Here is a 71,328-nt window from a genome sequence, read left to right on the forward strand (position 1 = left end):
ATTCACACCAGGGCTATCGGCTCCAGGCGGGCAGGCACACAGCGGGGGAGCAGGGGTTGTATGAGGAACGGGGCATTGCTCTTGTGTTCACCACTGTTCCTTTAGCCACTTCAAATACATTTAGTCAAAATCTTTTAATGTCTTCAAGACCTTTTGTCTGATCCTCATTTTACAGTGAGTACACTGAATGCTGCTGTTCACTGGGCATGAGTGATTGCTGCTTAGATACTCCTTTATGCATTCCAGAACCACAGAATCATAGACTGGTTTGGGTTGGGACTTTATTAATATTCCTCTTCTTTTTTCGCTGCTGAAAAGCAGTTTATAGAGCAGGTTGTTGCAAAAGGAATTATTTCAGCACTTGTAAATAATAAAATAACTTCTTATTCTCTGACCTCTAAGGTAATTTTGTTCAAACAGATCCATGAAGAACTTGCACTGCAAGGACCCAGCTGGGACTTTGTTTTTCTCTTTGGAGTAATGCATCATAAGAGAATAAGCAGAGATCTTAAGTCTAATATAATAGTTCTGTTTGAAAAAGCAGGAACTAAATCAATGCTGAATAAATGGAAAAGAATTAAATTCATGCTAGACGTTAAAAAAATGCCCCTCAAACAATGAGGGGTATTTTAAAAAGTCACTGTTTTATTAATAATACTTTCCACCCCTTTCCCTTGATCTTTTGATGACAAGCCTGGCAAAGGCACTTTTTATCAGACACTGAAGCAATTTTGCTGCTGTCATGTGCCTTTCTTGATACACACATATTAGTCACGCAGCCGTTTTATGTTCTTTAGCATATTTTAATATATAATTAAAAATGTGCCTGTCTGCTACCAAGCAACCAAGCACGTCAGGGGCTGATTGTGTTCTGTCACCCACAGCAGAAGGGAGGGTAAAAAAAAAATAATAATCATGTGTTCACTTTTCAGTCCTAATTGTGCTTCAGCTCCTTGGATGTGTTGTCACAGACACAACCACTGGCTTCTGAAGGCAGAGGCAAAGCCAACGTGGGGGAATGGCTGGCAGGTGACCCACAGCCAGGTCACTGTCACCAGTAACACCTTGGTCCTGGATGCTGGGCTTTTAATGGGCTTTTTTTTGTGACTCTTTTTAGTTCAGTTCACCTCAACCCTGCTAAGCTGCACCTTAGCTTTCCCTGGAAATGGAGTTCCAAATGCCTCTGGAGTCCTGAGAGTCTCTCCCTGGACATTTAAAATAACTCAAGTTAATGTTTGTATTGTACCTCCTCCACGCGGGTAGATGGGAGCAGGACACTGTGCTACAGGACACTGACTTGGGCAGGGGATAATCCTGTGCTTCATTCATTTCTAGGTTATCTGGTGTGAAAAATGGCCCACACAGCTGCTGGAGAGCAGGAGGAGGAGACCAGGTGATCATTGAGTGTGCCCAGGTGATCATTGTAAGCACAGCATTAAATGGCTCTCAGCACCTTTGCCCCTCAGAGTGCTGTTCCTGAGGCTCTCTCATGCTCCCAAAAAGTTGGGGTCACAGAATATTTCAGATTGGAAGAGATCGCAGTAGGTCATCTTGTCCAACCTCCCTGCTTGATCAGGGTCATCCCAGAGCACAGGATTGTGCCCAGACATTTCTGTATTACCCCCAGTGAGGGGGATACCACACCCTCTTTGGACAGTCTGTTCCAGTGCACAGTCACTGCACAACAAAGTTCAGGTGGAACTTTCTCTGCGTCAGTTTTTACCTGTGTCCTCTTGTCCTGTTGCTGGGCACCACTGAGTAGAGCCTGCTCCATCCTCTGGCTCCCTCCTTCAGACACTCACGGGCCCTCATCTGCTCTCCTGTCTGTTCTAGCAGAGCTGGTGGTGCTGGTAGATCCCTGAGAGAAGCAGGGATGCTCTCCCCACACAGTGGTTGCTGTCAGAAACCCACTGAATGAGCCTGTGTTTGATGGTCTAGAAAAGGGAGACAAGTTCACTGATATCCTTAGCCCCGACTTATTTAACTCTGGGAATTATGGGTTTGTTTTTGAGAAGATGTGGCTCTGAGGATGTATTCTAAAGCTCCTTGGTAAGCTAGTACCATCTGTGTGAAAGCCTGTCCTGAAACTGGAGAGATGCACTGCTCTGGAGAAGGCTGAGCAGGGCTTTCTGTGTAGTTTTAAGCACCTCTTCTCCAGGTTCAAGAGGAAAAGGGATTTATTGTGTCAGCTCTATACCACACTTCTCCAGTCTGTGTCTCTCAGGCTCGAGTAAAAGTACTCAGGCACACACTGTGGGCAGCAATGCAATCATTAGTTCAAAAGTTTTTCAATTTTAGTAGCTTTTATTACTTCAGCAAAACAGAAGCCAGCACATCAGCACAAACTGGTGTGGGACAAAAACACCAGAGGAAAAAACAAATAATGTTGTAAATAATTCAAAGACTGTTTGTTGATTGCAATTCCTTTGATTGGACCTCCAGGGAGAAGGATGACATTACTTTTACATTTTTCACCATCAGCATCCATTATATAATCTGCTCAGAGTCTGCCACGATCCTGAGACATGACAGTGAAGCTGCTTGAAGATGATGAACTTGCTTGGAGTCCTCTAATTTCTCTTGATTTTCCCCAGCTGGCCCTATCTAACCAGAAAAGGCTGAGATGGGAAAGGAGCCAGGGTCTGGCAGGCAGGAGGAGCCCTGTGGCAGATGTGGGGACACCAGGGGGTTCTGCAGTATTGCCAGGAGCTCAGCTTTGTTTTTAGGCAGCAGTGCTGCAAACTGTGCCCTGTTTGTCACCCCCCTGGCTTGCAGGGGTTACAAAGTGAAACCACCACAAACATTTGGGCAGCAAGAGGAGATTTGCCAGCATGTCCTCAGTACCTGAGAGTCCCAAGACAGTAGACTATGACACTGCCAGGAGACAGTCCCCCTGTGCTCCACAGCAGCAATATTTACTGATCTGTGACTTGTGATGGTGCCTCTAATCAGAGTCTATCATTCCCTTAGACTGGGTGCAAAGGCTGGCAGATGAGCTTATCTGTTTTGATCTTTTGAGTGAGAGAAAACAAGAAGAACACCAAGAAGAAAAGAATGACCAGTGAAGGTGGTAACCTACTTGAAATATTTTATATAGCATAGGAATTTTGCATGGTGCCATACCATGGTCTATGAACCAGCTACACCTGCTTGTGTAAGGGGACCAAGCACAAGCAATGGTGGGACACCAGTGGCAAGGGCCATGGTAGTTACCAGCTTGGATTAACTAAATGAATAATCCTGGTCACTGAAGGAAGATCATTTTCTATGAAATACACTACTGGCGCTCTGTGGTTTCACTTGTGAACAATCACTCCTTCAGCAATAATAGATTCCCTTTCAAACAAAGCAATTGAAAAAGGCAAATCACAACAGATGCCAATATTATGCTGTTCCACACCGCTCTGGAGTGTATGCAGTGTCACAGGTGCTTCTGGATTTATCTTGTTCAAAATTCAGTTCTGCCCACTGCCTTACAATGGCACACAGCTCAGGCTTGGGGCAGGACTGTCACCTTGGGCTTGCAGCTCTTCCTCCAGCCCCATCTTGCAGTCCTTGACCCACAGCTCGTATGCTCTTTCCAGGGTCTCTTCACTGGTGTCATTGAATATGTCTGGAAAATAAGAGTTGTGGTTAATAGGACATCCAGAGGAGTTTTTCCTGCCTGCACACACTGACTATGACTGTCACTCCAGTTTGTGGGAGCCTTTTGTCTTGTGTGTGGAGACTGAGCTTCATGAAAATGGTGTGAAAAGGAAAGAGATAGCAGAGATCACAACCTGGTACCATGCATTGCTTCCGTGTTAGGGGTTGGTTAGCTTTTATTTTTAAATCTTATGAGTATTTCATCCCTGATATTGAACAGATATTATTTAGTTTGCAAATATTATTTCTAGGCACAGTAGAAAATTAAATTCCTTTTGCCGAGGATATTTAACAAATATTTTCAAGTATAACAGCAGAATTGTTTTTCTCTTTTCCCCTTGCTGATTTTTCTGTCAGAGCACTGCATTGCCCTTTGCAAAATTAATTGGTTTATCATAATGCAATTAATTAGACCTCAGTCCTTAATGGAGGATTTCTGGGGTCAGTCCCCTCTGAGGGGACCCTCTGAGTAGGCAGAGCAGTGCATTTCCCTTTGCAAAATGAATTGGTTGTGTTCCCTCAGGGGTCTCCCCAGGGTCCCTCAGGCTGTACCTGCCATGCCGAGGCCTGTGGGCAGAGCACGGTATTTCCCTTTGCAAAATGAATTAGTTAATCATAATGCAATTAATTAGACTTCAGTCCTTAACAGAGTTCTGGGGCTTGTACATAGGAGGGATCCTGTCTCTCGATGGGTTTACCAAGATACAAAAGAGTGCAAGAAATGCACAACTGCAAACCACAGAGCTCATTTCCCAGGCTGTCACTGCCCGCCAAGTGCCCCCTCATGGGGGCTCCCTGAGGTCCCTCAGGCCGTACCTGCCATGCTGAGGCTGGTGGGCAGAGCCCTGCATTTCCCTTTGCAAAATAAATTGGTTAAGTGTCCCTTTGGGGTGCCAAGTCCCCTCAGGGGCTTCCTGGGGTCCCTCAGAGACTGGTGAGCAGAGCACTGCATTTCCCTTTGCAAAATGAATTGGTTGTGTCCCCTCGGGGGCTCCCCGGTGTCCCTCAGGCCGTACCTGCCACGCCGAGGCCTGTGGGCAGGGGCATCCGGAGCTGTCCCCCGCTGTGCTTGAGGCGCTCCCGCAGGGCTCTCTGGATGAGGGCCCAGCTGCAGCCGCTGTGCCAGACCGGCAGCTCCAGGCCCCGCATGCACTGCAGGATCTGCTCCTTGTCCTCGGCGGCCAGCAGCCCGCGCGCGTGGGCCACGTACGTCATGAAGGCCATGTCGACATTCACAGCTTCCCCGTGCATCAGTGACGGCAGAACCCTCTGCAGAACAGCAAAGGTGGGTGGCACAATGGGTTTGGGGTGGCAAATGGGAAACAAGTGGGGTGTATTGCTAAAAGTGTCCCTAAAAATCGACATTTGACTCACTGCGGTTGCTGGATGTTGGCGTCTTGTGATTTATGGGTTGCTAGGATGATCCATTTTGCGCATGATTAATCACAGCAAAAATCTCCCATAGGGATCTCGGATCTCGTTCTCCTCCCATCTAAATCACTGATAGAGTGCCATGAGATGGAGGGATGGGCTCTGGATATTGGATAAGATGTAGGTGTCCCCCCTCATTCCTCAATGGCAATTTCTCCCCAGCAATACAGGCTATGGCCTCCATGGCTTTGTGCTGTTACAGCTCATGTTGGTGATTTCCAGTGGCTTCACTGCAATCTGGTTTTCTTTGAGCTTCAGTAAGTGCCCAGTAAGAAGAAACAACTGGCTCAGGGTCTGAATTGGAAATGGGTGGAGTTGTGGGGGAAATTGGGCAGGAGAAGGAGTCCCTTTGATATGGTGTGTTGGGTGACCTAGCATGTGCAAATCTGGAGTTTATCTCAACTCCTTTTCACAAGGTTTTTCATGCAGCCTATTGATTTTTTTCTTTCATCTTTGAAGTGTATATTGCAATATAAAGTCTGTCACTCACCATTTCCAGCTCTGGGCTAATAAGGTGGCCAAAATCAACCAGTCTGTCCAGGTCATCCTCCCAGAGGTTGGGAGCCAGCTCTTCCAGCATGGTTTCAATGGCAATCCTGGTAGTCTGCAGTGCAGCATCCCCATGGTGGGCAAAGCTGTTGCAGGACTGGAACTTGGTGTCCAGTAGGTATTTTCCATGGTTCTTGAGCAGGTAAAACAGCCCTTTGTGTTTCATGAGGGCCATCTGGGACAAGGAAGAGATAATTAACGATAATTGTCTGATATTTGTGTGTGCTGTTGGAAACTTGAGCATTTCAGTAGATTGGACTGCAATAACATGTTATACACTAGTTCCCCTGCTGCTGGGTGGCTCTGCCCATGCTGGGGGCTTGCTACGTGCTCCCATAGCCCAGCAGCTGGTTTGTAATGAGCTTTGGTTATTTCTGTGCCTGGAAGGAAACTTGGGACTAGAAGGTGGCCATCGCCAGGACAGGAACTGGGTGGTGAAGACCACCACCTTGGAGTTGCTCTTAGGGCAATGGAAAGAGGGAAAACGCTGCAGTATTGAGAATATGAGGGTTTAGAAGTGATGTCCTTGTTAGAAGTACATATTTTTCCCTTTCTGACTCATGCATTAGCCCCACCCCTGCAGTGGGGAATGGTGACCTGAGGGTTTCACAGTGCCTGCCAGAAACCTCCAGATACCCTGGGGATTTCTCATTGTGCAAGCACTGAAAATTGCTGTTGATGAACTCATCTCTAATACACTTTAATAGCTTGAACTCTGCTTTATCAAAAGTTTCCAAAGCTCTCCAGACATAAAGCAATTTACTGAGCACTTTCCAGGTAATTTTAGAAGTAGAATTTGCCTCGCAGGAGATTGATTGACCACACTCGACATACCCACTGAGGTAGGTGCAAATGATCTTGCAGATTATTAATCCCCAGCATAATGAGCCTCAGATTCTCTGCCAGGAGTTCATTACAGAATGCTATGGATCAGCCTCAATTGAAAGATGAGGCTTTTCTTCCCTGGTTTTGCTGTGTCTCCTGTGAGTGTTTGCTGTTTCTGGCTGTGAGTTTTGGAGTTTGCTCCACAGGGTTACCACTGGACACTGAGTGTAAGGGATGTTCTAACAAATTTAGCAGCTGTAAAAAAACTATATATAGACTCAATGAGAATTAAAAGTCCTCATGCACCCTTGATGGCCCACCTTTATTCCTCTAAGTTGTTTATATGATGCCATGGATGCTGCTGACATTTTACTTTCCGATACTTAAGAGGGGCAAGAAAGATGAGGACAGACTTTTTAGTAAGGCCTGTTATGCTAGAGCAAGGATAGTGGTTTAAACTGGAAGATAGATTCAGGCTAGTTGTGAGGAAGAAAGTTTTACAATGGGGATAGTGAAACCCTGGAATGAGTTTTCCAGAGACTGGTAGATGCCCCATTCCTGGAAACATTCAAGAACATGTTGGATGAGGCTTTGAGCAACCTGACTGAGTGAAAGGTATCCCTGCTTATGACAGGGGAGTCAGACCTCCAAAGGTCCCTTCCAACTCAAACCATTGTATGACTTTTCAATTTTGAAAACTGTAGCTGCAAAAGTTCATACCTTTAAAATTTCCCCAAGGCCGTTGGAGATGTGTCGCCGAGGGATGCTCTGGAGGAAGGACCTATCCAGGAAACTCGCCACGGGTGGGGTGTAGCCCCCGAGCTTGTTCTTACACTGCAGAAAGTTCACCCCGTTCTTGGCCCCCACGCTGGCATCCACGTAGGAGAGGAGGGTGGTGGGGACCCGAATGTAGGGGGTACGTCTCCTGTAGAGCGACGCGGCGAGCCCCACGATGTCCAGGCACACGCCCCCGCCGATGGCGATGATGGGCTCCGTGCGCCGGTCCAGGCTGAAGCTCTGCACCTCGTGCAAGATGTTCAACACCAAGTCCATGGATTTTGTTTCCTCGGTAGTGGGCAGGGCGAGGATTTTGTGCTGGACGTTGTTCTGTTCGAAGTATTCTCTGACTTGGGAGCCGTAAAGTTTGTCGACGACTTCGTCTATGACGATGAAGCGTCTCAGTTTCCTCTTGCTGGCTGTGGCAGGCTCTGTTTGCTGGGGATCAGTGATGTGGCCCCAGAGCAGAGTGGTGTTAGAGGGCTCCAGGATGTTGTATGTTTCTACCACTTTGTAGCAAAAATAGATGGGAGCTTCAACGATCCAGGAAATCCCACCTTCGGAGATGCACTCGCCTCTGGCAAGGATCAGAAAACATGGTTTGAAATCACTATATATTCCTAGCTTGATCTTTGCATGTCTGAGCTAATTTAAGGATATTCCTGGGAGATGAACAATGTGGTCTCCTGCCCATGCACTGCAGAAACACGGGGTTGTGAGGGTGGGACACCTCCATGGGTGTCAGGGCTCACCAATTTTGTTCATGGAGAAGCTCTCTGAGGTCTAAGTGAAGAGTTAAATGTTTGAATTCGTACATAACATTAAAAAGATACGGTCCAGAAGGGCTGGGGCATGTTTTTCATGCTAGAAGTTGAAAACCCATAAAGAATGAGCCAGCCCAATCATTTCAGCTTTCAGAAAGGGAGTGGGGAAGAGAAGAGGTTGCCAGAATTTTCCACATTCATTGAAGAAGCATCCTCTGATGGTGTATCTAGATGGTAGCAGTTAATTTATTCCTGTCTATCTCTACACAGCCACACATCACATCTCCATTCAGACCAGTGTTTCTACAATGCCTTAGTTGAACTAGCAGATCTCTACCTCAAAATAGGTGTGATAGAAATAGGAAGTGCTCCTGGAGAAGGAAAGAAAATGATCTGGGGGTTGGGAAACAATTCCACATTGGAGTTTTCAAGGGTAAATAAAAGCCAAAATTAGTTATCTCTCTAAACTAATGAAAAACACAGTCTGACAACCCCTTCCTTCTGTGGGATGGGCAAACTAGGGAAAAAACAAGTCAGGAATCAGAAAAGAAAAAAAAAAAGGCAGATGTATTTTATGTAAGGCTGTTTTTTGAGCTGCATTTTGGTAAAAAATGAGTTTCTGTGATATTCGTTGGATAATCAGATTTCCCTACATGCCCAATTTCTTTTCACATGCCTGAACATTCACTTAGAGGTCAAAATAGATGCTTCTCTTCTTTCTTTACCAAATTGTCTCTAAGTTTTAAACTCTTAAAGTCTCTAAGCCCTTAAACTCCAAAGCTGTTAAAGAAAACCAGTGAGGATTTACACCTTCCAGAAAATTTCAAATATGGTATCAGAAAAAGCATTGTTGTGTACATTTCAGTGCACTATCTTATAGCTGTACTTAACTCCATGTGCATTCATCTCTGATGTGTGAACCTTCTAAGAGACAGGATGGTTTGGAATATTATTTGGTGGAATCATCTTTGGATGCTGGATGGTACAACCAGTACCCGCTGCAACCCCTCTGGTCTATGAAAATCAGGGAATTTGGGGCTGAACATGCCCTTGTGGAAGCAAATGTCAGCTGAGGAGTTTTCTGCGTGTTCTTGGGCCCTAGGTTCATCCTTCTATTGACTGAGGTCTATCAGGCTGTTTTTGGGTCTGCCAAAGTTCTGCTCTAGCTGCTGCAGCTCTGCCTGGGTGATGCTCATGTGCAGTCACTGCTGGTGCTGGTGAAGGTCCCTCTGGACCTGGCTGAGAAAAGGATTAGACTTGTGCCATTAGAATCTGAGAATGACAAGGGCTGGAAAACTTTTGACATGCAGAAGAGAACTGTATTAAAAAAGATCTGCATCATGAATGAAGCTCCATGTGCTTGTGAGAAGGAGTATGCTGTAATTAAAAGATAATTAACTGGGGAGACATACTTTTAGCAGAGAGCTGTGTGTATCCCTGGGGGAAAGTTTTGTCTTTGCTCTATCTGAAGCAGCATTAGGTGACTTCTGCAGTTTGAGGGATGTGTTAAGGGTTTTGCTCCTGTCTGTGACAGTTTATTTTTCCCACCTACCCATTTCATTTGTCTGCAACCACCTCTATAAACCCATCTGTCTCCCATGCCTCGGCGTGAGATTTTGCGCACACACAGATTGAATTTTCACAGAAATGGAGAAAATGAGCCCAAGTGCATCACACAGATGTCCCTGCGTAAGCTGTTCAGAAGTTTAAAGAAAATTCCTGTCTACAAAAATGGAGGCTGTTGATAAAATTCCCTCTGTAACTCTGAGCTATGTCAAGGAGCGCTGCATCCGCCCGCGCTGCCATACTGCCCATGTTCCCAAGACATGTTCCCAGGTTTGTACGCATAGGTCAGGTTGGATGGGGCTTGGAGCACCCTGGTTTAGTGGAAAGTGTCCCTGCCCATCTCAGGGGTTTGGATTAGATGACCTTCAAAGATCCCTTCCAGCCTGAACTATTCTGTAATTCTGTCATTGCGGGTTGAAGCCACCATGGCACCCAAGACGGTTTTTCCATCCCACCAAGAAGACTGCCCAGTCTGGCTGGCCAGAACAACACAGGCTCCTTCCTATACTCACATTGTTGCCTCAGAGAGAGTGACCTCGTCCTCATCGTTGTTGGAGAGGGTTTCTCCTTTCTTGATGCGGCTCCATGTGCTCTTGACTCTTACCAGCTGGAAATCTGTCTGCTGGGGCTTCTGGGGCATGGTGGCTCCTGGGACTGCTGCAGCACACGCCTCCTCTGTCACCAGCATGCTTCCAGAAGGTGAAATCTCCCTACCCAGAGATCTCCCATCACTGGGTGCCTTTGAGGTGCTTTTTAAAGGCTCCAGGTTGACCAGGCATCAGGAGGGGAGGTCTCGTCTCCATGTGAGAGACTAATTACAAAACTGAGATTACTTAATCTGGGATGCATGTGAGGGGTGGCAGGGATGTTTGAAGACACGTGTGACTACCAGGATGGGGTTGTGTAATCAGCTGGTTTTATAATGCTTAAGATGTACAATAGAAGTGCATATATTAACTTCCAACATGATGCCCTACAGCAAATTTAAAGTTATGAAAGGCAGTTTGTGTGATTCTTCACACCATTCAGGAACCTCCTTTGCTGAGCAAAGCCTCTGATCTGGCTGCAGCTCTATACTGCTCTTATGGGGTGAGACAGGAGCAGAAGCGTGGGGATCAATACCAGCTGGTTAAACCTCTTTTGAGTTCACATTACTGGGATTTTCTTGAATTGAGGAACAAAACTATATATATAATAGATATTTTTGCTTTTATGGTGGGTTTAAAAAATTATCAGAGAGCATTTATCTCCTGAAGGGCTGTTTGGGGCATGAGCTGGGTTTTGATCCCCACGTGACTGGGGGATGCACAATTCACTTTTCCATGTGATCTTCCAGCTGGGGCTTTTGGAGGGCCCCAGGCTCAGGTTGCCACACAAAGTATTCCCTTGGCATACAGCTCTGTGTGCTGAGCACAGGAAGATCTTCCTTTGATTTCACCAGCAGTGCCTGAAGGCACAAACCTGTCTTTGCCACCTTCTCAGCCGTGTTTCTGAAAACTGTCCTTGTTCAGAAACCAAGATCAAGAAAACCAAAATCAGATGTAAAAGCAGAGGCAGGAAAAAATGAGTCTTAAAGAACCCATTGGACAACACTGTGTCATTGCTTTGAAGGCTTAATTGCAGCCAAACTCACTTTGGAACCTTCATCTATCTCAAAATTAATATTGGGAAAAAGTTGCAAGAGAAACCTCCAAAGCCATGTAGCCCTGCTCCAAGAAGTGCCTAACTCCTGACTCCAGTCCTCACTGCTGGCTTCATCTCCAGATGACAAAGTGCTTTTTAAAGAGGACAGGCTGTTTAACCCCATTTTGTAGAAGAAGAAAATAGAGTCTCAGAAGTGAAATAACTTTCTCAAAGTCACCTTAAAGCTAGTGCCCTTCAGATGGCACACTAAAGCTTGTAGCCTGTTTACCAAATACCTGTCCGAAATTTTAACTCCCAATCTAAATACAATTTTTATTGCTTTCAGCAGGAACTGCAATTCTAATGCAGTTTGTTGTTTACTAAATCATAAAATAGAACAATCTTAGGTATGCCAGGAGGTCTGTCTTTTTCATCTTGTTTATTTGTTTTAACTAATAACAATACAGTCATCATTGAGTCTTCTTTTATTTGCTTTCCTTTTACTCTTTCATCATGTACATTTACTTATTTTCTATTTACACTTCTCTATTCTATTCTGGGGACACTGAAATATCTTCTGTTACATTTGAGAAGTTGACAAATTTACATTGGTTACTCCAATGTGTCCCTGTACAGGGCAGTGGTGACCTTGTGGCTAAGGACCCCTTGTAGATAATCTGAGGTTCAGTCTTGGGATGTTTTTGGCCCCATACCTGGTGGTTTAGCTGGGGCATGTCTGTGATATGTAACTAGAAGGTTATGAAACTGCCAATTACTTTCTTGAGAGCCAGCAGCTTCCCAAGGTCAAGATGTGAACTTACTCTTACGTAAAGCAAAGGCACTCACAGTCGGCTCTTTTGTTGTGCCTTTCTCATGTCAGAGGCTGTTGGATCTCACCTGCTGCCTGTGCTCTGGGTGGGACAGGAAGGTGCAGCCCCAGCCTGGAGCCATCCTCCCCACACAGCCTCTCCCCAGGGCTGGGGCTCTGCCCAGGTGATTGAGGGAGGAGACTTTGTCCCCTCACCGGGCACCCAAGCACCGACCTCCTGCTCTGCAGAGGCAGCAAACCCACCACAGCATCCTCTCAGGCCAGGGGACAAGAAGGAACATGCACAGCCCTTCAGGTAAACTCCCTGTGTGGGGTGGGGAGCTCCAGGAGAGCGGTGTGACAGGAGGGGACACTGTGTGATGCCCTAGTCCTGGGTCCCCACCTTCCCCATGGAGAGGGTGCCTGCAGGCTCTGTGGCTTGGCAGCAAGGAGCAGAGGGTGGGTTTGTCAGGGAGAGGAGAGAGGCTCAGAACAGGAGATGGGCTTACAGAAACCTGGAGTGGAGGGAGAGGGACAATCCCAGGAGAAAGGAATAGTGGGGTGGTGGATGCTTGCAACGTCAAGAGAGCTTTGGCTGGGACTAGTTTCTGATGGATTGTCATGCTTTCTTCAGAAATAATTTCTCTCCCTCATGGAGCACTGGGGAGATTCAGCTTTTCAACTTATTTTCCAGCAGTAGAACCTGTAGAAAATGCATCAGCTAGTGTGTATTTTCCTTGCTTTCCCCTGAAGTTCAGTCAGGGTTTAGATCCCTGGTTCATGCCATGAGCAGCAGCATCCTGTCTCTGGCTGCTTCGTCATGCACCCACTCCATCCCTAAGCTCCTACCTGTCCCCAGGCCATCACTGCTGGCTTGCTGCAGGCTCTGCACTGTGGATGCTGAGGCTAAGGCTGAGCGGGCTGAGCTCTGCTGGGACATGCCCTCTGCAATGTCTGATGGCCACTCTGGTTTTGGCCACACTGCCCACCCACCCTTGTCCCCACACGGGCCATGACATGCCCTGTGCTGGGACACGTGTTTACACACTAAGGCAAAGAGGTGAGGACTGGAATTAGCTGTTGTCAATGCCTGAGGTGCCCTGGTGAATGTGATGGCTGGAGCTGTTCAGGATGGTTTTAGCAGACTAGATTTCCAGGTGCTTAGCACCAAGCAGCTCCTGCCAAAGTGCTTGGCACAGGAGCACCAAACAGTCTGGCAGCAAAGTGTGCAGGTGGATCAGGTTCAGTGCTCTGCCCTGGCTGTGAAAGTGGGCTCTTTTGGAAGGCATTTCTGGGGCTGCAGAACAGATCTAGAGCCTGGAAGGTAAAATAAGGATAACCCTAAAATGGGAACCAAAGGCTTGGTCTTTTTGGTCTCATGTCTTTGCTTTGTTTTTGCCAAATCCAAACTGTCTTTTATCTCTGTGCCTCCTTCAGGTGGCCTCCTGCAAACAGTAAAGTGTTCTCCTCTTTTTTCCACCTAAAAAGTGCCATCTGAGCACAAACTGCAGAGTTTAATTGAGATTCTGGAGCAGCAGGTCCCTCCATGGCATGGCACTGCACTGCCTGTCTGCTCAGGGGACACTGAGGTCCCACACGTACAATCTTGCAATCCTGACTACTGACTTTGGTGTGAATCAAAAGTTCCTGATTTCAGACAGAGTAGAAGCTGCAATTTATTGTTCAGCTTAGCTGTAAAACAGGGTGGCTGTGCTCTCAGCACCTGCCCAGGAAGATGAACCATTCTGCTGGCAAGAACAGTCCATTTTAAGAATTGCCACCTTATCTTCCTTTATGAAGCTGCTGGAGACCTAAAGCAGCCCTTTCCTGCTCTTTCATGGAGGGTTATTTTCAGCATTTTCTTCTTCTGAGTGAGCTGGTTTTCTTTTCTCCCACTGATGATAATATACAACTAGATGGGAAATGGAAAGCTATATCTGTGCATATGTAGATCCATAGACACACAATCAGGAAATCTAATTTAGTGCTTAATATGCTCCAGCAGTTTTTCTCAGGTTGTGTAAACTATGCACTGAAATGAAGCACTTTTTCCTGGAATAACCTTAAAAAAAAGTAGTTACATAAAGTTTAGCTCACCTTAATGCTCAGAGCCTTGGGCCAGGCAGCCAGCCCTGAGCTCTGCTCTGACTTGTCTGCTGCTTGCATAAATGAGGGCAATTCTGACCTCTGCTGTTGGCCCAAAGCATCACCAAGCTGCAAAAAACGCAGCACTCCCTGCAAAGGTTGTGTAAGTTTGGATGGGGGGTTGCTCCTGGCATGCCCTGCCTGTGCCCTCTCCCTGCAGCACCTCCTGGCTCTCACGTTTGGTGTTATAACACAGCTTACAAAACAGCCGAGGGTAAGTCTTGTTTCCTCCCCTTTGTGTGACAGGCAATCCCTGTCTGTTACTTATCCAGAAGCAGAACATGAAGATTACTAAAAGATGACATGGATTATAAGCATGTTTTTACCCCTAAATTAGCAGGATGCCTCTGAGTGCTTGGCAGGAAGGACGAGAAGATCCCAACCTCCAGCACTCTCCAGTTGAGCAGTGGGAGCCCGGGGATGCTCTCTCATGTAGTGGTGAAAATGCTGCAAGAAGAGTATGTGTCCTCTTCTCTGGAAATGTAGCTGGGCTGAGGTCAGCAAACCAGCATGGTTTGGGAAAGGGGTGCAATTCCTGCAGCTGCATTTAGTTATAAAACTGCTGGAAGAGATAAAAGCTTCCCCTGATGGTTAGAGATTGGGATGAGATGTAAATAATGGCATTCTATCACAGAATCACTGAATGGGCTGGTTTGACAAGATATTAAAGCCCATCACATTCCATCCCTCTGCCATGGCAGGGACACCTTCCACTGTCCCAGGCTGCTCCAAGCCCGGTCCAGCCTGGCCTTGGACACTTCCAGGAATCCAGGGGCAGCCACAGCTTCTCTAGGCCCCCAGGATCTCATCACCCTCTCAGAGTAGAATTTCTTCCTAATAGCTAATCTAAACATACCCTTTTTCTGTCTGAAGCCATTCCCCCTTGTCCTGTCACTACATGCCTTGTAAATGGTCTCTCTTCATCCTTTTTGTAGGCTCCATTCAGGTATTGGAAAGCCACAGAAGTAAAAGAGATGTCTCTTTTCACTTACTCCATGTTGTTCTCTGCAGCTTTTCAATCACAGCAATAAAACCCTGCCAGGGGCAATCTGCTCCACCCCAGCCTTGGCCTGTGTCTCACAGGTGCTTTCATAACCCAGCACATGCTCTCACACTTGAGGAGTGGGGGAGTTCCTCTGAACCTTGCCTCACCCTCTGGGGCCACAGCTTGCTGTGATCCATGGTGGATTGCTGCCATAGAGGTTTTCTGGGATCTCAGGGCAGGTTCAGTGCCATGGGCAGCATTGCTTTGGTTCCCAGAGCAAGGTGATCTGGATCTTGCAGATGTTTCCACAGCCTTTGAAATGCTGACACGTTGTGTGGTGCACAGCAGCCTCCTAGGCCCAGACACAGCTTGGGGACACTTGTGCATCCCGTGGACACACAGATCTTCCTTTTTACAAAGCTTCACCCACTGCCTGCATCTCCTGCCTGGTTTGGCAAGAGCAGTTTTGGAAGCATTCTCTTTCCTCCAAGGAAAATTGGACCTGGAGGAGCAGGGTTTATGTACAGTTGTTTGGTGTTTGATGTTTGTCTTGGAGCTTTAAAAGCAAAATTAATGTGTTTAAAACATTCTTATTCTTGATCAGCTCTGAGGGGAAAAAGGGAGAATGCATGCAGCAAAAATCTGTTAGGAGTATGAGATGCTTTCAGTTTGAAAAGGTTTTCATAATTGTTTCATAGCCCTCCAAAACTATATTTTGTATTAAAAAAATGTGTTTATGTACTTTAAACTCCACTTCCACTGATTGAGCAGTTACAAAATCATTATTCTTCCTTTTAATTTCCATTTCAGAAACTCTGGCTGGGCACATTGCTGAGAACCTTCTCAAAGCCAAAGAAATAGCCCTCAATAACCCTCATGTACCTGAACAGCTCAGGAATTACTTACAAAAAGCTCTTGATGTTGCTCTTGGACTAGACCCTTACCTGGATGCAATGGCAGCTTCCAAGAGGTACAGATTGTCCTTTGTAACCTGGTGCTTTTGTCTGTGATGGAATGAATATGGTTTTTTTTTTTCTGTGATGGGATGAATATTTTGTTAGATTTTCTGTCCAGAACATGCCAGAAATGTGCGGGACAGCAGCAGGAAGTGGAATGAGACTTAAGTGCACTCAAACATGTAGCAAAGTGTGCATGAATGGGTATATGTGAGCCCACAGCCTGCAGGAAAGGAGGTGAGAACTAAAAGCTTTAAGTGTAAATTTTTGGAGGTATTCTCCCAACTGACTATTGACTGTGGCAGTGTCTGAGCTGCAGAATTTCCTGGGGAACACCAACCTCCAGACTGTGCTTGCTGGTGCTCGAAGAGTGAGCCCTTGGATTCAGCTGGGATAAATTAGGAGTGAAGAAATCCTGCACCTCTGGATCCACCCTCTAATAACAGCCTTTATATGTGGCTTTTATCTGCAAGCACTCAACAAACATTAATTAATCTGCTAACTAAATTACTCTGGTAACTAAAGTAATTAATTAAACTAATTTAAGGTATCATTAATTCAGAAGTCCAACTGATACCCTCATTATTCTTTTTTGAGCTACAGTATATTACCCAGCCATGTGGGGTCTGCTAAACAATTCCCATTTATCAGTGTACATTTTGATATGTGGAAAAAGCCAGTTCTGTCTAAAATTGACAATGTGTAAACTGTTCCAGGCTGTGGATTATGGGAACGCTGAGCGTTCTCTCTGTTGCTGAAATAATAGCTGATAGTTGTTTGACTTACACTTGCTGTAGGATAATAGCTATACATTATCTTATTAAAGTTGTTAAAGCATTTGTGAGGGGCAGAAAAAAGGTTATATGAAATGTTCTACTCTTTAAGTCTTGGATTATCTGACTGTGGCAGACACGGGTTATGAATTCTTTCTCATTTTACTGAGAAGTGGAGGGGGGGAGCTGAAGGAATAAACCCACTGAAATGGCTCTAAATTCTGGCCCAAAGAATGATCACCATCCATTTCTGGTGGTTACTTTCTTCACATAGGGTAATCTAACCTGTCTGGAGGCTATGGACTTCTTCCAGTCCTCTATTGCCTTCCCCATGTAATAGGTAACATCTCACTTCATCCAGAGACATTGTCACAGGCCTGACTTCTGTGAAATAGCATCTGCAGGCATCCTGCTTTTCTGAGCACTTTGTGAGAAAAAACATTTTTTTTCCTGCCTTGTAAGAAAAATTTAGATTTTATATATTTCCCTCTATTCTGCAAGGAAACCTTATTTTTGGCTGGAATAAAACTAATAATTGTAGAACTGAACAAAACCTGGCCAGGATAACTGAATTAATTCACTCCAAAGCAGCAGATAGATAGAGATCTGTCTGGGACCATCTGAAAATGGGAAAGGTTTGGGGTTGAACAGCGGGGAATTCTTTGTTCCCTTCTTCCCATGCCCCTATGGCTGGGGTGGCTGCCAGCACTGAGATGTGCCTATTGCCAAACTAGGTTGTCTTAGAACTGGAATTTAGGATACTTGTGATGCTTCTGGGCTAATTTTTTATGGTCATGCACAGATGGAGCTTTTCTAGGAGTTCCCTCTTGGTTGTTGCTCTTTATGCTGGATGCTCAGATTTTGGTTGTTATCATAATACTGAAATGTCTTTTTTTTTTTTTTTTTCCAGAAAAACTTCACCTGACCACATCCCAGGGGATACTGAAGGAGTTGAAAGCAGTGTCAGGCTGCAGGAAACATGTGCCTCTGGCTCTTTGAATGGCAAGTTGTTCAGCCAAGAGGGTAAAAATGCACCAGACTGGTGTAAAGCTGTCGCTGGAGTTGAAGGGAAGCTATCATCCTCTACTTTGTCTTGAGTAAGGGGAGGATGAATGCCATGGGAATGCTCAGAAAATGTGGGAAATTACTTATAAAGAAATACCTGAGCATCCTGTGGGCTTTGAAAACTCTGGCATGAGTTTTCCTGTACCCTGCCCTCCATGGCCTTGTATTCTCTCACATGTGCCCACACACAAGTGCTTTAATTCCCAGTGCCAGCCCCAACCCTCAGTCAACAGCAAAGAGATCATCACCCTTCCTGGAAGGGAAAGGGATGGAAAAATGCTCCTGGTTTGGGGTGTCTGATAGGGGTTAATATGCTTTTTGTGGTGGAGGTGGCTGCAGCCAAGCACAGCACCTTTACAAGTAGAAATACCCAGGCTTGTATCCTCTTATAAAGCCTATTACACTAAATCTATTCCCAGATTCATTCTTCCCAGGTGTTCTCATCTTTGGAGTAATATATCATCCCAGTGAAGTACTCTTATAATCTATTACACTAATACATTGTTCGAAGGACACCACTGATGATAAATTTCTTAAATGATGGTGCTGTCTAGGGATAATGACTCTAAGAGCAAATGCAAGGTAATGTAGTGATTTTTTTTTTAATGCTGGATTCCAGAAAGAATATGGAGCCATCTCAAAGCCATTTTCATATGGGGGGAATGTTAAAATATGCAATATTTCAAGCACTATTTAACAAGCACTTGAACAATAGCAGCATTGATGATAAAGGTTCTACATTTAAAATCAGTGCTTTTATTCTGTTGTCTTTTAGCTGCATTTTTAGATAAAATTTTGTCAGATTCTGTGGTTAAACCCTTATTTGAGAGTGTTTTAATATTAGGGTTTTTTTAATGATCACTTAAAAGGCACATCTAATTTTCATTGTGAACAAAGTATAGTCTTTCTCATGGTTTTATTTTCAAATTTTCATTCTTGTCTTTCCACAGGCCAAATTTTTAGGATGTTTGTCCATATGATCAGAGCCAGGAAGATTTTATTAATTGGCAAGCTTAAAGGTTGCAGTATCCTTGCTATTGCAGAGGAATTGCCAGACAATGGCAAAATCTTTGCCTGTGCAGAAGAGCCCTGTCTCGGAGTGTACAGCCAGGAGGCATTTGATCATTCCTCAGATGGCAAAAAGATAAGCCTGCGAGTGGGACCAGTGGCAGACACCTTGGAGGTAAAATCAGCTGGAAAGGGAGCTTGGGAGTTCTTGTGAAGAGCACATTAAAGAGTTTCAGGCAGGTCTTATTTCCTGCCCACGTGATGCTGGGTGGTGGCTCTGGTTTGCTTGCAAATGTGTGAACACACTCTTGCACTTATTTCTTATTTTCAGTGTATGATGGGGCAGCTCTGTCACACAAGACAGTTTTTCTCCCTTTTAACTAAAATCCTGCAGCTTTTTGATCAGAGGGACCACAGGCTCTCAATGTAGGTTGGTAGGCTTCAATGGCAGTTTAACTCAACAAGGGTTGGCTTTGTTTCGGGTCCCTAATTCCAAATATAACAAACAGGAAGAATGGATCTGTACCCTGCTGAGCCAACTTTTGAGAAGGACAGCTTGCTCCCAATGTTCACAAGAGCTGGGAAACTCCTGGAGAAGTTTCCAATTCTGCTAAAACCTCTCACTATTTTTCCCCACAGCAAAGTCTTAGCTGAATTAGACCCCACTTTCTCACTTCCAGAGCAATGTGATTAGCCTCAGACAAATAACTGCTGTACTTGTTTCATTCTGACTGGTGACTTTGTTCCAAGACAGAGAAATCTTATGATTACTGGCAGCTCACATTTAATTCCAGTTTGTGGATCTCCAGGATGCTGCTGGGGGTCCAGCATGAGACAGGTAGTGCTCATACCAGGTTCATTAAAAAGCCTTTCTATTATTAATACAAATCAATTTGATCTGATTTCATTTTCAATCAGGATGTGTCAGTGTGAGCTTGATTGTAACTTTATTTGCATTAGCAGTCACCATATTTATTTCTAAAATGAAATGGCCAGGAGCTTTCTGACCTCTGGTTTTCATGACCTCCAAGATTGATAAGAAAGAAACAAAGAGCTTTGCAAGTATACGAAAAAACGAAATGTTACAGATCACCTGCAATGTGCAGCATTTAAAATCCCAGCTCCCCGCAGTGAGTGTGAAATTAATTGAATTGCTGTTGCTCTCTAGTGCCCATTCTGTGCAACTGACTTACTGTGACTGAATTAAAATATCTAGAGGCAGGCAGAGTACATGCTGTGTAGAGATTAAAGAAGGGAGCAAAGACATGAAAATTAAATCCTTAAAACAGAATGTTGCAATTGATTTTATATCCTCCAATTGCAACATGAAGGCACATCCTGACCCCAGTTCTGCAGGTGCTCAGAACTTCAAATACCTCTTGGAGCTGTTGGGAACAGAGATGGTCGTGTTTGGCAGGAGAGCTCCCAGCATGGGGACACCTTTCTTGCAGGATTTCTGCACTGGGCTCTGAACTTTTGCTATTCAGTGTGGCAGGCATTTTGTCATCAGTATCAGGACAATCAGGGTTGTCCTACAGGTTTAATTCACAATGGCTGTAAATGCTGAAACAATGAATTTGTTGGCCTTTCTGGTGCATTTGCATTTTGGGCTTCTTGAGGTTTGCCCAGCTGGATGGGATGCCTGGGTAGGTGGAAGAGGCTCAGCCTGTGCACAGCATGCTGCCTTTTCCCTCCCAGATGACCAATGTAGGTTGGAGACTGAGCAGGCTTCCTTTGCTGCCTCGTGGGCAGCTGAAAGGCAGGAAGACAAGGCGGGAGACAGGGAGGGATGGCAGAGAAGGGCTCTCACAGCTCAGCTTCACAGAGGAGGTGAAGAATATTTCAGTCCCTCATGGTCTGTGGGGAGGATGGTCTAGAGCAGAGCTGGCTAACATTTGCTGAGGAGCACAGTGAGGTTTACAACAGCTGGATTCTGGCAAAGATCGTCATTGCTGCCTACAGAGTCTGCAGCCCTAAGTGTCATTCTAGTCCCTTTGTAGAAACTAGAGGGCAGAGCTGGTCTTCCACCAATTGCTCTTTGGAGGTGTCTGATGCAGCTTTCTTGCTTGGTGATGATGGCTGAATTTTGCTTCTAAGCCGAGTACAGCAAGGCAATATTTCTGCTTATCTGCTTCTCCTCAAATTTTCGCAGTAATACAACTCCTGGAAGCAGGATTTGCCTCACTGCCCTGACTCATTCAAAGCAGGAAAATGTCATATGGTCTATAGATTAACTACCTGTCAGGGAACTCCTTCTCTGCTGCATGAAGCTGTGATTCAGCATGTCCAAACTGTCAGAAGGAGTATGATCTCTCCCTTCTGGTGTAAAAGTAGGCTACCCAGGAGCTGCATCCCAGCCTCAGGTATCATCCAGGTGCTGCAGGGTGTGTCTAGGGCTGCCCCACAACTACTTCTGCCCTTTCCAAGGAAGCTGCCAGATCTTGCAGCAGTTGCCATAAGGATGCAACAAATCTGTGCCAGTGCACCTTGGACAGTGGAGTCATCATGTCACCCATGTGACTTTGGCTCTTTCACCTAAATCCATGGCTCAGCAGGGCTGGGAGCAGGCAGAGAGCAGAGCAAAGGCAGCACAGCAGTCCATGGCAGAACCTTGGTCAGGCTCTCTGAAGCCTCTTGCTGCTCCCTTGTGTTATCACACAGCCCTGGTGGGGTTGGCCTGTTTCCCTTCCTCTTGTCCCAGATCACAGCCAGTACAAAACATCAGGGATTTTGACCTGTAAATGCTAAGTATCAGACAGGAGACAGAGAGCTCAAATACACGGTAGGGTTCACTTGGTACCTGAGGGCATGGTGATAAAATTCCACCTTCCCCATGCATGAGGGACAGACACTGCCAAGTTGGGTGAGGTCCCCAGCAGAGCACAGAGCTCTCACAGACCTCAAAACAACCCTCTGTGCCTAAGGGCCTCAGGAACTGTACATAATATTTTGAAATGTGGACTGAGGGGAAGCCTTTCTTCAGGTGCAGGTGTCTTTGGTGGGAATTAGCTACCTATTTAACATGTCCTGGGCCAGTGTTTAAAAACATTTCCCAACAAATCTTCCCTTAAGTCTGAGCTCTGCTGAGCCATGCCTGGGTAATGTGCCTTGCCATGGATCTGCTGCCAGCAAGAGGCTGATCCTGCACAAAGAGCTTCCTTCAAATCCCAGTGGACTTTTGATGAACAATGGATGCAGGATTGAGTCTGGAGGGAATGCAAACTATTGGGAAATTATTCCCATCCATTATTTTGATCCTTCCATTTTAAAATTGAAAACGCAACACAAAAATAACACGGTGTTTGCAGCCAATTCTGCTGATTGCAGGGCATTGTGGAAGCATGTCAGGGTTTGCTTTCTTCTTTTTTCCCTCCTGTTAGCAGACAGAATAGGTGAAGAGGTTGAGCTGCAGATCTCATTTCTCCTGTTTTGCTGCTTGTGAAGTCTGCCAACAGAATCCACCTTGACAAAGTCAAGGACTCTGCGTTTAATGTTGAACTGAGTGAATAAATTATGCATGAAATTGTGTCGGAGTCTCTAGTGTGCTCTAGAATTGCTCCTTTTGATATGAAAGGTTAATTCAGAAAGGAGTCCAAAATAGCTGGAAATTGTGGGGATAAGTGGATAGTATTCACTGTTGTGAGCTGTTATTACTAGAAATTGCATTCCCTCTCTGGCTTCCCTAGAGATTTCGCTTTGCTGGTGAATATAAACTGTACTCAATAGAATAGCATTTAGGAGTAACAAGAGTGTATGTCCACACACAGTAAAATATTCTAATGGTGTTTTAAAAGCAAACTGTACTTTTTCATGTATTCTGTGCACCCCAAGGATGGATTGCTATTACATTTAGGTCAAGAACAAGGCACAGGAAAGGTAATAAGTTTTGAGTACATCTTTATTACAAATATGCTGACTGTATGATCCATATCAAAGGAACTGGGCAGTAATTTTTTTTTTTCTGATTGAGTTTGTATGTGCCTTATGAGAGTGTTGTCTCTGATCAGGACTCCAATCAGGTTTGCTCTGAGTTTTGGCAGAAGATTCATTCATGTTATTATTTGAGATGTCCTCTCCCATATCTTTTGCTGTATCCATCAGCAGTGCTGCTGTGCCCTTTCTCATGGTCACTTTTGGTACATCTCCTCAATGGAATGCAGTGTTACATTTTTTTTTTTTTTAATCTCAAAGGAAGTTAATGACTCACTGTAAGCAAAAGCATTAATTTTAGCCAAGTTTGCTCTGAATTAAAACTCTTATTACCATCTGTTACCATCTATGATGACTCTGTAGCAAGGAGCAGAGATTGCACTGTAAACACTCAGGAAATTAGTTTCAGCAGGATATTTTGCAGGCAGATTCTTTCCTTCTGGATCTCAGCTTTCCTCACAGTTGGAGGCATTTGGGCTCTGTCTCTCCATGCAAAGGACAAGGCAACTCCAGAGTGCTGTGAGGTCCCAGGCAGGGCCTGGCCCAGTCTGTGCTGGGAGGGCCAGGGTGTCAATCCCTCATTTTATACCCCCTCATCCATACTGGACAGCTGGAGTTTTCCTCTCCAGCACTGTACCCATCTTGGCTCTGCAGTTAGAGCAGATTTTTTATTTGGTGGCTGTTTTTGTTCAGCAGTGGGTGCTGGCAGTGAGGAAACCCTCTCCAGGGTGGTGCCCTGGCCATGGTGACCACCTGCCTGGGTGACCTGCGTATTGCTAGCCAAGGGGCTCCAGGAAACACTTTTCTCTCCCTGTGGCTGTTATCCTGCTGTTTAGAGCCTGCTCTAAAGGTAAGGCTGGTGTAAGGAATTTCATGGATTCCTCTTATAGCCCTGCAGCTGTTGCTAGCTAAGTATGGAAAACCCAGCAGCAATTATGAAGCTGCAGAAACAAGAAGCCCAAATCATGGCAGGTCCCACGACAAACTCAGGTTATTCCTTCCATGTGTCAGGTATCTGGATGCCCAAGTGACCTTTCTGGATGGCCATTCAGGACTCAGTGAAGTGGCAGAAGAAAAATGCCTTAGAAACCATGGCCTGGCACACCCAAGGACAAGGCTGGTGTGCAGTGGTTAGACATCCAACCCAAGCACCCTCCTGGGATGGATGCTGTGATGTTGAAAGGTAGTTTATCTGTATCAGAAGACAGATAAGAAAGATATAAGCTGTCAGCAGGTAGGCAGTACAGAAAGTGGGCTGAAATGAGAAGTCCAGCTAATATCCAGAGAGCTGCACAACTCCATATGGACCTAATGAAGTCATTGCATAAAAGTGAGATTCTTTTTCATTAGGGAGCCATCCCACAGAGCAGGAGTAACATATGTTCAGCAATGGCCACATCTGTTTCTGAATGTCTGCCCCCCACCTCCTCCACCCAGGAAGGTTACAAGTCAGAAAGTGGTGATAAGTCATGATAATTACTTGAATTTGGCTTTGGCTCTTCTCCCTGAGGAATAAGACCTCTAACCTCTCTTTGTGATGGGCTCCTGCACCCAGCTTTCATCCTCTGCCCCTTCCTGAAGTACCTACATTGGACAGACTGACTGAGGTGCAACCTGACATAAGACACTCTTCCACAGTAGCAAAAATGTTCCTGCTGCTTTCCGCCAATGTGGCTCAAGAGGGAGCCAGGGCAAGATTTTCTTGTTGGTCACAAAATGAAAAGATGAATCCCAGGATTCCAGATGTCCCAGTTTCTACTACATTTATAACAAACCAGCATATATTTGGCCTTAAGGTCTTCTTTCATTATGGTATAATGTGTCCTAAATGTGGGCTTGTGAATGCTTTCAGCAGAGTTTCTGTGCTATCAAGCATCCAGTTAAATGTGACTATCCAAGCTTAATTCCCCCACCACTAACAAGCTGACAATGACTTTCCTCTATTTCCTTGTCTGATCCACACACTCCTGCCTCAGAAAAGCTCCTGAAATCTCTCTTTGGGAGCCATTAACCTTACTTACTCCCAAAACCAAACCAGTTTTTCACATTCTGTTGCCTTTGTTGATGCTTTTGCTGGTACATCCCAAGGGATGCCTCATCACTCGTTGTGCACGATGTCTCTAAACACAAAAGGGAAATCTGGATGCAAGAAACACCATTAAAAGTCGTGGCAGAGACAGTGAGTTCTGGAAAACAGAACTGTTTCTCTTTTCCCTTGAAATGCAAAGACTTGAAAGCATTTCTGCTCGCCGAGATAGGTGGATGAACTGTTGTTTCATTGCAATGCACACAGATGCAGTTAAATAGTCCCAGATGGAATCTGAAATATTCCATAGCAGCCTCTTGGGCAGCGAGTGCATTAACTGCCACAGGAGAAGGCTGTAAAGGCTCCCATCTGGTCATCCATCAACACTTTTATACATTATCATCAGCAGCCTGCTTGGAGGGAAGGTGTGCCACATTTCTGAAAATCCAATTAGATGATAGCAGTCAGTTCTCTTTTATCCTCTCTGTTGCTGAGCCATCCAAAGCATTTTTTTAGATTAAAGAAACATCATTTTCCTTCACAGGGGCTGTGCTGCTTTATCTCTATCATGACCTGTTCTTTCATGTGCTTTATAATTCTATATTAATTAGGATTTCAACCTTTTTCCTGCTACTGAAGTGGGACACACTAGTTTGCAATTCCCAGATCTGCCTTATGCCTCTTTTTTCCCCAGACCGATATAATTGCCACTCTTCAATTTGTTGATAGTTGCTCTTTTGAGAAGAGAGAACTTCTTGCAGCACCTCAGTGTCAGGGTTTGATGTCAGTCTTACCCTGATGGATCAATTTACTTGGACTCAAGGTATGCAGGTGTTTCTGCTGTGACTCTCAACACCATAAGCTGGGATGAGGCATCCTCTTTTATATCCTGATTTTCCTTGAGAAGTTCAGAGATTCATTGCTGAAGAATTGTTTGCAAAGCGTGGAAAACTCCCAAGATCTCCAGAATAATTTCTAGCAGTGTTACCTTAAAAGAACAAGTTTCTGTTTGGTTTGGGGTTTATACAAACAACAAATTAATGGCAACGTATTAAACTTTCAGGTAAATAATTAGTGTTTTCTCCAATATCAATTTTTTTCCCCAGGCATTACATGCTGAGGATGAGCACTTTGATATAGTCTTTATTGATGCTGATCAAAGGAATGCTGTTCAGTACTATAGCTTTGTCATGGATAACCACTTGCTGAGCATGGATGCAGTGATCTGTGTAGAGAATACACTCATGAAAGGACAAGTCTACCTGGAGAATGTATCAGATGAAAATGTACTAGCTGTCAGAAAATTAAATGCAGTGATTAATTCAGATCCTCGTGTTGAGCAGGTTAGTGCAATGCCATTGGTTAAGGTGCCTGCAGTGCTGTATCTATGGATTTTGCAAAGTACTCTTTAAAATGCTTCTTTTGTTGGTGCCATTATCCAAAGGACCTAAAATGAACTCAGATTTTATTATAATTCACCTCACTTGAGCTCTAGGTATAAGTTTCTATATTCAGGAGTGGTCCCTGCTCTGTCTACATCTTATAGTGTGTTAAAGGCAAGATAACAAGAGAGCACTTAAGAGTAAATAATCAACTTTACAGCACAACTAAAGAATCACCACTCTGCTTTGAAGGTTCTGGGGGCTGTAGGGCATCACCAGCACAACAGGAGTCAGCAAAGAGAATAAAAAGAAGAAGTAATAGGATGCACAAACAATATGTTGTGATTTTAGAAACTGGAGAAACGCGATTGCATTTTTTTTCTCTAGCATTTGTGTAAGCAATGAGTTTGGAAGACGAATGGGAGAAAATACAAATGCCTGAAATGTTTGTGTTGGAGGGAGCTTCAGCTCAAAAATAGGAGTAGGGGAAAAGCTACTGTGGCCTGAGGATTACCCTTCATATCAGTGAAATTTGGGTGACAGAAAGCCAGGTACCAAGCAGATGAGAATTGTGTTATATTTGCAGGTGGTTTTGCCTGTGCAGAGTGGACTGAGCCTCATCCGAAGGAGCCCTGTGCCTCCAGATGCAGTGATTGAGTCCAAGGTGGGTATTTCCTCTCTGAGCATTTCTGGGAAAATTTTGACTCTGCCAAGGACAAGGACAAAAGAATTTTCAAGGGTTTGGTGGCAAGAACCCAAACATGTGGTACTGTGATCATGGGTTTAGCAGCTTAGAGCTGGGCACCTTTAGCATCTCCAGTCCAGGGTGGCACTAAAGCTGATAAATGCTGATTCCCTGCAAAGTCTTTCAGATCAGCTGGTCCTGTGATGAGTCTCTGGAAGGACTGGTGTACTGCCCACCAGGTTTCAGTGTTTGGTGCTCTCCCATCCTTCCCATGCAGAGGAGTGTGGGAAGATGGAGCTGAGGACCAGTAATGAACCAATACATTTCTGAAATAGTTCATTTTTTTGCTCAAAGGCAGCACAGGATGCCCTCCTGTGCTTTCTGAGCTGGATGTTTTCATGGCCTTACATTTTGTTTGTCCTAAGGAAAAAATGGTGTTTTTCTCTGTCTCTGTTTTATGTAGTGGGCCTCATCCAGCTGTAATGAAATTCCCATCTGGAATCATAATGGCCTACCTCAGTAAACCCAGACCCAAACATCCTGATTGTTTTGCAGTTTCTGAGTACTCCCAAAGCTACACCCACTGGTAATTCCTGGCATTTCAAACTCAATATTTTAAACATCTTGTATTTTGCATTTTGATTCCAGTCGGGGGGAAATGATGTATGGCAGCTGATCAGATGACAGCTTGGGTTAAGTTATTGGCTGATATCTTTATTTGTGCACCAGCCTTGTGAAGATATTTTGATTGCACTCTACTTGACCTAAATCCTGCCTTTGGAACCTTGTTTTCAGCCTCTTAGCTGAGCCTCAGGGCAAGATTGGGCCCTGGGGATGAAATAACTGGAAGACTTAATCAGTCAACTTCTAAGACTTTGTACCCAAGCCAGGCTAGGAAATGCCATACGCTACTCTCCTGAAAATGGAGTGGTTGTACCATCTCCCTAGAGCACAGCCCTTCTGCTCCATTGTCTGGCACCTTGGTGCTCTGTTTGAGCTTAATATCTGTATGGGTAAGGGGGCTTTTTGGCTTGAATTAGAGATGCTTTTTGTATCAATTAATGGCCCAAGAAGACATGGATACCTGCTTATGCTCCCACCTCGTTCTCACCAGCAGCGTCCTTCACAGCTGTCAGTGAGCTCTGCCCCTCACTGTGCAGGTGTTTGTGTTTTTGTTGCAGACACAAGTGGTGAAGGATGAGGTTTTCTGGGGCTGCAACCGGCGCCGCATCCTGGAGCGGCTGCGCTTGGACGGCAGGGTCGCCTACGTCACAGGAGGAGGGCAGGGCATTGGCAGGGCCTTTGCCCACGCCCTGGGGGAAGCTGGGGCTAAAGTAGCTGTGGTGGATCTGGTCCTTGCCAAGGCAGAAGCGGTGGCATGTGAGCTCAGCCTCAAAGGTAAGCACTGAGCATGGTGGGCACTGTAATGGGTGGCTTTCCTCCTTCAAACCTGACACTGCTCTGTAGAGCAATCCCCTCCCATCCAGCCCTGGTGGAGAAGTGGTTAGAGTAGAGGATTTTTATGCCATGGCCACAAAGCTTCTCCTGCCCTGTCAGTGTTGTGCCAGCAGTCACTGATACCACACCATCTGCGAGAGTTATTTATCAATATAAACTCTTCTAGAGAGGCAAAGTGATCCAAAGAAAATTCCTCTCTACAAGTGTCCAAAGTGGTGAGCCATGGCTGACAGGAACAGAGAAGAGTCACCTTGTACAAGTGAGATCTGTATGACCAGAACTGAACAGAGATGGTGCTACTCAAAGTAAATCATGCAGGCTTCACTATGGATGAATGAAAGGTTCCGCCACAAACTCACCTATCCTCTCTTCCAGACCCTCTTCCTCCCATGAGCCAAAACCCCCAAAGGGTAGTTCTATTGTCAGTCTGAATCTTTCACTGTGCTCTTTAAATTGAAGACAAGTAGTTTTTCAAGCTCTCCCTCAAACATGTGTGCAAGGTCAGATATGGGAACAAAATACTAATAGACATAGTAAGTAAAATCCCAAATAAGAGGTAAAATCCTCTACAAGCCACTTCTGTTTTAGCAATAAAAACAGAAAATGTAGCATAAAATCAAATTTCCCCCTAGAGCTGTGCTAAACTGCAATTGTAAAGGGGAAAAAGAAAACTGGAAATATGATTTTAATGATAAAAGAAAGGAAGTATTACTCATTTTATAATTTCTTCTGCGAGATTGCACCTGAGCCTTCTTCAAAGTTCAGTACTTCATTGTCTCTAAAGATGGACGATTCTCACATTCCCACTTGGATAAAGTCACCAGTATTTGTTTCCACTCTGACTTCTGCAAAGGATTGGGCCATTAGAAACCATATTCCCCAGCAAAACCAGCCCCTGCAGATGTATTTATATCACTCAGTCTCAGGAAGAGACAAGGATTGGTGTCATTCTGCTTTGAGTACCATCCTGAGGTTCCCCAGAAAACATTTAAAATGAAACATCTGTCTGCACAACTCCAGCTCTGCTAAGCAGGAGACACTTCACACAGAGTGTCAGTGCAATGGTTAAAGCTCTGATCCCAAATAATGACCTAGAAGAAAGTGTCCAGCTCCTATTACAAATTCTTTAGTCATCCAGTCCCTCCTTCCCTGAAGCTTTTCACTCTCTTATGCACCAGAGCCATATGGTTTTGGCACAAAGTGGCTGTGCCCTACACCTTAACTCTCCTTTTGGACATTTTTTCCCTGTGAGATCCTGCATATCAAGCAGAGCTATTCGGATAGAAATGGGCTACTTGATAGAGCCATGAGACTTTGGATGCCAACAGCCTATTGGAAAATGAACTTAACTCATCTCCAGGGCATTTTCAGTGGGAGTTTGATCATCTACCTTTCAATGGCTGCCCTACATCTCTGCTCCTTCAGCAGTGGGCTGCCAGCCTGAAGGAGGTGGGGGGCTGTTCCAAAATGCAGTCAAAGAGGTCATGAGGCATAGCAAATATTATTGCAGTCTAAAGTAAAGAAAATCTCACTGCTCACTCTTTACACATCTTTATCCTTTGAGGTCAAATATTATCTATCAATTTGACCAGTGCAGCTGGTCAGGGCACATCTCTTCCATCTCATGATGGGTTTTGAGGTTTTGAATTTATTGTCATTCCCTGTTGGAACAACCCCCAAACTTTGTAAAGCTTTTGTGAAAGGGAATTATATCCAAATGCCCGTTTTTGGAAAGGATCTGAAAAGGTCAGGTTTTCAATCTCTTTCTCTCCAGAGGTAACTAGAGATTCTAGCCTGGACCTCAGAAGCTTTCCCTTGAAAACTTTTTGTTGAAATCAATGTTTCCATGAAACATTTTGGCTTCAAAGAAGTATCATGCTCTGTTGGAAATAAATTTTGACAAAAAGGTTCAGCTAGCTTTACACTCAAAATATTCACATGAGTAAATTGAAGCAATCATAACATTAATACATATTTTTCCTGCTGTAATAAGGACAAAGGGGCTGTGATTTTTTTCTCCTCTATGGCTGTAGATCTCTAACTCAAAGTTGGAAGCTCAGTGCCCCAAGTCATTCCCAAACTGATACTTTTTCAAAACATTTTACTTAGCTTGCTTAGAGCAGCTCTGCTTCTTATACCAAGGAGCCCTTTCCTGCCTTTTGGGATGGTGCCATCATTTCATGATGAGTTTTAAACATCAGAACACCTGTGATCTCAGTTTTAGCTTTGTTAGACAGCTCGGGTGTATGTCCCTTGGCTGCAGGGCTCTTTGTTTTTAGATCCTGTGTGAATACTTTTTTCAACAGTTACTAATAGATCCTGACTAAAGAACCAAAAATGATGAAACATAACCAAAAAATCCTAAGGGTTACCTTCCACTACACACACCTCTGTCTTCAGGAGGAATCACTGCCTGTACCCTAAGGGAAGAATTAGTCTGATGGGATTTTTAAAATGTGCATTTTCACTGTAAACTATGCAAATGCCTTGTGCAATGTCACTCCTGATCTTCTTGTCTATATGCAACATGTTACTTCCATTTATAGCGAGAGACCAGAGATGAAGCCTGTGGCAGGGGGACGTGTGTGTGTCCCTGCAGAAGGACACCTCAGATAGGCATATCCAGCGCAGGGATTGTCTGCAGCACAGAGCCCCTGGGCTCCTCTCCTGCCCCCCTCATCACAAACCTGCCTCCATGAGCCCCTCAAAAGTGGGCTGAGCATTGTGGAGATGCATCATCCTCTGCATCGTCCTGTGCTGGGTGTCTTGCCTCTGATTGCATCTGTAGATTTGAGGCTATTTTCCCACAGTTTGTTTTATTTATTATTTTTAACAGGTGGTTTGAGGGGACACTGGAGAGACAGAAAGAGGTTTCCTCCCCCCTCTCAGAGTGCAGGAATATCAGATTAATTGATTAAGGTGGAGTATGGGACTCTGGTTTGAAGTGAGCGTGGTTTTACTTCTTCACTAGACACATGTGGCACCTTTTGTCTCATTTTTATAAACTGACCTGTAAGATGAAGTTCTAAATGGGATGAGAGTTGGAGGGCAGGTGAAGTGTCTTTCTGTTACCATTAGTAACACACTTGCACCCATTTTATCTGTAAATTTAAAAAGGAAGATTGCAGCAACTCCCTGTGCATTACAAGCCTTGATAACAATTAGGGGGAGCAACAGGGCCTGTCTGGCTATTCTTATTCTTTCATCATGTTTAGCATAAAACCTGCCATAAAATAAGAGGTCTTGTTTTGTAGCAGAGCATTGCATCCGTTTTTTAGTTGTCTGTGTTTTTTCTCTGCCATGGAAATCAAGAGAACGGCATCATCAGTGAAAGGGACAGCAGCTCCCATGCCCTGGCACTCCAGAGTGGCATCACCTCGGGCTGTGCACTCTGACAGGCTGCTGGAGGCACTGGAGAGGAGGAAGAGCTTTTCCATGCAAAAGCCTCTTTCCTGCCACTTTTCCACACACACCACTGGGCAATTGCTGCTTTGCCTCGTTTTCCTGGAAGCTTCCATCTCAGCTTCATTTTGGGAGAGTCTTCCTGGAATAGGCTTATGCCTTCTTTTAAATGTTTCATCAGAATGATCTAAAAGAGGTAACAGTGTGGAACAAATTTGTCATTTATATAGAAGAAAAAGATCTTGCTTTAATAGCTGCAACTTCCTACTCAGACTGCTGATCACGGTCCAACCCCAGTGGGTGCCTCCTTCCTTCCTTAATTAAGACTCATTTCACCACAGCCCTTACTGGTGTAGCCTTGTTTGGCTTTGAGGATGGGTATAATCCCAGTGCCATCAGGTCTGGTATAATCTCCTCAGCCTCAGCAGGCTTCTTATGCTGTTTAACAATAAAGTTATTTAAAGCTGATTTTTATAATGAATTAATTGAAGTTATTTTCCGATCAGTCCTGGTGCAAAAGTCAATGGCTGGATTATTTTAGGAAAAAATGCAAAACTTCTTAATATTTCAAATTTGGCAAATCACTTCCAGATGGTTGCATTATTCTGGCAGCGTGATTTGCAGTAAATAAGTCGCTATGACTGCCATACCTGTTCACCTGCAGGTATTCCCACTTAGCTCCCACCTAAAACTTTGGTTTTGTCTGAGGCCCCCATCTCTCTGCATGCTGTAGTTCACCCAGAGAGAGCAGTTTGGGACAAATTAATTCGATTTCTGTAGCATCTTTGGGGGGGACCTGGCAGAAGAAAAGGCTCTGCAGAGCGGCTGGGAGCTGGGGAAGCTGCAGTTGAGGGTTTGGACAGAAGATGGTGCAGTGTTCCACGCTTCGTCCTGCGCGAGCGGCAGCCCTGGCTCCCACACCTGGGCTCCAGGCTGCTCTCCAGCCAGCCAACCTCGCAGCAGTCAGCAGCTTTATAATGGTATTGCAGTAACAAACACACCTTTTGCTACTATTTGTGGAGCAATGAATTAAGGTGGAATATATATACACACATATGTATGTATAAAATACAGCCATATAAAAAAAATCTCTATATATTAATTAAAAAACAATCATAAAATAAGATTTTTTCCCCTCGTGAATTCCTATGCTGACTCCATCACTCTTATTTCTATGCAGGCATTAAAAGCCTTGCCCTGGCAGCAGATGTGAGCAAGCCTGAGGATGTGCAAAGGATGGTGGATGCAATTGTGTCTCGCTGGGGCACAGTCCACATTGCATGCAACAATGCAGGCATCAATCTGAACTCTGCAAGTGAAGAGACTTCCCTGGAGGAATGGGACAAAACTTTTAATGTTAATTTACGAGGATTGTTTTTGTGCTGCCAAGTAAGTGTGAAATACTGCACTGGTTAGTTTTGCAAATGGATTTTAATATTCTGTTTCCTTTATCTCAAGATATAATAGCACTTTATTAATAATTCTCACAACAAAATTGGTCCTAGTTTTGGTGGAGTTTAGGAGAGATTTGCTTTATATTAATGACAAATTTTGGTCAATACATTCAAATGCAGCCGGTACTTGGTGGCTACCCAAGTCCAGGCACTAAGGAATGGCCAAATTTTTTTTCAAGGTTGGTTATTTGAAAACCAGAAAGCTTAGAGGGGGGAATTCCCAACATTTGTGATTTTTTGGAAAAACTATTGCCAGCAGAGGAGAGGTGTGAAATGGCAATGGGATTTTTCCCTGCATCAGCCATTTTTATACCAAGTTTTTATATCAGGTACTTAAAAAAAATGTGTTAGCACATCAACTCTTCTGAAAAGACTAATTTATTATCATGTCATTATTAGCACAATCACAGAAAGGGTCACTGGTCTTTCCTTTAATTTCTGTCACAGGCTGCAGGCCGCATTATGCTGAATCAAGGATATGGGAAGATAATTAACACAGCATCTATGGCAAGTTTAATAGGTGAGTGATGAGAGCTAACAGTTGTGCTTCAGAATCCATATTTTAATTACTACTGATGCTATTTGAATCAATTAAACCTGTATTGGGAAGGAGTAAATCACTGACATTTCATATTAGAGGAAATGTACTACAAAATTTTTATTGATATCATTTTTCAACATTTATCTGTCCTCAATGTTTTAGAGCACTTATTACTTTTTATAGAAAAGGTGGAATCACCTTCTCTGACTCTGGAGTAGATACCACAGGAGAGATGCTGTTCCCTCCAAGCTGTTCCAGGCAAACTCCTTGGCATGTGGGAAGCTGAGCCTACAAGATGCTTACAGGCCACCCAAAGGATTTTGTGTCAATATTTGCCCTGGTACCCATGGGTTTTATAACATTCTCATTGCCAACAGGTGCCTGCACCAACACTGCTGAATCAGCAGTGTCATCAAAAGGACCAATAAACCATTGTAACATATGGAATGAAATCCCTACTGCTGAGCTAATCTGGAAGGCTGCTGAGCTGAAGCCCGTGTAACAAAAATTGATCAATTACACAAATTAAGCATAGCCCTTTAGGAATTTATTTTATTGGTCTGGACATCTGTTGCAGTATTGTCCAAATCCAAAAATCAAATGGTGCCTTGGGTTGCCAAGTTAGGCAAGAAAATCTAGCAGCTATAAAAGTACAACTGAAAACCCCTGTATTAATATCATGTCCATCTGCTGAATGTTACATAAATATGCAGTCTTTTTATTTTCCTTCGGAATAATGTTTATTTTTACTGTGCCCAGTTTGACATTCAATGTCATTCTACACAGTTTATTGCACAGTAACTTTAAATGGTTCTTCAAAAATCCATTTATAATGTTGTTGTTAATATTTTTTCAAGTGTCTTTACCAGCTGTTTTACTTATGCTTAAACACAGGCACCACCCCTTCATCCCAACTTTGTAAAGTTACAAAAACTCCCCAAGAAAAGTAGTTCTGACAAGATTGTGTTGCTTTAAATTTCAAATACCTCAGGCTTTCCTGCTCTGCTCTGAACAGTCGGGCTCTGGTCTGTGCTTGGGCTGTCACCATCCACATCATTGTCACAAAGCAAAATTTCCTGGGACGTAGTCCATCCTGGAGAAATTTAGGAAGCTCTGGGAATTGGCACAAACTGGGGATCTGCTGGTTTGGCACACAGCTCCCAGCCTTGCTGCAGCCCAGCAGTGGTCTGCTCTGCTTAAGGAGAGGCTTTTTCCAACTTTTCAGTCGGGGCTTGGCAGAGCTCTGCTGAGCTGGGTGGTGATGCCATTCCAACCCAGCATCCATCCCAGCCCCAGCTTGGAGCTGCACCTCCTTGGCTGGTGGGCCAAGCAGAGGGGATCACATCTGAGGGCAGTACCTGTCCTGGAACAGAAAGGAACATTGGAAAGCAGCCCTGAGAGCAACCTGGAAGGGTCATCCCAAGATGCATTTAAATGTCAGTGAAAGTTAATGTGTGCTAGGCCAGAAGTTAAGAGATGGAGAGATGTGTTTACCTCCTGAACCTGTTTGAGTCTTGGCATTGAGAAAATCTAGTAGTTATGAAACTACGACTGAAAACCACGATGTTCATATCATGTCCATCTGCTGAATGTTAAATAAATATGTTGGTTGGTTGGTTATTTAAGTACGTTGGCCAACTGGCATAGTATGAAATGTTTCTAGAAATAGTTAGGGGATATTTTTTTTGTTGTTGTTGTAGGTTGAGTCCTTCCTCAGAGATACAGGAAAATGAGGAGACACTTAGCAGGATAGGGAGGTTTTTGTTTGTGATTTTTCCAGATACACTGCTCAGAATCAGCTTTAATTAATCAAAGATAAGCTGCATACATTTTGCATATGTGCATTTTGATTCTGGTGTTCCAATGGAATTATTCCAGGCGTTCGCTCCATCAGCAGCGCCGTTCACACAGGTGTAACTCAGAGCTGTAATTTTTACAGTGAATATCTTCAGTGGGAAGTGGTCTGCTCTGCTCTGTGGGCACCTCTCATTAATATTGTGTGGCTGCTTCAAGGTCAGGCTGGGAGCCTCGTGCACCAAACAAGGGGGCAGCAGCAGTGTCAGGTTGTTGTGGTATAACCCCACAGCCCTTCCATCTCTCCCTCAAGGATGGGAGAGAGGATCTTCTGGGAAAAAAACCCCAGCCAAAGTCAGAACAAAGGTGTTCAAAACATAATACAGCTAATGTTGGCAGAATTTTTATCTGCTTTCTCCTATCATCTGTTTTGAATAGGAGTGTCCTTCTCAGAAGTCTTAGCAATACAGATTTTTTTGGTGACACTGCTGGAGGCACGGCTTTCTTCACAAGCCCCATTTGGTATGAGTTTGGAGGGTTACAGATTTGCTCTTCTCTCTGTAAGAGACCACCTTAGGTAAGGGAAGAGGAGGTGGAATGGAGTGCTTAGCTGCAGAAATCCCATCCAACGCCAGAGATTCACAGCTTCTCCTTGAGTTCTTCCAATTGAGAGGGGCTGAGTGTCTCATCAGGGGAAAATTTCATGCTCCTAATTACCTTCTTCAGATATTCTTATAAAGGCAACAGTCCATGGAAGGACTTTTGATAGCTGCATCTCATCACCCAAGTCAGAAACTGATTCTTGTGTCTTGCAGCAACTTGTTCTCACCCACATGCCCTGTAGGTGCAGAGCCAGTGCCAGAACTCCTCTCCTCTTAGCAAGAGACCACCAAAATGATTTATCACAGACAGACATGTTTGGAAAGTTTAGCAAAGAACTGCTTTTGGGAGGTTGCAAGGTTAACTACCGAAGTTGTATGTAACTTGGAGCTGATGCATGGCAATTAATCAAGAAATTACGTTCCACATCTCTTTGAGAGCCCCCACGGCGCGCTGCGTCAGGGGGCAGCAGGCACACACTGAGGGCAAGGCACTTCTGCTGGTCAAAATGCAAATTATTTCATATTGAACGAAAAAGAGCACAGAATAAATGCTGGCAGAGGAGGGCCATGGTAGGAAACACTCTTTTTAGCAAGGAAAAGGCCTCTGAATTCTGAGCAAACCTGAAGCATATGCAGAAAAAGCCCCCTCTAATTGTTGCTGCCATCATGTGTGTGCTTTAAATCTATTCACAAACATCTCTGTTCAAGGAAAAGGTCCTTGTTCACATACTCACTGATTTGCAGCAGGGCTTTTTGGCTTTTTCAGAGTTTGGGTAACTCAGTTATCACCTTGTTTCCATCCTTTACATTGACATATTCAAACCCAAGAGTTTAAGTCAATAAAATCAGTAGTGGGTGTGTTGGGATGCCACGGGTGGCAGTGATATAGAACTGATGCACCAGCTTAATTTATTGAGACCAGTTTAATGCCAGCTACTAGTGCTGCTTATGTGCTTTTATCAAAATGTTGGGAGTTGGGGTTTGGCTGCTGAACCTTGCACAAACCCAGTGATTCCTTTTCTTCCAGGGTGGAGCGTTATCCAACCCCAGAGGCTGGAATTGCCTGTCTTTGTGACTACTGATATTTGCCCTAATTTCCCCCTCTCTCCCTCCATCAGAGTCAGCAGCTCAGTGAAGGTCTGTGCTGATACAGAGCTAATTATGGATGGATGCTTTGCACTGGATTTCTTTAATGAAGTCCTAATGAAGCCAGAAAAGTCCAAGGAGAGATACTTTGTGGGTGTGAATCCCAGCACCTGGACTGACTTGGATTGACTCCCCTGGGTTTAAGGCACTTTACACCCACTGGGGATTTGTCCTTAAGTAGCTTTCACTGAGTTGGAGAGGGGCAGAGCCACCGAGCACACGGCACTAACAAGCTTGAACATTGTAATTAGCAAGCTGATCATTTTCTGTCTTTGACTGACATGTGACATCTCTGAAACATTTTCAAAAGCTTCAGATTTTGAAAGTGGTGGGTGTTCTGAATTTTTGGGATGCACCTGTGTTCACATCCACACAAACATTTGTTAGATGATAATATGTGTTTGCCTCAGACTATGGATAATTTAAAAATTAGGGAGAATAATTTGTTCCAAGAAGCTATATATAATATGTTATATAAAATCTATTATGCACTTATATCATATTCTATCATATAATGTCATATCAAACAATTTACTGTTACATTCAGCTATCAAATATTATCCACCACATATTATTATAAATAATATTAATATATTACATAACACAGAATATATGCCAGACATTATATTATTGATTATATAATATTTTAGAATTATGTGATAATATATTTTATTAGTATTACAGTGCACAAATATATAAATATACATATGTGTACAATATATGAACGTGTTTGTGTGTATATGATTATTTATCTTTCTTCAGAGCAGTCAAGTATTGCGTATATATGTTTAATACATCTCTTTTGTCTTTGCCCAAAGATGGGATCTTTTAAATGTCTTTATTTTTATTTTCACCATTGTTTTCCAGCAGCCCATCTGCTGAGACAAAATTGTTAGATGGCAAAATACATATTTAAGGGTTTGTGTTGTAGGTGGCTGAATTCTTGCTGCTCCCTGCCTATTACCTGGGAAAAGGGCAAATAGCTCATCTCAATGCAGGGAGTTGTCTGTGTAGTGCCTGAGCTATTTTAATTTGGGAAGAATAAATAATTTTCTTCTTTTGAATCCCTTGTAGTCCCTCACCCACAGAAGCAGTTGGCGTACAACGCCTCCAAAGCCGGGGTCGTAAAATTAACACAGACATTGGGAACCGAGTGGATTGACAGAGGAGTAAAAGTCAACTGCATTTCCCCGTAAGTAAAATGTAGTCTCATTTTGAAACTACAAAGGGAATGAAATGTTCTACAAAGCTCAAATGAACACTATCTCAGCAAATAAAGTTTCTAATTAGCAGGTGGATTGCATCCCTTTTTATGTTGTCTTTTCCTTAACAAAGGTTTAAATACTTAGAACCGAGCCTGCTCTGTTGCTGTGTATACTCAGGGATTTAAGGAGAGGTTTTAGCATTTGGTAATAGGTTTTCCAATATTGTGAAGGGTAGTTTTTAGCAGTTCCCTTCCAGATGAAATATTTCCTTAGTCTGTTCAAGCCTTCTGTGGTTAAAGAAAGGGTTTTTGACACTTAACAGACAATACTTCTTTTCCCTTTTTACTTGAGACAAATACATGGGCACTTTAAAAGCTACATTTTATTGCTGTTATTGAGCTACTGTTCAGCTCCAACAGACACAGGAGACTTGATGTAGTTTTGTAAATATATATATACACATATATTTATTACAAATTGCATTTTCCTTATTTTTGGAGATTTCAAGCTCTATGTTTTAGGGTATTTATTCACAAAGAAAAGTTTTCCTACCAGATCCACTTTGTCTCTCCCTGTTTCTCACACACATGCCCAACCAGTCATTTTATTAAACAATTAGCAGTGCATGATAGTGCTGAGCAGAAACCCAAGTGGATAGCGTTAATTGGAAGCGGTCAAATTCTGTAGACCATTGAAGTCAATCAGAGTAACTAAGAAGGGCAGGATTTTAACCCAGGAGTTAAATTGTAATAATGAAGATAATAATGTACATCAAATTAGGGAAAACAAATTACATATTTTAATCCACAAAGTGGAGGGGGAGAAAAAAATCACAGAGCTTAATGGCAAGTGCTTCTTTTTCTGCCGCTGGTCTGCTCTCCCCTTGCTTGTGCTAGCTGTCTTCCTTATGATTATTTATTACTAATTATACCAGAGACTCCAGCCGTCACTCTACGTGATCCACAGATTCTTTCAACAGCATCTTACTTCCTAATGGGATTTTCCCCATGCCCATGCTAGCAGCACTGTAATGGTGCTCCTACAACTAGCACTAGTGAATTTACACTGGCTTTCGGGAGCTGGGGAGATGAAGGGAATTAGGGAAGCTCAGCAGGACCTGGCAGGAATTGTGTCTGAAAACATGTGGGTAATCTGCACCAGCAGAGTGGGATAGTTGTGCCACATTCACAGCAATTATGGATGAGAAGGAGGAATTACCCACTTCTTAGGAGTTTACATAAATTTAAAAAATAGTTACCAAATGATCAAAACTCATTGTTTTGTACAGCTTGGAAGCAAGCACTCACTTCTAGAGAAGTTATGTTTCTGGAGACAGTTGCCAGAGCATGGAGAAAAAATAGACAGCTTCTCTTTCTAATTTTCAAGGCAATACAGGGTTACATTTTGATCATCTCTACCTGTCTTAAACTCTAGCTCTGAGCTCAAAATCCTACCACAAAAAGGGAGTTATATATTGCCTTTTTGGAGGAATAACCAGGAAGGACATACAGAGAACAAATATTTTGCTGTCTTTGAGGTCCCCTGTTGTGGACAGAGCAGTTTCCCCAAAGCAGGTGAGAACCTGGACTGAGATGCTTTGGGGACCAGCAGAACTTCCCTCACAGAGCCTCCAGGCTCTGGCTGAACCCCTCATGATGGGATTGGCCAGGAACCCCTGGGCACGAGGAAGGAGCCTGCAGCAGTTCATGGAGCTCAGATCTTCCATCACACGAGCAAAAAACTACATCTGCTTCTGAGTGAATAACTATTCACATTTAGAGTCCTGCCTGTGTGAGATGTGCACCTGCATTTCAGTGCACATTTGGGCCCGTCCCCAGAACTGTGGACACCACTAGTGTCACTGTCTCTTGATGTGACTCACCAAGGACCAGGGACACCTTTGACCCACTTGATCTGAGTACCCAGCACCAGCAGGTGCCTCAGTGTCATCATATAACAGTATGGGATTTTAAGGAGTCTGAGGAGAACAGATGTAGATATAAGGCATTATGGTACCCAAGATCAGCTCTGGATAAGTAAAATATCTGTGTATTAAAGTACTTTGCCCCTCCCAGTCACGGTTACATTAAAGTTTCAAGGCACTCCCAGTGTGCCTCTGTCTGAAGCTTCAAATGCTCCAGTCTGGCCTTAAACATTATTTCACCATGCAAACCTTTTGGCCTTTTCCCCCTCTTCCTATCTGGTCACTTTTTATCAACTTAATTTCTTAATGAGTGCATAAAACTTATGCAGAGCAATGCATAAAAGTTAGCAATGCATAAAATGTTATGACAGAGTCTTTAGGATGATTTATTACATTTATAAAATTGAACATGCAGGCTTCTCTTGCTGGCCAGGCAAACCTGATGCCCAGGGAGAGAAGGTGGCTGAGATTCCCTGGATGCTTTGGCTGACTTATGCTGTTGCTATCGTGGAACCTGTGCTCAGTGCTTGCACCACCATCCAGTGCCATCACCTCATAGCCTGCTGCAGAGATGCCAAAAAATGAAGAAGGTCTTGGAGTCTTCCTGAAATGAATGTGGGGGTTGAACTGCAGTGGGTACCTCGGTGTAATCAGAGAACTTTACTGGGCACTGACTGATGCCCAGCTGCCCATAGGATTTAGTCTCTTTGCTGGTTTCAGGACATGGAAGTGTGTTGGGTGTGATGGAAGAGGAAATTCTGGAAGGTGTCTGGTTTTTGGCATGTACAGCATTGAACATGTCATTTTTGCAGCCATTACACTGAATCAATGTCCATTTTTTTGGCTAATTTGCCTTCTTGATTAGCAAGACATGAAATGCCATTATGTGATGACCTTTGGGAAGGGCAGGTGGAAGCTGATATTAAGGTCAACTTGCAGCCAGGCCAGCAGTCTTGGGGGATGAACCATGTTCCCTCCTGATGGGCTGCAGGGATTTGGGTTTGGGCTGCTGGGCAAAGAGCCTTTGTGTGCCCTGCATCCTGCCCTACTCCTCTGAAGGCAGCCACACAGTGCTGTACCAGGCTTGTAGCCGCAGAAAGCAGGCAGAGCAGGATCACTGCAGGTTTGGGGAACACTCCATAAGGGGGAAGGAGGGGCAGATCTGGCAGGTGAGGGAGCACCCCAGCATCACCTGAAGGCATCCCAATTAAGCAGCATTACTATCCCCATTAAGCAGCAGTCGTTGCTGGTAAGTATCTTTGGACTTAAATCTTAATTCCTTGGGAGATGTCCCAATTAAGTGGATCTTGTGATTAAACACTTCCTGATTAAGTGGAGTGTACTTAACTCATTCAAATTAATAACTCATCTGAAAGAAATCAAGTTACACACAGATGGAATCTTTTTTTGCTCTCATTTGGGGATTGAGTGCACGTAACAATTCCAGTTAAGTATCTGGTAAGTGATATTTTTCCTAATGTGTCTCTTGAAGTGGAATTGTTTCAGGCAATTGTTTTTTCTCCTTTTTTTTTAGGGGTCTTTTTTTTTCCCCTTCATGTCCAAAATTTTCCTGTGTATCAATAATGAAATATTGATGCTCATATCTAACATTAAGGAACCAGCAGTTTGATATTACATTGACATGCAACAGAAAAGTACTGATAGGCTCAGCACTGCATACAAGATGAGGTAGGGAATTAATGCATTGGCAGTTGTCTTTGCTGGAACTGGTTAGGAGCCAACTAAAATCTGCCTAAAAGGGTTCGACAACGTTAAATTGCCCAACTTGGCACCAAGCTTTCCCAGAAGATGTGTAGTATCAATGACATGCCTAATATTTATAGTGCCATCAGTATGTGTGTTTGCAACTTTTAAGTTTTGCGCTGTATTTTTTTCTCATTTCTATAACAAAAATTTGTAGTGAAGTTTGATTTCACATCTAAATTTTTGCTACGTGGAGTGAACCTAAAGAAAGGTCCAGCAAGAGGCACAGCACGGTGATTCACAGACTGCAGTGATCAGACCAAAGATCATTTTTCTTAACAGATTGAAAAATGTCCTCTTTTTAGCAAAATCTGTTGTGCTGGAGGACTGTGTGTTTTATTCCCTAATCTGCATTCCCTTGAGGTTAAAATGTATCTGTACATGAAAAAACCAAGAAAATCATATGGATCTTATTCTGGTCTCTGCTAGTGTAAAGCCAGAATGATGATGACGATGGTGATGGTTTTGTAAGCTCAGTGAGAGGCACGTAAGGGAAAGGAGTTCAATATATTTCATGTCTGCTGCTCAAAGCACGTTTCTCTCTGAAGAAAACCAGTTCTTGAGGAGTTTAGAAAAGCAAAGGAGACTATGGGGCTCTGCTTGAAGGAAATAAGTAAAGCATTCACAGTCCTATACTGGAATGTGCTTGATTTTGTTACATTGCCAGAACTTAAATGAGCTGCATCGCTCAGTGTTTCTGAACTGCTCTGCTCTTTATTGACAATTACAATAAAATATAAAGCTGATATTTAAATCCTGCCTGATTAGTGCGAACAGAAATGTTTGGGGGAAAATCTGAATTAGTTCCACTTCATAACAGAGTAAATAGTGGATTTCAGCCTTCATTTAAAACAAAAGGTAAATCTCACATCCAGAATCCAGTCTGTCTCAAAAAATTATTTCCTTGGAAGTCTAAATTGGGATGCCGATGAAGTTTCAGAACAAAACTGGTATTTTTATACTTTGTTCATTTCATATTTATCACTAGCTTGTTTGCTAATTTTCATTTGCAAGAGGCAATTCTTCCAGCTAACTGGCTGCCTCAATGGGCCACTGATTTCTTTGAAGTGACAGTCTGTAAATATGCATAAAAAAGAGATGCAATTAGCGTGTGTGTGGTTCAGTGCAGCCTGATTTCATTGGCAAGTTTACCCACAGTGTTGATAAGCTACATTATCTAGAAAATTGGCCGCTGAAAAACAGCACCTCTGATTGCCAGCAAAGGTTCCAGATAACAGGGTGCTGAAGAGAAATATAATTGAGGTTGAATATGTTAACCAAGGTGTCACATGCTCCTTAGAAGCGCTAATTTATCAGCATGTTGGAATTTTTATTAACATTTGGAATGCATTTCTACCACACTAATGAAGTGGAATTGGCAGTTCAGGTTTTAGTTATTGTCATTTCTGAGAAGTTAAATGTAATTTCTCGTTAGACACAGTTATGTAAATATATTTGTTCAGGGGCTGAAAAAATTATACATTTCACAAAATACAAATATGTTGTTAAGGAGGAGTATGACAAATCAGTTGCAGCTAAAGTCATAAAAGCCAGCCAAATCTTTGCCCTGCATTGTGCTTCCTGCAGCATTTTAGGGCACCTGAAAAAAACAAACTTAGCAGAGTTTTAGTAAATAGTGGAGTCAGTCATTAATGCAAAAGAGGCATGACAAGTAAATCAGTGTTATTTGTCAGGTGTTGGTTTAAGAGGGATCACACTGGGTGTGTTGTGCTTATCTCTGCTCCTCTTTTTTTGTGTGGAAAGGCTCTGGTGCCCAGAAGGGTGCTGGTTTTTGTTCCCCTCGTTGTTTGACATATGGGGAGTTGGTCTCTTTTCAGTTTCTGGGCTGTACACAAGCATGCTGTATGATATTAGTTGTAGAGTGATGAGAAACTGGTGGAAGGACAACGGTTCCCAAGAGCTGTGACAGACCCAATTCAAGGCACTTTCACTCCCAATGTTGTGCTTGTTTTCTGGAAAATAAATTTAAACTGGTGATTATGGGTAACCTGAAAGTAAGGAGGTTGTGCTATTAGCTGAGAAGATCGTGTGAGTGTATGTGTATTTGAAAGGAAAGCCCTGAGCTGCCCATCAGCAGCGGGAGGTGATGATAGGAAGGGAGCTCTATGGAAGTTTGCACCATGACTTTCAGCAAGGACAGAGCAGGCAGGATGTGCTCATCTCCTTTGTGCTGTTACCCTGCTTTCCTTCTGAATTAATATAAAACACCTCTGGGTGCTGCCTTTCCTCCTGGGCAGGACTCACAGCTGAACTCTTGGTTGGTGTGCTCACTCGCTGCAGGGGCATCGTTGACACGCCGCTGATCCGCTCGCAGGAGCTGCGGCCGCTGGTGCGGCGCTGGCTGGCTGACATTCCTGCTGGGAGGCTGGCCCAGCCCACGGACCTGCAGGCTGCTGTGGTCTACCTGGCCTCCGAAGCCTCTGACTACGTGACAGGCCACAACCTGGTCATCGAGGGTGGCCAGAGCCTGTGGTGAGAGGCGTCCTGCAGTCTCCCTTCTCACGGTCCTTGGAAAGTGAGTATTAAAGTTAAGCTTAGCCCCAGCTTTGCCTTGTGTGACTACATAGCCAGCTAATATGAAATTATTGTTTTCTTCTTTCAGGTGTTAATTTGGAGACTTGTGTAATGCACAGGAAGAATAAGGCAAAAAAAAAAGGGCAATCTTTCAGTTTTCCAGCATTTTCGTGTTTTTCACGCAGTCACGTTTCTGTTAAATTAGTATTTAATGATATAAAAGTACATTTACTGCAGTGAGATTTGGCTATTATTTAAGTTTAACAGGGGGCATTTTAAAAGCAATCAATATTAGCTGGTCTGTGTAGTTTATTGTTCTTAAGCAATTTTTTTGTATTCAAGTTGTTCCAGTGACATCTGTGAGTGGTGAAAAACAGTTGGATGTAGTGTTAAAAAAAATAAATTAGTTCATTACATTTGAACCTGAATGTTGCCATTTAATATTTACTGGTGTTCTTTAGTTTTTGACAGTGTTTTTATACAAACACCCACATAAATGCCCCTGAAAGAACAGTGCTGCACTTAATAGAGATTCATGGTTGGTAATTATAATGGCTCTAATCCAAACCTATTGAGGTAAGTAGGGACTGCTCATATACTTTAAGTTAAATGCATGTTTAAGTGTTGATACAACTGGGTCTTTGTTTTCCATGATAGACAGAAGTAAGCAAAGGTCATCTTCCAAATAATTTCTTTTTTCACTTGTAAAATTCTGAAGACAACTCTTGGGTGCAAACCAAGGCCAGCTCAAGTGATATTGATACAGTTCTGTTGGCTGAAGAGCTTGTTTTAGTGATAGCATTGGGTTCATTGCTTATAGGCAGTAAAATGTGGCACAATAACCCCATGGTTCTGATATTGCTCTGAATAAAGACAGACTTCCATCCTGAGGGCCCTAAAGCATAACCTAAGGAGAATTTACGGGAAGAAATTCACTTGCAAATCCTCATGTCATTTGTTTTGCATTTGGCAGCTCTTTGTTACCATAACATAAATAATTGTGGATGGATGTCATTGCTTTGATTAAGTGCTACAAGCCCATGCATTGGCTGGCCATTATTGTGGGGAATTGCTGTAATGGCTTCAGACTTGACATTCACTGCTACGTTGTAAGGTATGCGCCTTGCTGACGTACTATCATCGTTATCGTGGATAAAGTGCAAGAAGACACTTGTCTTCATTAAATTTTCTATTAGACCATTGATAATTAATACATATCTCATGTTTCATCTTGAGTCGTTTTTCTGGGGAGTGCTGCTGTTAAGCGACTCAGGGCTAGAGCTTTTTGGATGAAATCCTTGCCTTGTGTGCATGATCTAATTTATTGACAATGCTCTGAAAACTCACAGGCTTAAGTAGAGCTTGATTTTGGATAAATCTTCAAGAAAAACAATTAAGGATTTAAACGTTTTATTATTTTTCTGGGCTCACAGAACCTTTTCTCTCCTAGCTCCCACACTTGCATCATTTTGTGTCATGCTCTGGAGGGCTCGGTGGAGTTCTCACATCCCTCTGGCTGGCTTTTCACCCAGAGGTTAATGTGCAAACATTGGTGAACTCATCAGGAGCTCTTCCAAGGGATCCTAGAGGGGCTTGTATACTATTGCTTGGACTGCTGGTGAACAGTTTGTTGCAGCTTCTACCTAAAGTGTAAAATAATGAACTTTAGTTAATTTGAAACATGAACTACAGTTGGCACTGGAACTATGAGCAGTGTTTTCACTTTCTCAGCAGAAAGAAAAAAGACTGAATGGACTGCTAAGGCTGAAGTTCCATTCCTTGCCTGGAGATGGTTGAAGTTCAGCATCAAAAGGCACTGTCAGAGCACTTCAGGAAGCTGAACTTCACTGCCCTTGTTTTGGAAGACTTTCAGCCAGCAAAGGTCATGCTGTGATTTTCACAAGTTTCAAGTTAAAAACAAAACCCAGACATTAAAAAAAATCACCTAGACTTAAAAAAAAAATCTAAATTATCTCTTAACTAAGCAGCCTCCAGTGTTTGGACTAGAGCTTGTCTCGCCTGCTCTGTTTGCCCCCAGGCTCTGCCTTTGAAGGGCTGAGTGGGCAGAGCACAGGAATGAGATTACCTGTACAGGCTGGTGTGGGGCTTGGCTCCTGTCGGGGGGAATTGCTGTGTGCCCATGTGGGCCCTGGCCCTGCCCCATGTTGGCCCAGAGAGGCTGGTGGAAGGGGCTGCCTCTCCCTCCATGACACAGGAAGGGTTCAGGACTAAGCAGCCCAAGGGGATGCAGCACTTGGAGCCAAGTCTCCAAGCTAGTTGGCAAATACCCTCACAGTACTTTTATTTTTCATGGCACCCTCGCTTTGGCCAAGGAAACATCCTGGAGGAGACCATGTGTCAGAAGGGAAGTGTCTTTCTCCCTGTATGTATGAGCTGGTCTGTCTCTTCCTAAGCAAACACTTTCATCCCTCTCCTCCACAGGCCTGTTGAGTCATCAAATGGTTTGGGTTGGAAGGGATCTTAAAGATCTTCTAGTTCCAGCCCCCCTGCCATGGACAGGGACACCTTGCCTGAGACCAGGTTGCTCAAAACCTTATCCAACCTGGCCTTGAATCCAGGGCTTCATCCATTTGGGAGCTCTGGCAATGGCAGTGTGGCTCCCCACCCTTTCCCACAGAATTTCCTGAGGAAAATGGCTGATTTCCACTTAAAGGCTGTGACCATGCAGTGCTGCTTCTGTCTGGTAGCAGCAAACTTGGCATTTGTGTTGGGAGCTGTGGGGTGACTGCTTCTTGGATATGGGGCTCCCCACACTCTGCTGTGGGGGAGCCTCACTGCTACAGCCATGGGGTCTCTTCCTGGGATGCAGCCTGAAGGCCAAGTGGAAGCACCAATTTCCACTTTAAAGGGAAAAAAAAGTTCAAGAGGTTTTTGCCAACGTCTAGAAATATCCAAAAGGACGGTGTCAAGAGGAGGGTGGTGATGCCAAGTCAAAGGACAAGAGGCAGTGGGCACAAAATAATTCCCAGGAAGTTCCACCTGAACACAAGGAAGAACTTTGCTGTGCAGTGACAGACCACAGGAAGACTATCCAGAGAGGGTGTGGAGTCTCCCTCACTGGGGATATACCAGAACTATCTTGCTTCAACACCATGTTATGTATTCTACAATCACCGTCCTTAATTATGGAGGTGGGACCAGGAGACACACTGTGGTCCCTTCCACAGAAGGGACTGCTCATATACTTTAAGTTAAATGCATGTTTAATTGTTGATACAACTGGGTCTTTGTTTCCCATGATAGATAGAAGTAAGCAAAGGTCATCTTCCAAATAATTTCTATTTCCTCTTGTAAAATTCTGAAGACAACTCTTGGGTGTAAACCAAGTCCAGTTCAAGTGATATTGAATACAGTTCTGTTGGCTGAAGAGCTCATAGTGGTGATTCTGTGATTCTGTGAAGAATATGAGAAAAGCCTTCCCCCCTCCAGCAGGGTGCAGGGGAAGCGGTGTGGGGGCATGCAGAGCCGGGGGATGCAGTGCAGGGGGATGTGGTGCAGGGGGGAGGCAGTGAGGAGGATGCAGAGCGAGGGATGCAGTGCGGGGGATGCGATGCTGTGCAGGCGAAAGCGCCGTTCCCGGCGGTACCTCTAGGAGGAAACCTCAACCTGTGTTGTGTCTGCGGGAGCCGGGCTTCCCAGCTCTGCTATTCAACTTTCATACTGCAGCTAAGTTAGTACTTTTGATATTTCTAAGTTTTTTTTTTTTTTTAAACATTTATGTAGAACACCACATAATTGCAGAAAAGATAATAGTCACATACCCTAGGGCTTGGTGTACACTTATGTTAAAAGTACAGCTTTTATTGGCAACTAAAGTAATAACCTTTCCATGTCAAATTGCTTTAAATTAAACTTAAAAAAAAATGCTGGCTGATACCCACACTTAGTAATTGTCAAACATTAGCATAATGTGGAATACTAAAGCTGCTTAAATCTTGGGTTTAAAAATAATTATTTACTTAGGTAAATTCTCTATTCAAAAGCATAATATTAGTTTTTTTTTTTTTTTTAAATACAGTCTCCTTAATGTATATTTTTAAATGCAGACCTGAGCTTGACGTGGAAGTGGGGCTGAATGTTACTGTGGTCTCTGTGAGAAAAAAGGGGATTTTGCACCTTTAGCTTGTCCATCCATCATTGCTCACATGGAAAGAAATGTTTTAAGGTTGTACCTCTGAAGGCAGAGGTGCTGTGGGTGACATCTGGTGACCCAAGGCCAGTGGCCTGCAGTACCTGCTGATTGTACCCCCTGCTGCAGCCCCGGAGTGCAACATCATGTTTCTGGTGCTGGATGACATCTGGGAGAAGGATGTCTCAAGGATGTGGGTGTGGAAGGCCAAGGGCAGCAGGTCAGTAAAGTGTTTCATCCAGGTGTGTTTCAAATTTCTGCTCCAGCACAGGACTGGAGCACATGTGGTGGGAACCATTCAAATTTCCAGTGTGAAGCAGGAGAGGGGACATTTCACTATGGGATGTGGCTCTCAGGGCTTGCTGCTGTGTGTGAAGAACACTGGACCTTCCAGGAGCTGTGAGGAACCAAGTCCTCATAGTTTTCTGCTTTTGGGAGGCCCAGGCTCTGACACACCCACCTTGCAGAGTCCATCCCCTTGCCAGCACTTCCCTGTGAAGTCCACTACAGCAGAGTCTACTGGTTCTTCCTCAGAAACATGCCAGTGTTTTACTGGAAGTTCAACAAAACCTGTTTTGAAACATTTTCATAAAGAAATAAGCAGGGCCCTTATTAGGGCAAAAGGTTTTTTGGCAAATTCCCACACCTTTGACTAGCAAGTTAGAAAGGGATTGCCCTTCTCACTGCTTTAGGGAGCAGGAAGCTCTGGGAGGCTCTTCCTGCCTTTCCAGCAACTTTTCAGAGGAACAAAATGGAGAAGTAGTACCCAGTTACAAGGAAGTTATGAACTTCAAGAGAGTTAAACAGTTGTTGGGAGGGGAAACACAAGGAGCTGAGGACTGAAAATTAGCTAACTTTCCCAGCCTTGCCTAATATCATAAGTGTTTTACACTGTAATTATAAATCTGATTATATACTAATTTTCACACTGTTTCAGTTCTTTAAGGCAGGGAAGGAAACGCTCTTCCTTGGAGAACCCTAATGCAGTCCTACAGCACATGCCTTCTCACCACAATAGATTGGAATTCTTCAAAATTCCTGGATAACAGTGAGTGTTTGCTGCTAGATTCTCATCTACCTGGGGTCTTTTGTCCATTCATACCTGTTTCCTTGTTCTCTAGAGTTCTCCTTTCCCCACCTGCCCTACCTGACCTCTTTCCCCTGCTCTGCTGTCAGTGCTGCTGCTGCTGCCCCGTCACACCAGGGAAAAGAACACTGCAGAGGGGCCAAGCAGAGTGCAGACTGCCCAGAAATGCCTCTCAATTCCAAGGCCTGGATTTAACCTTCATTTACTTTCCCCCTAAACCACTCCATCATAATCCATGCTGTATCTGGTGGCTGGGACTCCTGTGGTAGTAAAAGCAGGAAGGCTCTTGTTGATGAGTGAGTGCAAGCAACTCCCACTTCAGTTCTTTCCTATTTGAAAATATGAAAGTGCTGTTGAATATATGCTGGGTGTGAGGGCAATATTCCCTCCCCTGGGAGATGTCCTCTGGGACACAACCCCACACTGCAGCTGCAAGTGCTCTCTGCCATGCTCTGTTTGCTCCCCTGTCTCTGGCATAGCAGGCTGTGAACAGACACACTTTGTGTCTTTGGGAAGCCTCATTAATTCACAAGATACATATTTTTTTTCCTCAACAGTTTGTAGCAGCTTCTTAGATGTGTAAACTGGCATTTTCAGATTTGTATTAAATTACTGAAATAGATTTATGTTTCCATAGGCTACTTCTAATGTCCAGACAGACTTCTGACTCTACCTTACATGTACAGTTGTTGCATCAATGATCTGTTAATGCATGAGAGAAGCCATTCACTTGAAACTGTTCAGAATGATTAAGGGCTTTAATTACAGCCCTGATTGAAACAGGGCTTTTGGTAAATAGCAAAATGGCAAACCTACACTGTTTCATTATAAGCCTTCCTTTGATGACAGTGTGGTTTGTCTCTGTTACTCCTCTTATTGCCATTTCACTCATCCAATTCTGATGTTCAAATCCCACCTAAGAAATGGTAAGAGGCTCTACTTTAATGCTTACCTGTGAATAAGATGTTGGAAGTGTTGGTTTACTTTTGGCACGCTGCAAAGTGCCTATGCTGTAACAGGAATTAGATGTGGGGCTTGGTTCACCACTATACATTACTTTTTCCAGACCTCAGGTAGATGTACTCATCATCTTGCACGAAACCACGTCAGTGCCTTTCAGCAGGAATTCTCAGGGCAGTGTGATGATCATCTGGGAGACCACTTTTCTCCTCCTTTGCAGGGGACTGTTGCCTCTGGTGGCAGAAACTTTGGTTATATTTAGATCCTCCAAGCAGCACCACGTAGAACACAAGCTTCAATGAACTTCAGCATCTTTCTGTCCAAGCATTTCACATGCTCCTGAATCGTCTACATAGATTTTTTTTTCTAAATTTCTAATTTTAAACAGATCTTTCACTGCAGAAATGTTGGAAAGTCTCTTCTCAGTGCTAGAAATGGCTTGAGTGGGTCGCAGATGCTCGGGAGTCATCCTCCCTCCTTCTCTCCGCCGATACTTTCTGGAGTTAGTCTAAGTAGTCCTGAATGAAGAAGCAAATCTTCTCTCTTCCGAAGCTCCTCATAAATGTGCTTGCAGTTAATATGAGTCCTTTTATATTCTCTCCCTTCAAGTTCTTTGGATTAAAACAAATACCGTCTGGTTCTTTTAGCTCTTTTGATTATATATTCAGAACTATTGTGTATCCTGGAAAAGGAATTCTTTTCAGTTTTCACTTTTCTTGACAACAAGCTGAAAAATTTCCCCAAATGAAAATTTCCTGCAAAAGTCTTGGTTTGTTCCAAGACCCATTTTTCAAATAAGTAACGTTTTGATGAAAAAATGCCAACCTGTTCTACTTAACAACTGTTCGTGGAACTGACGAGAGAAAAACAAGGAATTGGAGAAAAAAAATTACCGAATCTTTTATGTAGAGTTAATCTTTGAATATTCCTGTTGTTTCAGTAACAGACAAGATGTTGGTACAAGTAGATGAATATTTAAACATTAGCGTTGACACTGACTTATCTTCTCGATAACATATTGATCGTGTTCTTTCTATAGAGATTATTCCAGACTTCCCATGGAGTCAGAGAGCAGCTTAATGAAGTCACAGGCTGGATGTTTATGTAGGTATTTCCTTAGAGGTTGGTTACACAATCTGTGCACAGAATAAACCCCCACAGATACCCCTCAAATGCAAAATCAGTGCATGTTTCTGCCTTTTTATCACGGGTAGCATGTGTGATAAGGTGGAGATGTTGGTGTTGGGACGCAGTCTTGACTTATTATCTGTTATTCATTCATTTAAAATGACCAATAGCTTTTCTTTTTACCAAGGCATCTGGAAGCTGATTCAGGCTCCCCTTCCTATGGAAATTGATGTTTTTCAGGCATCAAAATGAACACCGCAGCCCTTCCCAGAGACACCTGTAAATCTGTGCCCATGACTTTAAGAAGCGTCTGAAGGGTGCTGTGCCCAGAAGGGTGTCCCACTGCAGGGGCTGTCACCAGGTGAGAGGGTGACTGCCAGCAGCCATCACTGCTACAAAAGCTAATGGTGATAGAAGTATCCTGTTTGGATTAATAAAGGATCTGTGTTGTATTAGCAGCACCAAATGAATTTTGTAGTGGACGGAGATGTATGGAAAGAGAGGCTATAAAATGAAAAACATATTTATTGCAGTAGGATATATGCTAGTGTCTTTCAAGAGAACTTTTTAAAAAAAAAATGAACAGTGCTAGGAAGGAAAAACATAAGTACACAATAAATCATGACTCAGAGCAAAACTCTCATTGACTTTCAAAGGAAGGCAGGATTTAATTTTCACTGTAGTTATTAAGAAATGCCTCTTACTTATGTGATGATCAGAGGTGGAGAACACTGATCTGTGGGACAGTGAAGAGTTGTTAATGCCATTAATATTTAAAGTGGGCAGTACGTTTGGGGTTCTTTTTATAAATAGCTGCTTTTTGCAAGCTTTGCAAAGTCATGCCCGTGCTCCAAGAGCCTAAAAATCTTCAAAGAATGATTAGTCAGCCTTGCTGCTCTCAGCCTCCTTCTTGCAGTTCTTGATGTTGGGCTTCTTCCAAAGGGTGTTCAGGGCAGTTGCAGTTTTGGGCTGTTTAAATGATTTTCACATGGGAGGAGCTCCTGTTGAGGTTGGAGATGCCAGTTCTTGGTGGGGCAAATATTTCCCCTCCCCATTACTGCTCTGGGGAAGAAGCAGGCAAGTTTCTGAAGCTGGGGAATGTGGCCTTTCTCTGCATGCAGAAATGCTGAATGCCATCTAAAAGTGGTAATGGAAACGACCCATTCCCCAGGACATTTTTGTGCTTCTCCGAACGTCAGCATAGGGCAATAGGGGAGTTTTTATGTCACAGGATTGCTCTAAGTATAGTTCACCAAATTGTCTTCCTTGCCCAGGTTCCATACAGACATTTTTAGGTCTCAGTCCAATTAGGTTTACCCCTAATTTGAGATCCAGCCTTGAATGAACCCTATATTTGGAGCCAAACTTGAGATGTATGATACAATTTTTGATAATACAAGGATCTGGAATTTGGACAGTGCCAGAAAAAATGCATATATTGATCCAGGGTTGTTTTAAATTAAACTGGGTTCCCTTAAAATATTCATGAACTGTAAAGGGTCAGTTAAAAGCTTCAAGCTAAGAGATTTATAACAGACTTATCAAAGCAGATGCGTTTTGCATCATTTCTAACTTTTGACTGGTGAGAAGTTTAGATTTTTTTATAAATACATATACATTTTCTCTAGCAAATGTGTGTGTATATTTATATAGATATAATTTTTTTTCAAATACATCCCCATATGCACCCTCACTCTCAGAACATTTTGCTTTTACTCTCCCGGCGTTTCAGTTACTTTGCCTCAGCTGTGCGCCGTGTTGCCTTCCAAATGCAATGCATCATAAATTCATGATGGTTTGCCAAGTAAAAGAGGGCATTGAGCTTCTTTATGAAGAGGATATTTTTGCAAACTGGACCTCATCTCTATCCCAGTGGAATTTTCTGATGCTTCCCTATTACTCCCGTACAAAACTTTTAGGGAGTTATAGATCAGACATCAAAACCAGTAATTAAAGTCCAACTTACTCCACTTCAATATCTGTCTATCCTTTTCATTAGGGAGCAGAGACATTCCCTTCCTCTCCCATAACAGTCAGTTTAATGACCAGCCATCAGCTCTTCTGCTTCTCAGATTTCTAAGCCTTCCAGGTCGAAGGATCTTGCTTGTACTGTTGTGTGTCCTGTAAGGTGTGTGTGGTGTCAGTCCCATACACAGAGCTGGGTATTCCAAAATATTGGCACACATAAAATTAAGTGCAAACCAGCAGTTACCAGGTGACCAGTTTGGTTTTGTGCTTGGAGTCTGGATGGATGTGGGCATTGAAACAGAGCTGGTACCTGTTTGCTGGGAGGAGTCACAAAGGACTGGGAAATTCTGAAATGTCTGAAGTAAGTCTGGTGTCTTTTAGGGACATAATGTTTTTTATTCAAGCATATTTTGAAACCTTTCAGAGTGAAATAAACCTAAATAGGCCTGTGTGTAGCACTGACCATCAAGCCAAGTTTGATGCTGGAGGTCATGGCATTGATGCAGTTTGTACCAGTTTACCCTGCTCTCCCCACACATCCTGCTCCCCTGTAGTTTGCTCTCGTCTGCTCATACCACCCCAGATCACCATCTGAAAACCTACTTAAACAATAAGCACAAGAACACAGCAAAATTTTCCTGGAAAACACGTCCTTGGATTTTTGATTGGTGTTGTTTTGTTAGTTTGATTTTGAGCGCTGGCCGAACTTCACTGCAACGTCTCCAGATAATTTTGAGTTAGAGGAAGTTTCCAAAAAACCTGGAGTGAGGAGAAACCTGCCCATAGCAAGGGGTGGACCTTGTTCCTAGAACTGCTTCAGTGCCTTATGGAAGAAAAACAATCCTGGGAAAGCAATGCAGGTTTGGTAGACCTGACCTCACACGTAGGCAGGGTTTAGCTGTGTAAAGATCTAATGGACCTCTATAAACTCCTTTCAGTTTTGGGAATGAGGCTGAGAAAACCCTGTGCAAAGCAACACTACAGTGGCATCAGCACTGGTCTCGGAAGGAGGCACATGATGCTCTGTGGAGATCCTGGGTCTCCCTGCCTCAGGACACAAGGGAGCTTTTAGCAGTGGCAGATGAGAGCTCACACAGAGCACAGTCAAGGAGTTTCCATTAGTCTGTGACCTCTGCTTTAATGACCTCTGCTTTAATGTCCTTAGGAGCTGAGAAACTCCTGAAGCTCTTGCTGGGATGATGGGCCTTTCCAGAGATCTGGCTCTTCACTGCTACTCAAGCCTTGGAGGGGTAATTATGCTACAAGTGATTCACAAGCAAGAGAAAGCTTGTAGGCTTTCAGCTGTCTTTAATTTTACATTAGACAAAAAGTGATAAAGAACTTGTTTTCTGTAATCTATGGATTTAACTTTGAATAGCAGGTGGTAAATGTTCCAACAAATATGTATATATATCAAATCAGTGAGTGCCCAAATATTTACATCTTCAGCCAAACAAAGGCTGGAGACTCACGTTGCCTGAGGGGAAGATTGTTTTAGAGAAACAGGTTGAAAGGAAATCAAGAATGGGAATTACAAATCCTCTTTCAGAGATGAGGGGTTGTGGTAGAGAGGAATCATGTTCCTGATAGATCACTGGCTTAGGGAGATAAGCCGGCTTGCAGAAAGCGGTGTCCCGTTGTCTTTTGAGCTGTGGCCCTGTTTCTGTGAGTACTGCGCACATTTGAATCAAAGTCTGCACAAGGAGCACGCCAACAGTAGTCAAAGTTTGTACCAGGTTTCCCAGCATGGGCTGTCAATCTGGTTGTATGGCAAGGGGATGTGATCTGTAGCTGATGGATGGGTCTGTGTTGGATGGCAAGACTAGCAAGTCTATCAGTTCTCCACTGCTAGGGTGGCAATCTGTAGGGGCATCAGTGGTTCTGTGGTGGCCCATGGGCCCCAGGAGTCTGGGAACTCTCACATTTGTATTGTAAAGCCCAGCAACAGGGAGACTGGTTTGCCATTTACAATTTTCACACTGATCTGCCATTTTAAATCTGAGAATGGCTAAAATGATGACGTGTTGAGTTTACCAGAGGGCTGCTAAGCAGAGCTAAAACTTCTCTGGATAGTGAAGTTTGTCCAGATGTCCAGTCCCTTCTTGAATCTTATAGGGTTGTAGGCTTCATGGACTTTCTGTTGCATTTGAAGGAATTGGTAAAATACAAGTAACCATCAGTTTTGAATTTCCCATTTTTATGTGCCTTTTATGCTTTGACTCAGGAAGACCAAAAGTCCTAGCTGATCTCTATTACCTGTTTCTCTTGTATGTCCTTTCCTTTAAGGTAAACAATTCAACTCATTTCCAGCTCTTCTCATGAAGATTTTTGCACAGGTTTGATTATTCTATCACCCACCTATAAATTACTTTTGAGTAGTTCTGGTGTGTTAGCCCATAACACAGGTTCTGATCCATATACTGGAAAAAATAATCAAATTTTGTGGTTTCTTATGGAAAAGTTCAGCATCATTTGCATATGCAAAACTTCAGTAGGACTTACAGAAGTTAATGATATATTTTCCTACTGAAAAATTCCCTGATTTTTTTCAAAGGTGTTGCATGTCTCTGTTGCCAGATTATCGCTGAAGAGGATAAAATTTTTTATGTATCTGTGCACTAGTGAGAATTCCTAATCTTCAGGAAGGTTTTCTAGAGCATCAAGAAAAACATCAGTATAAGGTACATGATTAAAGTCTGCCTTTGACCTTTGCTTGTGGGCTATTTACAAGAAGCTGGAACCAGACTGGCACTGCACTGCCTGAGCAGAGCAAAAATAAGGCAAGTACAGGACAAATGCCAGGATGAACAGGTACACTTTGCTAAGCTTTGGATGTGTTCAGTGACAGATGCTGCAGCCTGGAGGTTTTCATGGGTATGTGTCACCTGTCATGAGCTGCAGATAGATCCAGGCCCTTTTTAGAGTCAGGGAAATGCAGGCAGGCACAGTGCTCAAGGCAGAAGGAGCCAAACAGTGAAGAAAGTAATCTCTCCTTGCCTCAAGGCTGATGCAGCCTTTCCTGTACATCAACACAAACTAAATCTCTCTTGTCCAGACTTCCATCACCTTTTTATTTCTTTTGTTGTTACCCCTTTTAGTGTTAGACACAAGCTGCTGCTCTTCCTATTCAAGGCTGTTCTTGGTCTCTCTTGACCTTGTGTTCATCAGTGGAATTCCACCATTCCACCAGTAAAGAGAGATGGGGCTTTTTTTTTCTGAACTTACTACAAAGTAACAGAGGCTTCCTTGTCTGTTGGTTAAACACTATAATAATGTACAAGCCTCCTTTTCTCCCTCCAGCTCCTTCTCTTGCTTCCACACTTGAAAAAATAGTTATGGCTGGAATAAAGGGTTACCCACCCATTTCCAACCAGGAATAATTGACAGAACCCTTACAGGACTGTACCTGTTTCTTGACCAACTGAAGCGATAAGGAATGTTTTAGTCATCCAGACATAAAAGTAGGAGTTTGAATCATATAAAAATTTTACTTGGATATCCTTTACTGGTCATGTTACATAGGCAGGATTCTGAATAGCTTGGTAGAAGAGAAAGACCAGATTGGAAAATGGAATGATTGAAAAATGAAATTATTAATTGTTGTACATCTCTGAAGCACAGCAAGTAGGAGTAGGGAAAAACCCTGTGAAGCTGAAGGGACATTGAATTTTTTTGGAATTAGATTTCAATGTATCTGTAACTTCGTGAAAGAAAAGATAAAAACATTCTGGGATTCAGCTTTTCAGTTTGCTATATTTTACCATATGATTGAGTTTAAATGTATTGGTGTATTGGATATGTTTTTTCCATTTAAAAAGTTCTTGTAAATGAACTATTTATTTACATGAGAGAAAAGGATTTCCAGTGCAGCCCACAATACTTCTCCCTCCAAGCTTGCCTTGAAAGAAGGTTGCCTTTTCATATTTGGCTCCAGCTTTCAATGTTCTCAAAATGAAAAAAATAGTATTCTTAAAACTAAATAAAACGTATATATTAGTATTTCTGGCAGAATGAAAGAGCACTTCTCCTGAATAGACCTATTTGAATGGCTAGTCAATGTTTTGTAAGAAAAGTATATTAAAAAGTTGAAAAAGCCTGCTGAATGAAGGTAAGGAAGAGAAACAAAATATAAAATGTGTCATGTGAAAAAAAAAAAAGGGACCCTTTATCCAAGAAGATCTTGGTAAAACTTTAAATGGAAAAGTGACACTCATCAAACGATTTCTATATCATCTGCACTGAATAATTTACTTTTGGGTGAGATTCACTAACATCATTGCAGAGGAAGTGTAATTGAAAATTATGAAAGCTATATCTTTATTGTGTATTACAGCACATGCCTTTGATATGGCGTTATGTCTGCCACAGCGGGAAGTGTTTTTCAGAAAAAGTCAAATCTCTGGGACAGATTCTCAGTGGTGTAAAGCAGTGTTACTGCACTGACAGCATCGTATGTGAGAAAGCCTCTGCCTGCTTCTTACATGGGTAGAGCTAGGGAAGAGCTCTGCTATTTTGTTTATTATGGACAGCTCCAATGTGATCTTAAAATTTCGGGCTCTTCTGCTCAAAGTTTATATAAATATCTATTTTCTCCCAGTGCAGTTTAAGCCAGCCTCGTTAATGATCACTATCCAATGTCACAGGTCGCCATGGTACATCCTGGATCTAAGCAGCCTCTTATTTGAGGTCTTGACCGTGCACTGGCTTTGATAGCACAGACACTTCAGCTTCAAAAGGTGCTTGAGAAGTGGAGTCTGAGTAGGAGCTGGTCTGAATACTAGTGTCTAAATCGATGAAGATACACTGGCTAAGGACTTGTAAATGTCTTTTACAAGGTACGTGGCAAGTCCAATGTATTTTTTAATTCCTCCAAGAGTATCTGAATGGCTTAGGCCACGTCCCCAGGTGATTTAGAGAAATTACCCCCTCCCCCTGCCAAGGGCTGGCAAAAATGGGCAATGCTGGCTTAAGGCACTTAAGCAATGTTTGAGCAAAATGTTTTAGTCTGGCCACGGGTGCTGGGCTGAGCTGTGGCTGGGCAGAGCCCCAGTGCCCCAGGAGGATGGCCACCAGCTCCTCCAAGCTCAGCTGCTTCCCAAATGACTTGTGCTGGTGGAGAAAGTCTGCCCAAAGTAGAACACCATGAGTGACATTAGCATTCGGAGAGCATCTGTTCACCCATCCCCAGTTAGCGTATGACTGTCAAATTGAGACACACGTCTCTTCCCAATCCAACTCCTTAACCCCTGCTTTGCCTTACCCACTGCCACGTCTCCCAGGGCCCTTTCTCATGGGAGAGGCAGGCCAGGGCTGTGCTCATCCCTAGGCACATGAATTAATGATGAAGGCCTGACTTCCTTATTAGCAAGCATCCCTCCTGGCAGTGCAAGGAGAGTGCCTGACCCCTCTGTGGGCAGCTCTCAGATGTACCTTGTATCTGCCTCTCTTGGCCATATGCCCTACCCTGCTCAGGGACGTGGGTTTACTGCTCTGGAGGAGAGGTGGGAATTTTGGCAGCCTTGGCAGCTAGGAGGTGTTAACCATCATGAGTGAAAATCTGTGAGGGTGGTGTGGGGACCTGGACTCAATGAGGTGCAGATTTGTTCTGACTTCAGGTGAGCCTTAGCTAAAGAAAGGCCAGCAACCCCTCTTGTAGTCCATGAGAAACAGTGCCAGAGAAAGCCCAGGAAGCAGATTTCTGCACCAGAATTTCCAGGAGCACATATTCACAAAAGGCAATGGCACAAAGCACTTTAAAGCACTTTTTCTTTTAATGTAGGTTTCTATGTCTCAGTGCAACTTCCATTTAGTGCAATTTCTGCCCATGGCTGACAGAAACCCTAATCTGTCCTGCTCTCCTGAAGTGTGTGTGTGTAGATGAGTAGAATCTGAGTGTTAATTAACATTTGAATAATACTTCAGAGCACCTTGTGTAGCAAAGGCTGTTTTTTGAAAGAAAAGAAGGTATTTTTGTTACTTTTAAGTAGAGGTCTTTGTGCTGAAGATAACTCCAGAGCTGACACCATTAAACTGTCAACATTTGCCAAGAGACACCATGCAGTAACCACAGGTTTTGCTGTGCTACCCACCATGGAGTGCTGGCTTCTCCAGGAGCTTGGGATCAGGACTTGTGGTATTGATCCAGAGAGGGTTTTGGCTTTCAATATCCTTTCAGTGCCATTCACTGACAGTCCTGTGAGAAATGCATCACATGCTTCATCCCTAGGCCAGCAAGGTTGCTCAGTTAGCAGCTGGTCTTGTGGTGGAATATTGGATTGAAATCCTCAGGGATGCAGGTTTGGCTGTCCAAAGGGATCCCTGTGTGACCTTGGGCAAACACCTTAATCCCTCTGCTCATGTGGCCATCTGCCCCCTGCCCAGATGTTTGGGGAGGTTCTGGCACTCTTGTGCCTTGATCTTGTTTTCAGCTCTCGCAGTGCAACTGTGATGTGAATATCAGTACTTAGAAGAGTGCATTGCTTGCTTTGCTTCTTTTTTCAGGAGATTTTGAACTTTTTATGAGTTAATTTATTTCCTAGCACAGAATGATTTTTAATCAAGTTTGCTGCTTAAAACTTTGCAAGCAGTTAAGGGGGTTTGTTCAACAATGGCAAATTATTGTTTTCCAAGAGTAGTGAAAAATGCCAGTGTACTTACATTCCAGTCCCTGAACTGTTAAAAAAAAATCATTCTCATAGGTGTTTTAAATGTGATGCATTTTCAGATACCATTTATAAATGTCCAGTGGATAGAATTTTATTATTTTTTTTAATTTCCTTCATCTGATCTAGGTCTTTGATAAATACTACAGACAAACTGAGTGCTGTAGGATCAATCTTGACAGTTCTTCAATAAAAGGCTGTGTGGTTCTTCGTCAGTGTCTTCCTTTCAGTGACAGCTGCTTTGTTCTTTTTCAGTCAGATTTTCTAGTTAACACATCAAAAGTGTATCTGTGTACATGAAGTACTGAGAAAACAGTTCAAAGAGGCAGGAGATTCACTTTTAACTCTTCACTGCATCTCCCTGCACTTGTCACAGAAGATAGCTTATACTGAAAGCTTCAGAACAAGGTGAGTAGTTCACCAAGGAGCACTGTGAAGTACAGCACATGTGGATTAGTCTTAAAACACAAACTGGTCAGTCAATCCACTTACCATCCCAAATCAGCTTTCTTTTGAGCCAAGCCATTAAGTGATAAGAAGTTTTCAGATTTAGGCAGCAAAAGCCTCACATTGGTCACAGATAAAGCCATATGTTTGATCCAGCACTGAAGTTTTGTCAGATGGTTCTTGCCGTGGTGTCAATACCTTAAAACTAATTAAACTGAGTTCAGTGTTCAGTTTAAACTTATTTCTTTGGAGGGTTGCCATCAGCTTCTAAACCAAGGTAAATATTAAGGACAAGCAGCTGCTTTGCATATCATTTATCTTATCTATTGCAACCAAAAACTTATTTCTGACTGCATTTTTAATTGCTCACGCTTCACCCACCAGTTCAGCAGTGTAGCACAAAACTTGGGATGCTCTCTGCTACTTCATGGCAATTAAGCAGTGCTCAGGTAAGGAGGCAGAGCAGCAGAGAACGTGCCAACTCAGGAACACATATTCCAGGCATCCTGTCCTAGTCTGAGCAAAGTTTCAAACCTGTGCTAAAATCTGGAAATGTTAAATCTTACAGGAAATTCTGGTTTTGAGTGCCTGTTCTCATGAGCTGTCTCCCGAGTAAGACCAGAGAAAGCAGTTGGGATTAGCAGGGATGTAATTTTCCTCCAGGATTCCTGTCAGCCCTGTGGCACTACAGTAGCCACAGTTGCAAACTCTTAATTGCTCCTATTTCTCTTGTTCATCCTTGTTTTTATTGTGCAGCAGTTCAGAGCATCCTTGTTCCTCTGCACCTCTTTGTACCTTAAGCAAGAGGATGTGTCACACGTTGGTGGGAAGGAAGAGGAGATGTCACAGTCCCAGCAGTGGCAGGAGGGGAGCTGTGACCCCATCCTTGCCTCCCTGTTCTTCACCCAGAGCTGCTCTGAGCCCCTGTGTGGTCTGTGGGGCAGGTAGGGGCTGCAGCCTCTGCTGGGGAAATTTCCTGTCTTAGCCCGACTTGCCTGTGAAGTGTAAGCTGTTAAAGGCACACAGGAGCTGTGTTTGTTCAGAGGCAGCTGTGCTCTCCCTAGCTCAGCACTCCCCAGCAGCTTGCTCTGACATGTCCTCTGTTTGACTCCTGCAGATAATGGAGACCAGAAACACGAATCTTCCTGGAATAAGCCCCACCAGACAAGCTCTCCTCAGGCTGCCCTTGCTGTAGCCTCCTGTGGGACAAACAGCCTCAGACACGAGGCGACAGAGTGTGTGGGAAGACAACATCAAAGCCAGGGCTTGTTACAGACCCTTCCTTGAGTCCTGTCATCTCAGGAGTGGGCTGGACACCCCGGTGGCAAAACCACCACATTTCCACAGGATGGGATTTATAAGGTCTGGGGATTTGTGTAGCAGCTCTGGAAGAAACCATCAAAGGAAGGACAGCTGGTTACAGGAACAGATAAGGAGGTATGTACCACAGAATAAGGAAAACAAGGGGGAGCTGGTGATTGATGTGCAGTGGAAATCTGTCATCATTAAACCAGATGGGTTGGAGGAATGAGAGGGTGGAGCCCTGGGAGGAGGGGAGAGAGTCCAGCCGACACATCCTCCAGGAGACACAAAAAACTGTTCTGGGCTCCTCTTGGTTATAAAGAAACCAGGAATACATGCAGGAGAGGTCCTCTGGACCTTAGATCCTGGGTACATCCAACTGCTCTGCAAACATCAGTGAGTGAAGCACTTCTGCCTAGCAAGAGTCTTTATTCCAAATTCTGGTGGACACAAAGCTGTAAATGAGGAGACACTGCTTAAATGACTGAAAGAGAATGATGGCCACATCTGAAATTTTATGTGGACATGTTTTGGTTACAAATGAAGAGTCAACACAGTGAAACTGGGTATAATTAAAAACAAGAGATGGAGAGAACACTAATGAGTGGTACAGAGGACATGTTTTAAATCAAATACATAATTTCAGGCTCAGTGTTTTTGGAATATATTCTAGTATGTGACTAGTAATCATTATTTCTGGAAAAGAGGTTTCTTCCTCTCCTCTATACTGTATTGTCAAATATTACATGAAATTTGCCTAAACCCAACAAAATAAATACTACTGCAGATATAATTTAGGATATAAAATTAGGCACTGAATGGATGATAGAATTGATTTTGATATTTAAAAATGCCCAACAGATGACTCCCTTGGGGTGGCTGGATGTATGTTTAAATACATTTGTTTTGCACAATGATGACTTTGCAGGTAGCTGAAGGATATATTCAAGGAGTAGCTGAAGAAGACAGAGTACAGGGCAGCTGCCTTCCAGAGAAGACACATGGCTGCAAGAAAGAGGTGCTGGAGTAACCAGGTCTGTCACTTTGTCCTCCCTTCATTGTTTCTCTGTGCTTGCATTTCCCAAAAGCTGGATGTTGTCCACCAAGTTTGCAACTCTTTGTTGGTTCTTGAACCTCCACACACATTTTGCTTCCACAAACAGGATTTTTTTCTCACTACATTAGCTGAGACATAAAATCTGCTGTGCTGGCCTCATTTTAACCAAATTCCTGAATCTTTTACCCTGCCTAAAAAACATCAGTGGGAAGAGCCTCATTAATTTCAGTGGTCCTCTGCCATCAGCTGGTGTTATTAACAGTAGTGAGTGAAGGATCTGGAAAAATGTTCTTTATACACTGTCAGCCAGGTAGAAAGGTGGCAAAAGGAGTGCATTAAAAATCAGCATTTATTTGTCAATACCAGGGTGTGCACTGTCAGTAACCTCTGGCTACACTGTTTTATCATGTCAATATTTCATAGCATCATAATGCTGTTATACGGCTGACTAATGGGAATGGCTATTAGCAGTGTTGATGTAGTTTGAAAATAGCAATCCATATTTTATGGACCAGAAAGAGACCGAGCCTTTACCTTAGACCTTAGCAAGCATAAAAAGGGAGATAATGTAAATGAAATTTACCTTCTCATTTCCATCTTCCCCCAATTAGTTCATAATTCACATATTGTCCGTCTGCTTTCATGCTTTGAATGCACTTACACAAATTAAAATATCCTGAGGAGGTCTGTTGAAAACTCATCCTTTTCTAGGTTGAGGAAACACAGACAGCTCTGCTCTGCAGCCTTACTAAATCACAACTGTCCTTTATGTTGTGGGCTAGGCAGTATTTTGAATGATTTACTAAAGTTACCAACTGAGAATATGGACCATCACTGCAGGGTTTCTTGGCAGGCAAGAATGTGGGACTGTGACTCCCCAAGGTCTCAAATGCTGACTATAATGCCTGTGACCACAGCCAGGCTTGGGGCAGATGGAATAGTTTTATTGTGAATCTTACATATTGTGTGTTTCATTGGATGTAGTCTTCTTTCAGGCACTGGCCATGTTTACCTGCCTGAGTATACAAAAATATGAAATGCTTTGGTGCCCAGCAGAGAAACACACAGCTCTGTCCAAAATCCCTGTTCCTCCTACCTAAAAATGCAGCTCCCCCTCAGTTTTGAAGGCCAGGAGGAGACAGACACATGTCTGCTCTGAATCTGTGCAAATTTCTAATCCATCCTCTGGAAGGGCCAAGACAAAAACCTATTAGTCTGTAATCGTCCATCTTCTGCACTAACCTGCACTAGACCTTCATGAAGTTAAATCTATGACATTAAAGAGAAGAGAAATGAACATTGCAAATGGCCTGTGAATAGCCTGACTCTGAGAAGCTGCCATAATGTGGTTTTACACAGGCCAACTAAATATACTTTAATAGTAACCTAATGGTGGAGCTAGAAATTAAATAGATTGTGTGTTAATTAGGTATTGGTTAATGCTATTATTTCACTTCATTATTCCATATTCCACTGCTGAAAACTGGAATCCACCCTGGTGCTGAGAGGCTGAAGTTGTCCCAGACAGGGCAGAGCTGCAGAGGATCCCAGGCACGTAACTCTTACACCCACTTGAACCTTTTGGGGTGGGACACAAACACATTTGCTCAGTGAGAAAAGCTGGAATAACACATCTGAACTTTGCTACTTCAACAATTAACAGTGTATTATTAGTACATGATGAACTTCTTCCTAATGAAAAAAAATCTCCCCAAGCCAGAAAATCATTAGTAAAGTATTCAGAGAAGGTGATGGGAAGATTTCGTCAAGACATCCCATTAAAATGTTTTACATTTTTTACCTTGGCCTTTATTGTCCCCATTACACAGTATGCATTATTTATTGAAAATGCTGGCTACACAGTAGTGGGCAGCAAATTTCCCTTTAAGCCAAGTGTTAATGAACAAGTGCTAAAACTTCCCAGGAAAGGGAGGATTTGGAAACACAGCCTGCTGTGTCCCAGAGAGAGAGATGAATTGTCAAAATTCATTTTACATGATGGCCACACATTGTGAATGGTGTAGGTGATCAGTGCTGAGGTAAACTTAGTGGAAAGAGTGGTAATGTTACTTAGTGAAACTGAATTTATCCCAAGGCTTCTTTAAACTCCTTTGTCGTCAATGTTTCCCTTTGGATCAAGGCACTAACTGCACACAGCATTTTCTTTGGTACAGTCATTGGTCCAGTAATGGGCAAGAGTTACACTGCATTGTCACAGCAGTCAGTTCTACAAAGAAAAGGAGGGGAATATAAAAGATAATGATGTTTTCCCAGAGGGAAAAAAAAAAACCTCTTACCTATTTGAGTCAGCATTGTGGATGCTCAAATACCGGATGGTTTTCTAGTCAGATTTTGCAGAAAAAACCCCCACCTTATTTTCTTTTTTTCTCTTGAAATCAGATACTTTAATGTTCTAGTTATGACAAACACTAGTTTCTTTTTTCTCCTTTTTCTTGGGTTGGTTTTTTGGGTTTTTTTTGGTAGTCATGTCATGTTTAAAAGTCTACACTTTCAAAAACAATTGGTATGCCTTCACCTGTCCCTCGGGACGTTTTATTAGCTCCTGATTCACAGTCAGCCCAAGCCTTTGCTCTCTGGCAATCAATTCTCTTGGGCAGCCACCCAAAAAGAGCAACTAAACCCAGCAATCTCCTTCAGAAATCCAGAGAGATGTGCTGTTTTTTGTACCATCAGCTGTGCTGGGGAGGATTTCAGCACACCTCAGATGCCTCCCTGGAGATGCTGTCTTCCCTTCTGAGCTGAAATGGCGGTCCAGCACCAGGGGACAGGAGTCTGAGCTCAATGACATGATGTTTCAGCCCCTGGGATCTCACCCAGCAGGAACAATTGCAGCTGTTGATTTGCAGGATGGGACAATCAGATAATTTTCTTCCTTCACTGTTTTACTGTTAGCACCACTCCAGGATTTCATTCCGTGCAATCCATGTGACTGCAGTCTATATTCTTCCTAAACTTTATAAAAACATCCTTTGAGTACTTTAAACTTTTAGTGCTTTTAGAAAAGTTAATTTTCAGTCTTTTCTTTCTTTCTCCTGGTTTATCATTTCCCAGTTCCTGCCATGACACAGCTACAAATCCTCTGATGCAAAGCCTGCACCATTAGAGACCAACAGCTGCTTATCCGAGCGAGTAGGGAAGAACCTGCTCTAAAGTAATTAATGCAGGAACCATCAGATCATATGAGACCCCAGGCTATGGAGGCATAATTTTGTAGGTAAAAATCACCCATAAGAGCTGCCCTGGAGCTAAATGCAGTAATCTTTACAGTAGGTCAGAATGAAAGAGCAGGCCAAAGGAAATGCCTCCTCCTTGCTCGTGTTCTTTACAGGCTGGTGCATGTCTTATATTTTAAGACATTTCGAGCCCTTTTTGCTCTAATTATGTACAATGGTCTCTTCTTCCCACCTCTTTATTTAAAAAAAATTGCAGAGATCCTAATTCAAGAGGATCTTTCTGTTGGCAATGGGCTTTGTAAGCTGCTGACTGTGAAACCTTCCTGTTTTATCTATTCCAAACTAGCACTGCACTGTTAAAACAACTCTATTGCTTTTCATGCTGCTCAACTAGCTGGGTTGGAGTGCTGCAGGAACAGTCCTGATCACAGAGTGAGCTTTAAAAGCATATGATTTAATGTAGGAAATTTGAATGGAAATATTTTAGGGCAATGTTTTCACTTTTTCTGGTAGTTAAAAGGCATTAGGAAATGTTAGCTTGGAGAACAGAGTGCAAATAAAGCATTTGTACAGCACAGATAAATTATTATCACCCCATTTTACTGAAACAGAAATCATAAGGTTTTTTTTTAAAGAAAATTGTGGATATGAATTTGTAATCCAATATTTATTGGCCTAGGTTTCTTCAAAATATATGGTTTCCAAATCTGAATTTAAATATTTATACTCTAGCACATATTCCTGATATAGCTAATATAAGTAATATATTTATCTTTCAAGGCAGCAATATTTTTTCACTCAACCTTGACTTTCAAGTTAAATATGCGGGTGGGAAGTGATGCTATCTGGAGGTTGTTGTCACTTATTTCTATGTAAAAATCAAGATAATTCTGACTACTCTTTTAAGAGGTAGCATTTTTTTATTTCTGTGCTCCAGCTGATCAAGCAGATTATAATGGTTCATTGTTACTTTTCACTTTTCTGCTTTGAGTTAGACACATTTTTAGTATGCGCCTTCCAAAATGAGGAGGTGAATTTCCACAGCCACTGTAACTGTAAGGAAAAAGTTTAATGATAAATTATGCTTTTCCCTGTAAAAATCCAGGATGAAATTTTCATACACGTGAAGTTGGTCTTGCATCATTCTCACACTTTAAGGGGCATATGATGGGTGTATATTTAGAAGAGCATGAGAGGGATTTAGGGTAACTGAGACTCTTGTCCATATCTCTGAGTAGGTGGAAACATCTGTTTCTGTAGGAAATTTTTGATAGATCCCTGAAATATTCTTGTTTGGTATCAAATCCAGTACATTTATAGCCATTTACTACTGCTGAGAAAGTGATCCCAAGACCCACCACTTCTTGAGTTTCCAATCCTCAGTTTCCCTTTGCACTGAATTTTCTTTTTATCAGACAGATTCCATCGATACAATAAATTTTACTTCATTATTCTTGTGCTCAAGGAATAGCTTTTCCCCCAGAGAGGCCTTTCCTCCATCATTTTTTCTTCCTTTCTTTTACATTTCACTCATTTGTACAGCACAAGCAGATGGCAATGGGATTATTTTTCCCCTCAGGGTAGGTCTCTTTTGCCTGCACTGGTATCTTGGTCAATGGCTAAGGGACCTGTGTTCACTGCCTGGGGAAAGGACAGGTCCCTCTCAGCAGGTGACTGGCTGGGGAAGTGACATATTAAATGGCTTTCTAGTCCTGGAAAGCAGTTTTGTCCTCTTTTGGAAAGTGACGATGCTGATTTCCTTCTCTCCTGCTGAGGAGGTTTGAGCCAGCTCTGGGAAACAGCCCAGAGATGTGGCTCCAAAACTGATCCTTGTCCTTATTGTCCCTAGCACAGGATGTATAAACTCCCACATTCAGAGGTGCTGGTTTGTAGAGGGAGCTGACAATGGGTTTCAATGATTTTTTTGTATGCATAAGTCCAAAAAGAATTTAATGGGCTGAAGATTCTGCAGCTGCACCTCATTCACTGTATCTTGAGCTCTTCATACAAGAGGACAGCAGTGAAAAGTCTTCCCTTCCCACTTCCCAAAATGGAAAGTGTCTCATACAGCAGCTTTGCAAAAGAAGTATTATTCTGTCAATACAATGGCCCTTGGGATGTCAGTGGTAAAAGTTAAAAAATCCAAAGTCAAGAGAAAAGCCTAATACAGTTGCACTGACTTTGCATACACTTTGAATGAGCCATCACTATGTCAATCAAGTGTCTAACACAGAGCAATCTCACAGTGTCAGTGCAAGCTCTGTGCTAAAATCAATGGCAGAGTTCCTATTAATATTTGGAATTTCTATTTTCTTAGACTCTTAAAGCTATTTTCATATCTCTTGAATATTCAGTAATGCATGTGAGAAATATTGCTGCTCTTCAGCAGTCTTGTTTTCTGCATTAGAAGTTGTGTGACAGTAAAGGGTTTTTTTATAAGCCCACTTGCTGTCTCCTTTTTTTACAAGGATGCCTTGAAAAGATCTCTGCTCAGCTCTGTGCACATATGCTAAAAGAAAAAAAATGTTCCCTATGTGATGAAACACCCTGAGGTCTCTAAACCTGCCATCACTGCCCCTTGACTAGAATCCAAGCAACCTTAGAGAAGAATTTTTTGGTGAAGCCTTGAGTGTTGGTACAGAAAATCTTCTTTCTGCCCCTCCACAGACAGCCCTGACCCAAATGCCTGCCAGAACTCATTGCACAAACTCAACCACCTGGAACTATCTGACTCCTCCTGTAATTCTGTTAACTATGGAGGGACTTATCAGTGCCTTTAAAATCATTACCCAATGCCCCATTAAATTTCCCTTCAGCTGAGTTATAAGATGGAAAATAAGAGACAGCAGGCAGAGAATATTGTTCCTCAGCATGGTACAGCCACCTATCCCACCAAGGGAGCAGAAGGAGAAGCAGCCCTGAGTTTCTGGAGATAATGCTGGCACATCAGCATTAGGCAATAATGGGGAATGTATTCCTCATCCTTCTTCTCCCCCAGACAGCTAGAGGTGATATATCTTTTGGCACTGTCAGCCTAATCTAGGTCAGTCCTATTGTCAGGCTCCTCAAATAGTACCTGTCCACAGTTAAAATTTATGTTGGAAAAGCATTAATGCAAGCTTTTAATAAGATGAAGAATTTAACAGTATGCTGTTATCTGGAGATGATATATTTTATATACAGGAGACATATTTAATTAGCTCTCAAATAGGCAAAGGGGCTCGTTCAGAGCCATGGATCTACCTCCACTGCTTCCCTTCTGTAATTAGAGACAGCAAATGCAAAGCACACATTAACTTTTCTGGTGGCTGAGCTGCCTTGTGTGGACCTTCATAGACACTGCTGCTCAAATATAAATTAGCCCTTGCAAAGTATGCTCAGTGGATAAATAAAAAGGAGAGAAAGGACTCCTTGGTGCTTCTCTGCTAGGTACCCACAGCAGGGGAGGAGATAGGAGTTGCACAACCTGCAAGCTGATCAGGTCCTGCAAGGAGGAGGACAACCCAAAAAGGTGGGTGAGATGCTCCTGATCCAGGGCCCTGCCTGCACTCAGAGCTGCCTCTACACTAAACCCTTTCTAACAATCCTCTGGTGGGAATGCAGGGAGCTGGGCTGTTCCCATCCTTGTGAAACCCCTCATTTCCTCCTGTTCCAGAGGAATGATGTTCAGACACCCACCATAAGCGAGGGGGTCACCCCCTTCCTGCCTGGGGGATGCTCTGGAGCCAACAATGTGGGTGAAGGCAGTGACACTGTGAGCTGGAACTCTCACTGATGGTCCTGTGCAGGTCATTACAAACACCACTCCAGATGATTCCATTTCTCCCCCAGCCCTCCTCTCTTCCTCTCCATGTGCTGCAGAACCAGGACATTTCACACATGCTGAGCAGTAGCCAAGGGCATCTTTGAAACCCTGTGAGCTTTTCTGCTCATCATGGACAGCCCATGCCAAGGCTTTGCTCCTGACCATGTGCACCAAAATGAAATCCACACAAGTCAGGAGGTTGCAGGGGTGAGTGTGGTGCTAAAAAACCCGACACTGCTTCTCCTCCCTTATCTTTTCCTGCACAGGAGATGGCAGATACCCTTCCCAGACAAGGTGATGTTTCTTTGAGCCACATCCAGCCCTGTGCACAGCCCAGACCTTGGGGTTCTCTGTTCCACCATGGGTGGGGTCACATCTGGCAGCTGATGGCTGAGGGACTGCTTCACTTGGACCCCATAATGTGACAGCCAAGGTAATTAATGCTTTGCTGTGAATTTTGTCTCTGGCTGTGACCTTGGTCTCTGAGGACAGCTTAAATACTCTGTGAGGGACATTTTTAATGCCAAAACACTTTGTATGGATTTGTGATAGCCAGCAAGTCTGTTCCAGAGGAGACACATTTATTAATGCACCACCATGTTGTATCTGTACAGAGAAAAGTCAGGAAAAATACTTCAGTCCTCTCATAATGATGATATATATGAGGCTAAATAGACAAATATGTTTTATAAATATAGTCTTCTAGGCTATTAAAGCTTTTCTCCTGGCTGAAAAGATACAAGAAATCACCATAAACTAACTAAATTTAAGTGGCTTCTGTTAAAAAAAAGCACTTGCTA

General features: G+C 43.3%; 2 protein-coding genes across 2 annotated transcripts; one reads left to right on the plus strand and one right to left on the minus strand.

Annotated features, from left to right (window-relative positions):
* Positions 1–3,473: 3,473 nt before the first annotated feature.
* On the minus strand, positions 3,474–10,245 carry LOC131563236 (2-epi-5-epi-valiolone synthase-like). The gene is made up of 5 exons (XM_058813184.1): positions 10,070–10,245; positions 7,171–7,804; positions 5,567–5,800; positions 4,662–4,914; positions 3,474–3,613 (listed from the first exon to the last, which is right to left on the minus strand). The coding sequence occupies exons 1-5, from the start codon at positions 10,243–10,245 to the stop codon at positions 3,474–3,476; spliced, it is 1,437 nt and encodes a 478-aa protein (XP_058669167.1).
* An 8,643-nt stretch (positions 10,246–18,888) lies between these two features.
* On the plus strand, positions 18,889–44,958 carry LOC131562944 (D-threitol dehydrogenase-like). The gene is made up of 9 exons (XM_058812746.1): positions 18,889–19,095; positions 25,983–26,219; positions 26,845–26,922; positions 28,125–28,341; positions 32,984–33,192; positions 33,705–33,777; positions 38,415–38,532; positions 44,535–44,769; positions 44,857–44,958. The coding sequence occupies exons 1-8, from the start codon at positions 18,889–18,891 to the stop codon at positions 44,728–44,730; spliced, it is 1,335 nt and encodes a 444-aa protein (XP_058668729.1). The 3' UTR covers positions 44,731–44,769; positions 44,857–44,958.
* Positions 44,959–71,328: the final 26,370 nt, after the last annotated feature.

The sequence above is a fragment of the Ammospiza caudacuta genome, chromosome 12, assembly GCF_027887145.1.
Source record: "Ammospiza caudacuta isolate bAmmCau1 chromosome 12, bAmmCau1.pri, whole genome shotgun sequence".
Classification (NCBI taxonomy): Eukaryota; Metazoa; Chordata; class Aves; order Passeriformes; family Passerellidae; genus Ammospiza; species Ammospiza caudacuta.

What these genes read in the sequence shown, in the direction of transcription:
- LOC131563236 (XM_058813184.1), bottom strand. Translation starts at nt 10,245, where the DNA reads ATGCTGGTGACAGAGGAGGCGTGTGCTGCAGCAGTCCCAGGAGCCACC. An exon ending in TTAGCCCAGAGCTGGAAATG is followed by an intron (nt 4,915 to 5,566) that starts GTGAGTGACAGA and finishes GCTGTTCTGCAG; the next exon opens with AGGGTTCTGCCGTCACTGAT. An exon ending in CACAGGCCTCGGCGTGGCAG is followed by an intron (nt 3,614 to 4,661) that starts GTACGGCCTGAG and finishes CTTATTTTCCAG; the next exon opens with ACATATTCAATGACACCAGT.
- LOC131562944 (XM_058812746.1), top strand. Translation starts at nt 18,889, where the DNA reads ATGATCAGAGCCAGGAAGATTTTATTAATTGGCAAGCTTAAAGGTTGC. An exon ending in CAGATCCTCGTGTTGAGCAG is followed by an intron (nt 26,220 to 26,844) that starts GTTAGTGCAATG and finishes TTATATTTGCAG; the next exon opens with GTGGTTTTGCCTGTGCAGAG. An exon ending in ATCTATGGCAAGTTTAATAG is followed by an intron (nt 33,778 to 38,414) that starts GTGAGTGATGAG and finishes AATCCCTTGTAG; the next exon opens with TCCCTCACCCACAGAAGCAG.